The following is a 72,089-nucleotide window of genomic DNA, read 5'->3' as shown; positions in this document are numbered from 1 at the left end:
GGAAAATCAATCATAGATTACATCTAGACAAATGGTTTCATTATACATCATTTGACTTAAAGTTGCAATTTCCAAGAACCTATCAATGATGGTAAAAGAGAACTTACTAGATAACAAATGATGAAATAGAACTTTTTATTCTTGTGCTCAACTAGTATTTTTAGGGACCTACTTTTATGTCAAGCACTGTTTTAATAGGTGTGAACATAATTATAATACATCCTCAGTTAACCGTATGACACACATCATTCCATTCAATATTGTTTCATTTTAAAGTTAAGGAGAAAAAATAATTGGTTTCATTATACATCATTTGACTTAAAGTTGCAATTTCCAAGAACCTATCAATGATGGTAAAAGAGAACTTACTACATAAACAAGGCATGTAAGATCCATGCTCCTTCACACTTTATATTCTAGCAGGATGAAACTAGGTAATGAAATTAGACAAGAAAAAAGAAAGAGATGGACAGGTCAGTGAAGAACTCCCAAATAAAATTGTAAATTATATGATAAAGATGTCATTTCAAACCACTAATAATAGTTCACTAATTCAATAAAGGTGATGGGAAACTGGCAAACTAAAATAAATTCCAGATAAGCCAAAGATTTAAACATAAATAATGAATTTATTAACACGTATTATAATAAAGCATTGATGAGTTTATAATCTTGGTGTATGAAAAGGCATCTTAATGTAAGACAGCACAGAAATCAGAAAAGTAAATGTAATACATTTAATTACATCAACATTTAAAATTTCTGTACAGGAAAAAATATACCATAAAGTCATAAGATAGTCGATAGATACAGAAATACTTATAACACATCTCTGGAGAAGGAACAAATTTCTTTAATATATAAAATGACTATGAAAATTAATAAGAAAAATATACATAAGATACATACATAAAAATATTATTATGTTTTTTTGTTCATTTTTTAAGTCAATATGAAAAAAGAAAACAACATAGAAAAATTAGCCAAGGATCTGATCAAAAACTGAAATATAATGTTTAATAAGTAAGATTTTTCAAATTATACAAAATAAAAAGTTCAAATTAAAATAAGACATCATTTTTACCTTACCGTTTTATTAACATTTAATGGTCTCCAAAGCTGGTGTGGATCTGCTGAGGGTAAATAAATTAGCATACACTGTTTTGAAGTGCAGTTCACCTACAATCTTTCAAAATTTTTTTTTAAATGTGCATACTCCTCAAGCTGGAAATCTATTGCTATATTTATTGGAAACACTTGCAAAATCATATATAAATTTCTTAATTAAAACATTCTTATAAGAGCAAAAAGAAAAAAATACTGGAAATAGCAAAATCTCCATCAGGAGAAGAAATAGAACAGATTATGACAATAATACTGCCCTTAAAAACCAGGAACTAGATTTGTTTGCAAAGATCTTCAAGGTATATTTGTTTAAGAAAGCAAAACACTAGGAAGATATGGATATTAGCACCTGTGATATCAGGCCTTTGTGCAAAATGTTTACATGTAAACATACACACCTGCACAGATAGGTGTGTGTGCTAGCATACATAGAATGCTTTGATTTCCATATGTTTAAATATGTGCCTGTTTATCTTTTAAAATGCCATTTGAGGTAGAAAAGAAGGGAGACCTTTATTTTCATTTTGTACACCTTGGTGTCGTATACTGGGTGTGCAATTTAAAATTGCATACTAAGGAGGAATCACGCTACCAGACCTCAGACTATAATATGAATCGATAGGGATCAAAACAGCATGGTACTGGCACAAAAACAGAGAGGTAGATGTATGGAACAGAATAGAGAACCGAGAGATGACTCCAGCTACTTACCAGTTATTTGATCTTTGACAAGCCAATTAAAAACATTCGGTGGGGAAAATATTCCCTATTTAACAAATGGTGCTGGGTGAACTGGCTGGCAACCTGTAGAAGACTGAAACTGGACCCACACCTTTCACTATTAACTAAGATAGACTCTCACTGGATTAAAGATTTAAACTTAAGACTTGAAACTATAAAAATACTAGAAGAGAGTGTAGGGAAAACCCTTGAAGAAATTGGTCTGGGTAAGCATTTTATGAGGAGGACTCCCAGGCAATTGAAGCAGCTTCAAAAATATATTACTGGCACCTGATCAAACTAAAAAGCTTCTGCACAGCCAAGAACATAGTAAGTAAAGCAAGCAGACAGCCTTCAGAATGGGAGAAGATATTTGCAGGTTATGTCTCCAACAAATGTTTAATAACCAGAATCCACAGAGAACTCAAATGTATTAGCAAGAAAAGAACACGTGATCCCATCTCAGGCTGGACAAGGGACTTGAAGAGAAACTTGTCTGAAGAAGACAGGCGCATGGCCTACAGACAAATGAAAAAATGCTCATCATCCTTAATCATCAGAGAAATGCAAATCAAGACCACTCTGAGATATCATCTAACTCCAGTAAGATTAGCCCACATCACAAAATCCCCAAACCGGAGATGTTGGTGTGGATGTGGATAAAAGGGAATACACCTACACTGCTGGTGAGAATGCAAACTAATACGTTCCTTTTGGAAAGATGTTTCAAGAACACTTACAGATCTAAAAATAGACCTGCCATTCTGTCCTACAATTCCTCTACTAGGTATATATCCAGAAGACCAAAAATCACATTATAACAAAGAGATTTGTACCAGAATGTTTATTGCAGCCCAATTCATAATTGCAAAATCATGGAAGAAGCCCAAGTGCCCATTGACCCACGAATGGCTTAATAAATTGTGGTATATGTACACCATGGGATATTATGCAGCCTTAAAGAAAGATGGCGACTTTATCTCTTTCATGTTTACATGGATGGAGCTAGAACATATTCTTCTTAGTAAAGTATCTCAAGAATGGAAGAAAAAGTATCCAATGTATTCAGCCCTACTATGAAACTAATTTATAGCTTTCATATGAAAGTTATTAACCCAATTATAAACTAGGAATAAGGGGAAATGGGAAAGGGAGGGGAGGGGAGAGGGGAGAATGGATGGAGGGAGGGTAATTGGTGGGACCACACCTATGGTGCATCTAACAGGGTACATGTGAGACTTACTAAATGTAGAATATAAATGTCTTAACCTAATAACTAAGAAAATGCCAGGAAGGCTATGTTAACCAGTTTGATGAAAATATGTCTAATGGTATGTAAAACCAGTGTATGGTGCCCCATGATTGCATTAATGTACACAGCTATGATTTAAGAAAAAAGTAAATAAAATAAAATTGCATACTATTTTAAATTGCACACGAACTTTATGGCCACCCAGTATTACTATTTTTTAAGTTAACAGGGGTTGTTTGCCTGGCAGAACCATGAGTCATTATGATTTCCTTTCTTTGTTTTTTTCTATTTAAATGGTTTAAAATTTTATATAAAATAAAACATGACATATTTATTTAATTTTTAATAGTTCATAAACTTATCTTATGTTAAAATGAAAGAGAATTCCTTAAAGTGTTGAGATATTCTGCAATATGAGAGCAAAGTTTTTGGTTTACTATGTGAGAGATGTTTTGCTTTAAGCAAGGTAGGATGTGCTATGTATTAAGGGGTTGGGGTCCAGATAGCAGCCTGGTCCTTACAAGATAAGGCTTTATTTCTCCCCTTTTCCAACTCTGAACTTGCTTTATCTAAAGCAAAACCTTTAAACTCTATTAAAAACAGATATGCCTACAAATATTTTCTTCCGTTCCATAGGTTACCTTTTCATTTTTTGGATTTTATTTCTTTGCTTTGCAGAAGGGTTGTGGTTTGATGTAGTGACACTTGTTTATTTTTGCTTTTGTTGCCTGTGTTTTTGGTGTCATGTCTAAAAATCTGCCAAGACCAATGTCCAGAAACATTTTCCTGCATTTTCTTTGAGGAGTATTATTTATTTACCTTTAATGTAATAAATTTAATAATAAATAAATAATAAGGTCACCGTTATTTATTCCAAACTTATTTTTGGAATAAGACCTTACATTCATCCCAAACTTATTTTTATATATGGTATAAAGACAAGGATCCAATTTCACTTTTTTGTATGTGGGTATCCAGTTTTCCCAGCACCATTTATTGAAGAGAATTTATTTTCCCATTGTGTATTCTTGATGCTCTTGGCAAAGATTACTTGAGCATGTGTGTGTAGGTTTATTTCTGGGCTCTATTTTTTTCCATTGGTCTGTGTGTCTGTTTGTGTGCCAGTACCATATTGTTTTGATTACTGTAGCTTTAAAATAGAGTTTAAAATCAGAGAGTGTGATGCCTTCAGCTTTGTTCTTTTTCTCAAAATTGCTTTGCCTATCCAGTTTCTTTGTGGTTCCATAAAAGTTTCAGAATTCTTTTTCTACTTCTATGAAAATTGTCATTGGTATTTTGATAAGGATTTCATTGAACCTGGAGATTGTTTTGGGTAGTATCTATAAACATGGGATATCTTTCCACTTATTTGTATTTCTCCAATATCTTCCATCCATGTTTTATAGTTTTCATTGTATAATTTTTCACCTCCTTGCTTAAAAGCACTGCAGCTTTATTCATGATAGACAAGATATGGAAATAATATAAGTGTCTATCAGTGTCTACAGATGAATGGGTGAAGAAATTATGGTACACATATAGAATGATAAATTATTCAGCCTTTAAAAAGAAGGAAATGGTGTCATTTGAGACAACATAGATGAAACTGGAGGACATAATGCTGAGCAAAATAAGCCTGACACAAATAGGCAAAAACTATATATGATCTCATTCATATGTGGAATCCAAAAAGTTGAACTCATGAAAATAGACAGTGGAATGGTGGTTGCCAGGGCTGAGGGGATGAAGGGGATAGAGAGAAATAGTCAAAGGATATAAATATTCAGGTATAAGATGAACAATTCTGGGGATCTAACATACAGCATGGATGGTGATTAATTTAGTTGGCTGTAACAACTATTGCATAACGTATACATTATCAAATTATCCTGTTACACATCTTGAATATATTTTATCTTTGTTAATTCAATATTAAACACAAATTTTTTAAATTAAAAAATACATATATATATGCCTAGAAACTTTCCTGTTGGGTGGACTTGGAAGAGAGTCCAAGTCTTGCTCTCAGAAAACAGTATAAAACATAAGAAAAAAGTAACTTAGAATACAATTCTGAAAGTGCTCACTGAAGCACATTTGATGGAAAAATTAATTAGTCATTCATTTTACGGTTAATCCACCTCACTCAGGTTATTTCAAAAAGACGTAGAAAGATAATTATTCTTGGTCAATGCTTTTTTGTAGCTTAACTGAAGATAGAAACCAAATCAACAATGTGGGAATGTGGGAATTGGCTAGTTTTGATTTTTAATTACTGATGTCAGACATGAAACAAGAGTCAACTGATCTGAAAGCTACTTCTCATCTAGAAGTGCTTCATTTGTTTATTGCTTAAAATGAAGGACACCATGTGGGAATACAATTTAGGCATCTCCCAGTAGCTCCATAATGAAAATCACTTAAAATATATGACTGAGGTAAATTATAGCAAATGCATTTATACTGAAAATAGCCAAATAGTTTTGGTTCTGTCTGATTCTATGTTTGGTACTTTGTGATGCTGTGTTAACTCTCTAGCTAAAGTGAACTAAACTCAAACTTCCTCTGAATTAGATAAGAATAACCATGGATCTTTTCTCCTTATACCACTTTCATGAGAAGGGAATAAATAACGAGTAGATATAATTCCTCCCTGCCTGCCTTTTTCCCTCCCTGCTTTCCTTCCTTTTCTTTTTCTGTTTTTCACTCCCTTCCTACTTCCCTCCCTCCCTTTCTTCTTTCTTTCCAACAACCACTCCAAAGTGTCTCAAAGAGTCACAAATACATGCATAATACAATTTCTACATTTTTTCAGATTTACAGCAGGCACAAGGATAATACCAGGTCACACATGTGGTTCTGCAGTTTCTGTTATAGGAACTTAAAATATTTAAAAATAAATTGTGTTCAGTGACACTTTCTTATAATTATGTGAAAAACATAAATGTGTGTGCATATATGTATATATACACATATATATATAGTGTAAAGCTGCATTTTTATTTATTTTTAAGAGTTTTTATTTTATTTTTTATTATTTATTTATTTATTTATTTTGCAGTTTTTGGTTGGGGCTGGGTTTGAACTTGCTACCTCCTCCGGCATATGGGGCTGGCGCCCTACTCCTTTGAGCCATAGGCGCTGCCCTTTATTTCACTTTTAAATTGCTGTGTATTTCATCAGCATTCATTTATCCGCATATTAAAAAGAAACCAATTCCCTAAATCCCCATCTTTTCCACTTACATAGTAGTTTGCTTGTCTATTAAGATGCTGAAACAATAGTTTGCAAAGGTAGCAAAATTCACTGTTAGGAAAGCAGATACATTGCTAACAGTAATTTTCAAGACATTTAATGAAATGATCACTGTTTTCTTTAATGGTCTTATAACTTACTCTATGCTGGGTTAGACCAAATATTGCCCACGTTTTAGCATTTTGTACATGCAAGTTGTTCTTTTATTAATGAATCGTTTCAGTACGAAAGGGCTCCCAGGAGCTTTTAGGCTCATGATAAGTTTCACTTTGTAAGAAATCTTGCCTATTGGATATATATTTAATTGCACGAATGACCTTAAGGGAATAATCTTAAATGTTAATAATCATTAACAATTGTGGGAATTGGGGGTTTCAACTCTGCAATCTAAATGATTTTTTCCCAAGAATTTTCTTCATTTATATAGGGTACATGTTCTTCCTTTTGCACTTTCTATACTGTTATTCCAACATCTGTTTCATTCACCATGGAGCATTGAGTTCCATCAGATCTTACCTTTTCAATCTCTTACAGACTTTTCTTTCACTCCATGTGTCTGCTGATTGCAAAGACTCCCCATCTCTTGCTTAAATAATTAGAAAACCTTTTAATTTGTCCTTCTGCCTGTAACCTGGCTCTACTCCAAGCCACCATGACCACTTCTACAGAAGAGATTTTTTTTTTTCTCAAAAGCAAAGTAGATTCGATGGGGGGATAAATCCAAATTCCTTTGTCTGGCAAAGTGCTGGCACCACTCTCTCCTCTTCTGTGTGGTCACACTATGTTGCCCATCATTTCTTTAATGCATCTTGATGTTTCATGCTTTTCTGCCTTACCCCTGCTGTTACTCCTGCCTGGAATTCCCTCCCACCACCTTGTCTATCTGTTCAACACCTGCTCTGTTTTCATGATCCAACTCCAGGGTTATGTCCTCCCAGGAAATCTTCTCTGACATTCAGGTGGAGGTGGTAACTCTACTCTTGGTTCAATTTCTGCACCTTTTATAAGATCCTATTTGGATGACTTGTGTAAACCACCATATTCATCTTTGTAGCCCCAGAAACTTAGCAGTGCCTAGAAAAGTAGAAGTCACCAACTTGAATAAATGAACCAACTACAGGAAATGGGTCTCCAATGCCAAAAATTTTATTTCATTCATGGCAAAGTGCAATTCCATTTAAATTCAAAGGGCTTTCAATAGGCAGGTCAGCAGACTATCTGGTGTTTATTTTGGGTCCCTTCAGAAGCTCACTCATGGACAGGGAGGGAGTATGAGCAGGTTACAGGGAAGTGAAGAAAATGCAATTAGGGGAGTGAAGGAGCAAGTCAGGGAATGGAAGGCAGCATAGAAAGGATAAGTCGGCATATAAAGGATTAAGTCAGGATAACTGTGGTGACTGCAACTTTGGGTGGCGATTTAGATCCTGTACCTCAACTTATCCCACTCAGAGGCATAAGACAGGTGGGGTATTGATACACTAACTCCCAGTCGCCATTGGTTGAAAATGGCTCCTGGGAAATGTTAATCCTCTCGCACATCTGACCAGCAGCACATGTGAGCAGAACTACATTCAATGGAAAAGCCCTTAGTTGGCAACTAGGTACACACTGGAGTGGGCAGGCTGAGGGGGCAGTTGTGGACATTGATGCATGGGCTGTATCTGGTCTTCAGCACCATTACACAGACATTGTAGAATAAATATAAGAGGAAGGAATGTGATATTTCTCAAAATTTCTCAGTTCACATGCATCTCATACTGTTCACTCAACATACAGGCTCTGTATTACTTAGGGCAGGAAGCAGAATCTTTTGTGTTCCATTACAAAGATCGGGGCGGTGGGGGGGAATGCCTGTGAAGAATCATTGGATTGTTATTGTTCAGTCTGAATATTTTAATCATAATTCTAAAGTCACTACCCTCGAACCCTTTTGTTTTTGCAAAATTCTCTTACTGAATTTATAGATAACTGAAATGAAAAAAATGTTCAGTGGGTGGCATGAGGGCCCAATGGAGAGACGCAGAAAACTGACAATTTAGATGTAACAGGGCCAGGCCTACTGGGCTTTGTGTGGTCTAACAAGTTGTGAGTGGTGCAGAAACATGCAAATAAAGTTTGAAGTTTAGGAAGAATCCATATGTATTACTTAGAACTTACAAATATACTATTCTCTGGGAAGATTTCTTCTTATAAAGAATCAATGGCCACACAGAAATTCTCAGATAAAGCTAATAGATGGTCTCTTTGTTGATTTTGTTAAAGGCCTGGACAACTGCAGCCATTTCACAAACTCTTTGGAGGTACTTTTCACCTTCTCATAACTCCTTCTCCTTACTTTCTTTCATGGCTTCCATTACCTTCTCTACTCCTAAATTCATTGCTTAGTTCTTGGAGATAAATGAAAATCTGGGAACATCACTGGCAAAGAAAGAGCAATTATAACTGTGTCAATGACCAAAGTATCAATGATCAACTGCTTATTTTTTTTTTTTAATGTGATCAGGTCTTTTTTCTGAATCATGCCCTTTAAATCATATTAGGACTTGAGGTTACTTTTTGAATTCAGTCAACAATTACTGTTATTCATTTAGTGAACATTTGCTTACCTTGAGCTGACTTTACCATCAAGGAAGGTACCTAACTATTTTATATGTACTTAATTTCCCAGTAATCTTTAATTTTTCAAATAAATGTTTTTGAAAATGAAAAAGATGTAAAATATAAATGTGCTCAACAAGTCAAGTCAAATTGAAAAGACATTTCTAAGTGTTTACTGAGACTTCTCACTCTGATGGGTACCACTGATTCATATAGAGAAACCTCCAAAAATTGAAAACATTACAAATAAAGGGAGAGAAAAGCCCAAGAGCAGAACCTAGAAATAGTGTCAAATTAAGTGGCAGAGACGAAGGATGACAGGATTCCTGGGAAGGGAGTGATCTGGAAACATCAGGGAAGGCTTTGTAGATAGAGTAACCACCTGTTCTGTTGTTCTAGTGTATTAATAGCTTCCCATTTCAATCTCAAAAAGTATACCCATTTGGATGACGGATTATTGGATTTCCCTATTTACAAAGCAAAACTGAGAAACAATCGTATTGGGACTGTTGTGGGACAACTGTGGACAGTGGAAGTAGTTCTGAGAGTGATAAGAGACTCAAGCAGAAGGCACCAGGGTGGAGATGAATGTCCACAGAGGAGCCAGAAAGAGCCCGTTCTGTTGGGTCAGAAGTCCTTCTGGGGAAATCAAGTCAAATGAAGATAGCTGGGCATAAAGAGGCTGCACTGGGGAGTTTCCCTAAGATCAGCTTGGACAGAAGCAAGAACTCATTTTCCTAAACTTCCAAATCCTTAGAAACATACTGGCCCATTTAACTGATTTTCTCTTAGCTGTTAGTTCAAAGCCTTGGACACATACAATATTAGGTGTCTTGAATTGGAGGAGAAGAAATTTTCCAGATGTCAGATATCTCCATAGACAATCTCTGTTTTCATGGGGCTTAGGTTTCTACATGGGCCTATTTTAGAGCAGCCTGGGTACGAGGTTGGAAGTAGTGGGTTTTTCATGGGTCAAGGTTTCTGCTGAAGAGGGAAGCAAGCAGCTAATGTACGCAGATGAGACTTCAGGTCCATCTCATTTGTGAAGCATCACTTCTCTGCGCAGATCTGACCTGGGGAAGGTGGCGAGGGAGGGAAGACAACCAGAAAGTAAAAAAGGCTGGCAGGCTGAGGTGATTTTCCAGGCAGAAAGTTATCTTCAGAGTGAGTTACTAAAGAGGAAAAAGTCTCACTGATTTTCACCTTTGAGGAAATAGGCAATAATTGTCTTCTAACACAAGAGAAAATTTCAAAGATCCATTTGAGGATAAAGACTTGTGGCTACCATATTGAAGACACAAAGGACATTTGAGAGATCAGCCTGAAGAATCATACAAACAGCACTTGATCAAATTTATTGTTCAGGTGAAAACTTGAGGGTTTTTTTAGCCAACTCAATTTTACAAGTATCTGTCATGTTCATGCTTGCATCCATTTTTTTTAAAGCCCTTATTTTGACCCTACCTTCCCTTATCATTTTAATCCTCTGTTATACTCACACACACATATATATAGCCAAGTTGCCCATGCAAAAAGTTACTACCCTGCTCTAACTAGATTTCCTCACCTCCACTGCTGCCTCCATCCCACTGGCCTCCTTCCCACATCATTCTTCTATATGTGTGATTCAGAAACCTCACCAAAGAGCTAATTCTTAATTCTTAACCCTCTTTTGAGTTCTAAGAAAATTATCACTGCCTTTGTTTTACTTCTCTAAACACTTTTTCTGTGACATGCCTTTCCTTGGCAATCTTTTCCTCTCCCAATAGTGCCTTAGCTTAGAAATCTACAACTTACTTCCCTAATCTTTCTCCTGAACTCCAGGCCTTTATCTAATTAGCTGCTCCAGATTTCCATGAGGATATTAACCAAGACCTCAGAAGTGCTTCCACAAAAAGCCATCACTGCATCTTCCATCAAGCTCCTGCTCACAGTGGTCTCTGTTAAGGCCACCACAGGACTTTTGTCACCCTGGCTCCAAACCCTGCAGGTATTGTTCATTCTTCCCCTCCCAAAAGCTCTCCTACATACCCACGTGTCACATCCTGCCTGCCCCAGTTACAGCTTATACATTCGCTTATTTTTCATGTGGATTTTAGGCCCTGTTACCACTTGTATGCATAATTTCAAAGTCTACTAATTGGTTCCTTTTCCTATGGTCTCTCTGTATACTTCCCATTCCCTGCTACTGCACCCTAATAAACATGAGATTTGATTCTCTAATATGCATTTCCAGCATGTTAATTCTCTGTAAAAATCATTTCACGGTGATCCATTTATGCAGCACAGAGTCCAAACTCCTTAGACTAGCAGTCAGGAGTCTCAAGGTCCTGACGTCTGCTCGCTTTTCAAATTATATTAGGTTGGATACTCTTTTCTTGCATCCCTTAATCCACATGGTAGAGAGACCCACTCTTCACTGTGCTCTGGGCCTGAAAAGTTGGTCTTGATGGGCTGCACAGACTGAGATTCTCAGCCTCTGATGTACCGGCCATGCACAACCCACTCCTTGAGGATAAGCTGTATCTAAGAATATAACAGAATATTATTATTATAGGTTATGTTATAATGGTAAGGAGACTTTTACCATTAATTAAAGCCCCTAATCAACTGAATTTGAGTTAATAAAAAGAAAGATTATCTTAGGTGGGTTAATATAATCAGGTGAGTCTTTTAAGGTAGAATCTAATCATCAGAGAGACGGTTTCCTGTGGACTTTGATGAAGAATGTGAGCAAGAGTGAATTCTCAAGTTGCCAGGAAGTGAATTCTACCAACAACTACAGGATGTTGGAAGAGGACCGTGAGCTTTGTATGACACTGAAGCCCCAGGCAATACTGATTATAGCCTGCAAAATTCTAAGCCATGCCCGAATTCCTGCAACATAGAAATTGTGAGATAATGAATGGGTATCAAGGTACAAAAGTTTCTGGTAATTTGTTACACAGCAATTGATAACTAATACATCTGACTTTCTGGGCAAATTGGGCCAGTGGGAGATATCCACAGATTTTCAGAGTAGGAGAAAAGAAGGGTCGAGGTATTTTTAGTCACCCCACCAGCTCCCACTGCTGCCAATGGTTCTCCTTCACCTGTAGTTTTCTTGGGACTCTTGCAACTTCCCCTCCTGTGTTTAGGGTTACAAAGGGTTACAAAGCCTGGCTTGGACTCATAATGTTGGGCCAAGGTATTTCACTATCCCTTGCCATTTTGGCTCAACTGTGCCTGCACATTTATGCAATGTTCCTTCTTTAAACTCTTTTCTACTGTCCCTTTAAAATAGGCCATTGCTTTCCTTTTGGGCCCCAGCCTGAAGAACAGATTTACTTCCTCATCTTGCCTTATCTCTATCTAAACCCATCTCCACATTGGAACCATGTCTTTGTGCTTTTCAAAACACCTTCTACATTGTCTCACCTGATGTCTTAGCTTTGGGTGGCTTTCCCTATATGGAATCTACAGACCATTAACATGTTGGTGGAGAAAGGAAAAAGAAAACCTCAAAAATATGAGTCTGAAATAGACTATTGACTGTGTTACTTGCTGGATGTATGACCTTGAGAAAAAGTGACTTAACCTCTCTAAGCACAGTTTCTTCATCTGTAACATAGAGCACGTAACATCCACTGAGCAAGGTTTCTTGTTCCACATTTCAAAAGTGAGCTTGCTCTTCCCCAAACCTGAAGCAACTGTTTCTTGATTCTCTTAGTTCTTCTCACATGCCTTATAGTTTTGTTTATTTACATGTAAACATTTTTCATTTCTTCCACTAATTCTAAATAATTATGCATAGAGGTTATGTGTTTGTATTAACTGGAACCTAAGTGACATAGTGCCATGGGCTTAGTATCTACCTAATATTTGTAGACTAGATATGTAAAGAGAAGCACTATGATCAACTTTTCACTATCTAATCAACACAAGATCAAAACATTTTAATATCATTGACAAGATATGCAAAAATATTGATATGTGGCCATTAAATAATATGTAATAGATATTTAAAACAATCTGACACAGCCAAGTTGGCCTGGTTTTGCATATAAATTCCCATCCTTCCTGCTATGTCTAATCAAATGCAAAATAGGTCAAAGGCTGACTGATTACATCCTGTCCTTTCGTTGTGGCTCCAATGCTAGGTATAGTAAGTAGAACTGGTGTTGGATGTCACACTAGCAGTGTGGGAGGAAAACCCAGCCTGGTAACCAAGAAATCTAGAAAGCTTATAGGAATATGGGTGTGAAGTAACCTAGATGATCAATGAGCAATGAAATGAGACTGGAGGCTCAGAGAGACCAATAAAAAAAAAATTGCAGCCAATTTCAGACAGAGAAGGTATTTATTTTTTGAAGGTATTTTTATACCCCTGCAGGCTTTTGTATCTCTGTTTCTCTCACCTTTTCTCCTCCATGAGAGGGACCCATTTCTAACTCTCTTTGGAAATTCTCTAACCTTTCTCTTTGCTCTTCCTAAATAAAATCTCTCATGGTTACCCTGAAACCTTATATAACTTACCTTTGCTTTCCGTCCACACCACCTGTGCTGCTCGTTTTATTGTTAGTTTCTCCTTAATTTTGCTTTTGATTGCCACTGTGCCTCCATGGAACTTTCTGGCTCAGTGGAGTAATCCAACCAGGTCAGCTGGGTTCAGGAAACAGGCATTCCCGACGCCCAACAGGTAACAAAGTGATCTGCAAGCTAAAATGACAGGTTTCTCATGGCAGTCTTATTTTGAAGAGTATGATTATTTTTCAGAAGCATGTGCTCATTCATCCCATATTTTTGGCATTTACCAAGTGCAAAAGAAAATAAGCTAAAACAAAAACACATCATTAAAAAAAACAGTAATTTTAATTTGCCTGTGTATAGCGATGCACATCTTGCAACTTCTTGTTATCTTCACAAGTATCTTCTCATTTATTCTTTGCAACATCCCTGGGAGGAGGTCAGTTATTAATCTCCTCATTTTTTTATGAGGAAGCTGAAGCTATTACAATGTGTGACTGCCTTAGATAGCTTGATCCAAATGGTGATCTTTCTGATGAAATACCCATTATTTGGCAGTACAATAAAAGAAGAAAAAAGGCATATGAAGTTCTCTCTCTCAAAACCAGGCCATATTTCATGTTGAAAGCTGAGGAACACATTTGAAGATACGTGGAGTAAATGCTTCTACAGCATTTTAAAATTCTCCAACTTCACACATATTATCCATTTGACCTTCATCATGACTGTCTGAGGCAGGCAGAACCCACTTACCCAAATCAACAGGTGAGGTGACCATTTTAATGTCAGTTATCCATGGCCACACCAGAATTAGAACCTAGGTCACCCAACTGTGCCTTAAGCTATGATCAACATAGTTTATAAGACACTTCCTATATGCATCTTAAACTGTGTGGAGGTCTAATCAATTCACAGAATTTATTCTCCCTTAATTTTTAAGAAGATGTAATCAGTATTTGCTGAAAGCCATGATCCTGACCTGGCCATTTTGGCCTGGTTGTGCATTTAAATCAGTCCACTCTACCTACTACATCTAATCACCAAAGAGGTGAAAGTTTGATTGACTAAATGCTTCTCTCTTGCTGTGGCTCAAGGTTCTTGGGAAAGAACATCATCGAGGTGAGGTATGTGGAACATGGTGTTGAGCGTCACACTAACAACAAAGTGATATTACACGCTAAGCAACCAAGAGCTTGCTCAGGGGATTCGCCACAGGTTTCAGTGGAATGACAATAATAAGGTAGATGGATCATGTCATGTCTACTGTTAACTTTACCATTCATGAGGATCACAATTTTAATGTTGATTTGCATAATGGTTAGCCTAGGAACAACAATGCTGAATGCTAATAGCTCCAGGATGCGACAACATTTAACATTATCCAAGCTGAACTGCTACAGAAGTCGTCAAAGTGTGACTCTGTAAGTACTTGAATTTCATCCCAGGTTATGTCCACACATAATCAAATGGGGATTTGGAATCTCTCTTGAAAAACTAGCAAGAAATGATTGAAATGAAATAAAAGCAACCTCCTTTATACAGAGTCCCTAACTGGTAGTCTTTGCTTTTTTTACATAACTTGCCTATACCATCTGAGGCATTTGAATTTGCAACTACCACCACTCTACCTCCCTCAGACTCCCCACTTCCAACAATCCTCCTCCCCATGTTCACTTGGCAGATGCAACAAATCTAATAAACCTAGCAAGAATGAATCGCCCTCTCTGGACTAAAAAAATTTGAATGAACCTTTGAAAAAGGTGCCATCAGCCATGGCTAAGTGATAGTTTCAAAGCAAACACACACCATCACTTCAGAATATTAAATAACCTTGCATTCTGAGATGTAGGTGGGAGGTAGCCATGGGAAAAAAGAATAACAAGGAATGAAGCCTCTGCCTAGATTTATCATTTCTGACTATTGCTATTCCCTGGAAATAGGTAGGTCTAGTCATCCCCTAACTTTGTACCCCAAATCAGTCTTCAGAGGCTATTTACTTACGTACTTAACTTTTCTCTCAAGCGTTTGAACACATTTCCACCACAAGAGGGCAGCCATCTCTAAAAAACAACCAGAAAGCCTTGCTCTTGAAAGAACCAAAATTTAGGAAAGTTGTGCATAGAAAAGGCATTCAGTAGTCCCTCAGCAATCGCATACCCTCTATAAAACAGATCCTGGGGTTTTGTATCACTTTTTTTTTTTGCTTTTGTTTTTTTTTTTTAAAGATCTGTTTTGTAAAATAATACTGACATGAATGTTCAGAAGTGCTAATTTTCCCTCAGATTCTTGACTATTTCAAAGATTATTTCATTAACTGATGAGTCTCCCACTTCTCAAGTTACGAAGGCCTGAAGCTGCAAGACAACCTTGATGTCATCACGGAGGATTTATTTTTCGTCTTTTTTCCAGGTGTGTCCAATAGTTACCAAATTTCCCTCCTCTTTAAAAGCTGCATACTTGATTTAATTCTCGTAAAGGTTTTGTCTTTTTTTTTTAAATCTCACTAAGGACAGACACAATTGAATAACTTCTTAATCTGATAGGGAAGGGAATAATTTTAGAAGTACAATAAACACTTTTTTACGTAAGTGTCTGAGTATACTGTTTTATCACTTACTCGTTTGGTGTCCAATGATTCCGAACGACAGTCAACTTCCATAGCTCTTTTACTTTTTTTTTTAATATGGAATAACATAGAATGTTCCTGCATATTTTGCCCCCCTCTTTTATTTTCCTGGTAGGCAAGCTTCCTCCAAAATACCTTATTTGACCTTTATACCTTTAGAAACAGCAAGTGCCTAATTCCCCTCTGTGGGTTGCTAATCCGATTTACATGAGCGGAACCTAGAATTATTTTAGCTCCCCAACCAAAAAAAAATAATACACATGGATAATAGATTATTACCAGCTACAGCCTCTAACTTTTTTCTGTCTCTGTTTTGCAGGCCTGAAAGAGCTGGTGCAGGATAACCTGATGTTGCCAATAGGGCCTTTTTCAAAAGTTTTTCTCCCTTAGTTTTGGAGATCCTCCTGGCACACTGGTGGTGCCATTATGCCTGAAGGCTGTTGGAATCCTGGTAGACAAGAAAGCTTTGGCCCCAGACTGAGGGTTCAGCAGCTTCGAAAAATATTTTAGGAAGACAAGTGACTTGGCCATGTGTTTCAGCCCTGCTTCTGGGGGCTAGGTGGAAGAGGGTGAAGCAGACAGCTCTAAGGTCCCAAATGGGAATAGTCTTGTACTGGCTCACACTGTGCATTATTTTACCTTCCTCTGAGGTGCTAATCACCTGCTTCTGAGCTGGGAGAGGTAAATATCACAAGGCACAAAGTGATTGCTACCATAAAAAGAAATAAAATCCATCCCATCCTCTATACAGGCTACCCCCCCACCCCCACACGCAGTTCTTGTTACACATATGTTATGCATAGCAGTATGACATCCACGTCACACCTACACAGACATGTTTATAGAAATGTGTGCCTTCCTTTGGGTATACTTACATTGTAAATACATTTATAGAAACATGTATTTTGCATATTAGATGTACTTATAAGAACATAAATGCACTCATATGTATGTGAACATAAATGCACACATATATGTGAGTAAATGCAAATTGTACACATACAAGTTACGTAAGTAAATGCATATATCTCTGTGTTTTAATGTTTAAATAAGACTTAGTTTTCAACCCCCTGGTTTCTTGTAATTCTCCTTCGATCCCGGGGATCCAAGGTGCCCGGTAACTTGGTTGAATTCTTTTTTCCCTTCTTGATGTCTATTGCTGGAAAACGTAAAACTGCAAGTTGAATAACGGGCCCAGCTGGGAAACAGAGGCTGGACTCTACGTTTGCCTTGGATTTCGCCCCCAGGGTCCCCGAGAGAGTCTGGCGCTTCAGCGGATCCCTCCTCTGAGGACCGGAGTGAAGGCGCGAGCGCCCCTCGCTGGCCCGCGCCCCCGCCCTCGGCCCCACCCGCTGCGGCCGCCGGGCGCGCCGTCCACACCCCTGCGCGCCGCTCCCGCCCGCTCGGGGATCCCCGGCGAGCCGCGCCATGGAGGGGGAGGCGTTCGGCCGCGGCCGGGAGCGAGCCGGCAGGCGGCGTCCCCTTTAAAAGCCGCGAGCACCGCGCCACGGCGCCGCCGCCGCCGTCGCCGCCAGAGTCATCGCCCCGCCGCGCCGCGCTCCGCCCGGCTTGCGCTGAGTTTGCCGCTCCGCTTCCCACACCCCGCCGGGGATTGGCAGCCGCTGCCGGACATCAGCCGCCCCAGCCTCCGCCGACGATCGCGACCCCCTCGAGGCGAGTGCAGCGCAGATTAACTGGGGCCGCGAGGCACCCGCGCGCCGCAGACCCGGCGCGGACCGGAGCGCCCAGCCGCGCGCGCCTCAGCGCCGTGGCCTCCGCTGCCCGGGCCGTCCCAGAGCCGCGGACCCGCGCGCAGAGCGCCGCGGAGTCCGGAGCCGAGCCCGAGCGCCGCGATGCCGACCACCTCCTGCCGGAGGCCGGGGACCCGCGACGCGCCGGCCGGGGTGTGATCGGACCCCTGGCTGGCCATAAAAGGCACTTGGCCCCTGGGCTAGGAGAGCGAGGGGAGAGTACGGCCACTCGCCTCGGCGGCCCAAGACTCGGCTCGACTCTCGGAGTATGCGCGCGAGGACGACGGGGCGCCAGAGCCTCGATGGTGTCGACCGGCGAGGGCTAATGGGGGTGTGCTGGAGTAAGGCAGAGTGATGCGGGGGGGCAACTCGCCTGGCACCGAGATCGCCGCCGTGCCCTTCCCCGGACCCGGCATCGCCCAGGATGGCTGCCCCGAGCCATGGGCCTCGGTGGAGTTAGCGCGGAGCGCCCGACCCTCGCCCCCCGAGTCCCGGAGCCGGCCCCGCACGGGGCCACGCGTCCCGCGGGCGCTGGTTCCTAAGGACGACGACAGCACCAGCTTTTCCTTTCTCCCTTTCCTTCCCTTTTCTGCCCCGCACTCCTCCCCCTGCTCGCTGTTGTTGTGTGTCAGCACTTGGCTGGAGACTTCTTGAACTTGCAGGGAGAGTAACTTGCGCTCCCTACTTTGCGCCGGTGCCTTTGCCCCGGCGGAGTCAGCCTCTCCGCCTCCGTGCCCCGCTGCCCCTCCACTCCTCGGCCTTGCCCGGCCCCTAGACGCGGTGCCCAGCGTAAAGACAAGAACTACGCGGCCAGCACCGGAGAGGAGCAAGAGGCAAAGAAAGGGAACGGACAGCCTGTCCTTGCGCCAGGTCCTTGGGCCAGAGCTTTTTCCATGTGGAGGCTCTTTCAATGGACGTGTCGCTACGTGCTTCTTAGACGGACTGCGGTCTCCTAAAGGTAAAGGATGCGGGGTCTGGGGGAAGGGCGGGTGGGCGCGGGGCTTAGGCAGTTAAAGCCGCAGAGCCCCTCTCCAGCCCTCCAGGAAGAGGTAGAGAGGCCCCCCCTTCAGTTCCACGTGCAGGCGAGCCCCTGTGGGGGGTGTCCCCATCCAACTGCCCCCTTGAGCGCCAGCCTCACCCTCGTGGCCTGCACTCTTCCAACCCATTCTCCTTTCCCTCTCCCTGGTAGATTATTAGGCTCCTAACACTTAGATGATTAAGAAAAAAAAAAAAAAGTCAAAGAAATCCTTCAGAGAGGGTGGCCCCTAGATTTCACCCGTTAGCTGCCAACCTGTCTAGGCTGCCATGGTGATCCTCTCTCCCTTCTAAAAGTGTTTCCGGCACATTTGCCTTCTCTACAGGGAGTCAAGTCCCATTTGGGAAAGCACTCGAATTTGGGGGTCTCCCTGCTTGTTTCCAGAAATGCATGAATTTAGTCCTTAAATGACACTTGGAATTGTGTTTTTAGCAGCTGTCATGTGCATTAATAGATTTCAGCCATTTACATAATCCCAGGAAGGTGCATGTTATCTTGACTGCACTGGGGTGATGCCGGGAGGGGATGAAGTGGCCTGTCCTGACACCCCCGAGCTTAGGGGCGCGGGCCCCAAGGAACAAGTGGTTTCAGAAGTTGTGGTTTTGAGTTTAAAGGGTCTGGGAGTGAGAAAGGGAGAGAGAGAGAGAGAATGTGTGTGTGTGTGTGTGTGTGTGTGTGAGAGAGACAGAGAGAGAGAGAGAGAGAGAGAGAGATATGTATCAGGAAGTTATATACAGTAAGTAGTTCTGAGGAAGTCACATGCGCCATTTGTGTGTGTTTATATGCCAGGGCGCGCTGGGCAGTGTGTGTTTGGATTTATATAGAGGACAGAGGGTGTCAGACCAAGCAGTAGTTCTCCCTTCACCAACTGTCAGCGCTGGTGTCCCAGAAAAAAGGTGACAGTCATTGACGCTGGCTTGGGGGGCAAAACCCCAAGTCAGATGTCAGAAATGTTCAGAGTGGGATGGGAGGGAGCAATCTTTCTTGCTCAGGAACTTGAGACCCTTCATTTTCCCAAACATTTTCTCTCTCTGGAGTGTCGCAAGGCAAGAGGGCACCCTGGAGGGGGAAGCCGGGGAGGCAAACGGGAGCCCGAGCCACAGAGGCGGGAAGGGAGAGGGCTGGGCGCGGAACTCGGGTGACTCACGTCGGCCCTGTCCACAGGTCGACCATGGTGGCCGGGACCCGCTGTCTTCTAGCGTTGCTGCTTCCCCAGGTCCTCCTGGGCGGCGCGGCCGGTCTCATTCCCGAACTGGGCCGCAGGAAGTTCGCGGCGTCGTCGGTCCGCCCCGCATCCCAGCCCTCGGACGACGTCCTGAGCGAGTTCGAGTTGCGGCTGCTCAGCATGTTCGGCCTGAAACAGAGACCCACCCCCAGCAGGGACGCTGTGGTGCCCCCCTACATGTTGGACCTGTACCGCCGGCACTCGGGTCAGCCCGGTGCGCCCGCCCCGGACCACCGTCTGGAGAGGGCAGCCAGCCGCGCCAACACGGTGCGCAGCTTCCACCACGAAGGTGAGGCTGGAAGCAGGGAGTGGGGGTGGGGGGCCGAGTCACCGAGCAAAGCTGCCCCCCAAGGTGGGCAGACTACAGGTGTCCCCAGGGGAGGCAGCTTGGTCAGAGCACCGCAGATGTTTCCACTCTTGGGTCTTACTTTGTGAATCTGATTTTTACATACTGCTCGTGTGGCGGGGGAGCCAGGAATTTAGGGATTCCCTTTGGTAAATCCTCACCCTTTTCCTGGCTTGTAGCCAGAAGAGCTGCTCCTCCCCCAGGAACTGGAGAGAAATCAGATGGTGGAGAAGATGAGGGAGGGAGGCCTGCCCCTAGCCATCTAAACGTGAGAGATCGCCATGGGGGCAGAAGAAGGGAGGTAGATTGGAATTGCTCTAAATCTGTTTGGAAGCCCTGGCTCTGTAAATCTGCTGTGTAAGCTGAGGCTTCAGCCTAGACAGAACCTAACGCAGAAATGCAGAGATACTATTGAAAAATCAAAACCCAGGTCCCCAAAGTCTTCCTAATTTCCAGTTGATCTGGGCCTGGTTTGGAAGATTTTGAATCCCAATCTAATTCCCGTGGGAGATCAATTCCACAATCAATCTTATTGTTTCCACAATGACTTTCTTGTCTTGTGCTTAAATCTGAGATAGGCTCTGAGTAGAAACAAGGCAAGCCTTCAGATAAAAGCTTGTGCAGTAGCTGTCTGTTTTCCTTTATGTGCAGTGAAATGTGGGTTGTTTTTTTCTTTTATGATACTGCATGCGTTTTTTTCTAAGGTAGGATATTTCTGATTGTTTCGTCATAGTGCAGTTAGTTTGAAATGTCTTAGAGCAGCTATTGAGCTCTTCTTTACTTAAGTTCTTGGAGTAATTAGTCAAAAATATGTCCCACCTCAGTTCTTTTTTTACACATTCTCCTTGGATTTTCTGCATTCTAAAGGCAGCATGGCTTCCTTCAAGTTCCAGAAAAGAGTAGAAAGTTGTATGTCACTGAGCTGCCACTTGTAGCATGTTGAAGAGTTCTAGGGGAGGAGTTCCCCTTTTCCTGCCTTGTCTTGCTGAGGTGGTAAATTTCAAGTGGAAATCTACACTGATAGAAATCAGAAATGGCTCAGCTAGAAGTTTTCTCCCAATGTGAATGAAGGATGATTGATTAGGAGAACACTGATTGATAATGGAAAGACTCCCACCCTTCTTCATCATGGAGGCAGCTGTACATTAGGAAGGGGACACTAAATCCATTGTCAGTTCATTTTCAAGCACATCTCTTAAGTGTGGTGCCCCCTACTAGCAGACATTAGGGATTTGAAAGGCAGCAAGATCTCATTCTACTCCTTCAGAATTCATCCATTGAGAACAGTTGTCCATGGTCATATGTAGGAATATTTTCATTCCTGCACATTCTGTCCCCATAACCCTTGATGATTATAGATGCACTTTATCATTCCCAGATGATGCTGATTAGAATAGTTTTCTGGATAGAAAAGTAACAAGAATAGTTGTTTCAGCCACTTTGTCTGGAGATTTAGCATGGAAAACATTCTTAACTTTATTTTAAATGCCAGAAGGAGGCTGTATCTCTCTTGTAGCTTAAAAGGATGCTCTTTTAAAAGCTAAGACCTGAAAGATTCAATTGTGTAAGGATCTTATCAGTGAAGTCTGATGCACATGTCTCATTCTTATAGAAGTGACTTGATCAAAACTGACTAGGCTATATATTATTTGAGTGTGTTATTTTGACTTCAATATCAGGCTTGAGTTTGTAAGTCAGAATTTATACTTTTTAAAGTGTAAATGTTACATGAAAAAGAATACAGAAGTTACTAACTTAACTAAACCAACTTGTAATCCTTTAGATCTTAGTACTTTGCAATTAGATGATAGAGAAAAGCTACATAATTTTTTATCTGAACTTCAACAAATCCATTTATTTTCTTTTTATAACTAGCACATCATCATTAGTCTGGATATATCACCTTTTGAAGACTGTTCATTTTTGTGTAACCCAGGATTTGATTTTTATAAACAACCTTTGCCATGAATGCTACTAAAAAAAGCTTTTCATAAACCATGTGATTAAGACTGCTGGCTTAAGTGCAGAATTTGGGCATTCATTTAGCAAAGGACCAAAAGGCAAAAGGACCTGATTACAAGAATTACTTTTTTTCTCCCTTTCTTTTCTTGTTTTCTTTAATTGTAGTGGGATCTGATAGTTTAGTGGTGGAGTTACAAGACAAGAGATGTCATGTGGGCAGCTTTTCAGCCAATGTGAATATAATGGAACCATATGATAGGAGATCTGAGACAAAATTATCAGTTGTTATTTCTCCTATTGAACTTTTCTAGTTCTTTCTATAATGGCTTTTATTTGGGAGAGTGTAGCTTTGCTAAAATTTTCTTTTTTCAAAGTTATTAAAAAGGACTTAGCCATATAGGCCTTTCAAAACTGCTATTGAAGCTTTGAAAAATCACTTCTTCAACTAGAAAGTGTGTTTTATGCTTTGCTACAGTTGGAAACACATTGAAATTGGTTGACTTCATTGGCCCAGCAAAAAGTCTTTGTGCTTGTCTGTCAGATTGGACCATAGAAGGACCAGCTGCAGACTCTGAAGAACATAGTCTTCTTTTTGCAAGATATAACTGGATTAATTGCCTCTATAACTAAAACTTTCAAACTGAGATTAACCTTCCCTGCACAAACGCAATTATCATGAAAATACCTACATAATAGGAAAGTTCGAGAAACAACTATTGCTCTATGATAGACTACATGTGGCACAAATTCCCAGTGCAGAGAATTCAGAAACATAGACACCCCCCCCAAAAAAAAATCCAGTAACGATCTGATACGCTTCCCTAGTGTTCCCATGTATTTCAGTGTGATTGTAAAAAGCCCCATTAAGTGGGAAGGTTACTCTGTTTGAAAATGCTTATTTAAATTGAGACTTTGGTGCCCAGTGATATTTCTTTGGCATTGACATTTTCTGTTATACCTCTTTGTTTGTGGTCTTCCTATATCTCTCTTAATCCTTCTCACTGAGCTATTTTATCTTTTTTAGATGTGGCCTTTGCATATTTCACTGAGCATTTAGACAACCTTGATCATTTCGAAGATATGGGAGCTAAGGGTGTGCAAACACCAAATTAGGGTTAGTGAGGATAACCGTGCTCTTCTTTAGTTGCTGTTTTCTTTGTCTTAAAAAAATCAGAAACGATTCTGTTGAACTCTTTTTGTTTTATCTTTGTTTCCCTCTTGATCAGTTCCCTAGGCATTGTTTTATCTTCTGGAAAATCTTGGGTGCAATAGCCCCTTTCATTTTGTTTTAGGATAGTGCTTTCCAGCATATCCCCAGGTCCTATTGTTGTTTTTATTGTTTTAATGGAAGTTTTTTTTTTTTTTGTCCAAAGAGTGTTGCAAAATTCTCAAAGTATAATGATACCTTACTTTTTTTTTTTTTATAAAACTCACCATACTTTATTTAGAACAAAAAGGCAACCACATAATAGCAGTGGTTCCAAACAAGATCTCCATGTCTCCACCTCTGCTCATTGAATTCTCTTGCTCCCTACATCATACCTGGGTATTATATTTCTGTCCCTTTAGCTCGTACAGAAATCACCGTATAGTGACCAATATGTTAAAAATATAGTTTTGCTTTTTCCTTGCATTTTTGGCTTATCTGTATTAGAAAGTTCTATCTATGGGCTAGCAATTTGGGAACTGCCGTAGAGTCAAATTCAAAGCTCTGTGACCTAAGGAAAGTTACATAACCTCTCTGAACTCCAACTATTTGATGTCCAAAATGGAAATAGTGATAGTTCTTCTCTAATTGATTTGTTGTGAGATAATTCATATAAAGTTGTTACAGCCAGACCTGGCACCCAAGAAAAGCATTCAGCACATTAGTCCTCATTACCAAACCTTCTTTTGTTAATGTTATTTTTCCCTTCTCTAGGGAAGCTGATGCTAGAGTGGACCTAGTCTGGCTGAGAGAATTTAGCCAGACTAGGTGGCTGAATTGGATTATTTGAAGGTAGATGAATAATTGACACAGTGTAAATGATTAAATTTAAGGCCCCACTTTTGGAGGCGAGGTCAAATATCATCATCGTCACCGTATTTTCCTACATTTTTGCAGCTGGATTCATCACCCATTTGCTTAAAAAAATAGAGGTTTACAAACTCAGCTCAAAGACAGGTCAGAATCCTTCGGTCCCTTAGCAAGTTCAGCTTATTCAGCAAGGGAGGGTCACAGAGAATTAACAACCGTATAAGCCTCCAAAAAAGCATACATTGTTTACTTAGGTAAATCCTCTATATTGCAGCATCCCCAGGCTTCCTGTGATAATTTGCAGAAGGTTTTTTTCTTTAATTTATACTCTATTTCCAGTAGGTTTTGATTTTTCTACCCTCGAGACAAGATTCATACTCCTCCATTGCAAATCAGAGGAAAGGGTCTATGCCCTAACCTTGGGCAGTGATTTTCCAGGGTTTCGGGGTTTCTGTGAATTTCTGACTTAAGCTCTGTGACCTGCGTCTGCATTTAGGGGTGTTGTAATGGAGGCTTTTATATTCAGGGTGGAACAAGGGTCTTTCAAGGAATAGGTTTGCTGGGGTGCAGTTAGAAAGTCAAGAAAGGTCACCTGTTTCCATTTATTTTCTACTTTGTTCAGGCCACTAAGTGATTCTCTTTTGCTAAGCCTACTTACCTCCAATGAGATATTGAACCCCATGAGATCGCAGGTTTTTACATTTGTGGCTGAGTAATGGCAACTTTATATGATTCAATCTTACCTTGTTTTAATTGAGACTTGCTATTGCATTTTATACCTCTTTTACACCTGTCTTCTTCATTACTTTGTCCCTCATACTTACCTTGGAGGTGTCCCTTCATTGTCATCCTCTGGCTCTGTATGTGTGTTGTCTATCTATTTATAGCTTCTGTCCTTTTTATCCTTGGATTGGGACTCAGGGTTTTTCTTGCAATTGTTATTTTTCTGGGCTCTGTCATCAAGAGAGTTAGCCAGTGAATGCCCTGATAATTTGCCTTTCCTTCCCCCTCTTTTGAAAGAAAAGGGTGTTCTTAAGGATATTGCTATCACATAAGTCAGCAGCTCAGGAGCAGATCTGATTTTGGCTTCAGTGGGGTCAGGGGCTTCTGAGTTTTACCTTCTCTGCTGAAATACTGCCTTCTACTGAAACATCAGAGGGCTCCTCTGATGTTTGAAGAGAGAAAGGGGGAAAAGAAGCTAAATATGATCCTCTGACACTTGTTGGGAACCATTGAGCCTCAGGTCCCAGTGGTAGGAAGATTGTTGTAATGATTGTGCCTGGCTTGAAGTATCATTCACTTACACGGGGGTCTAGAATGTGGACTGATGCTTCAAAGTATCCCCAGGAAGTTTAGATTAACAGACACAGGACTGTGGAAGACTCCTCTGGCCTGATACTCTCCATGTCCAGGTGGATGAGCTGTAGAAGAACCTCTGCTCTGAATCACTGTCCGGCCTACCCATGGCCTCAACTCTTATTCCCTGGCTTACATAATGGTTCTACCCATGTTTATATTATTTAACAACAAGACATTTTAAAAACACTCCTCTGGCAGTCTACACTTGAATATGAAAAACATTCTTTAAGACTTTAACACTCAGAAGTGTGGTCCACCAGCTCTGGAGCATCGTCTGTCTAGCAGTGAGCTGGAAGGGCAGAGTCTTAGGGCCCTCCCAGACTTACTGAATCAAAACCTGCATTTGAAGCTATATTGTGACTGTTTCACGTGAAGGTTAAAGCCTGAAAAATACTGCTTTGGTCTAGAATTTGATATAAACTGTCCCTGTTAAACTAAGGTGCCTCCACTTAGCTCATGTGACAACTGTTGCTTTGATGATAAAGGCTAATACAGGTAGAACTTTGAGAGGGTGATCTGACTTGATTCTCCTTTGCCAGGGGGTCTAGATTCTGTGAGCAATTAACAGATGTTTGTCTATAGGGGAAGCACAACCATTTAATTAATAAAAATACAGTCTCCTCTTATGAAACTTTGGCTAGATAGATTTTGTTAGCACTTGGCTTGGGATTCTGAATGCAGTGGGCAAGGTTTTTTGACAGCAAATGATAGGATGAAATAAACTTAGAAGAAAATAAGGCAAGGATCTCAAATTCCAGTGATGTTCATAATCAATTTAAGAATAATGTTGTACCTTCTATGATTTGTGGACTACAAGCACTTAAGATGCTACACTATATTTTATTGTTTGCTTGGAAAACAGTACTTGCTAAAGTTGAAATTCAGGAATCTTAAATCAGACAAAGCTTTTATACATGGCCCATTTGGATAGCCATTTGAAATAATGATAAGAAACATAAAGGGATTATTCTGTAATGGGATGAGATTGCTTCTCGTATCATGTGTGTCATAATGGCATTTTTGTAAGTTTTTATAAGCTTTTTGGGGTTTGTCTTTATCCTGAAAAGCCTGTTATTGGTTAAACCTATGGTATTTGGTGTGATTCATTTTTTAAAAACATAAAAGAATTACAAACAGAAGGCAAATTCATTTTATTTTCTTGCAAAAGCATCTAAAATGAGATTTTGATTTTTTAAAGTCATAACGAGGTGGGAAAATAGACAACAGCTGGGAAGCTGTTTCTCTAGAAATTGTTTGGCTTTAATTACTACAGTGTCCTAGTACCACCCATACGTTTCCAAAGAAGTAGATCCCTGTGAATGCCTTTGTCTCTGGACTTTTGAGTAAAATAGTAGGGTGTGCTTTGTAAAATGTCATCGTTGATGTTGAGTTTCAGAGTCTTTAATTAGGAAGCTAAAATCTGTATATCGAGATTTGTAAATCATCTAAATTGCAGAGTAATGTTTTAGAATACTGCTTAAGGGATTGACATTAAAGCCCTTTTTAAGAAAAGAAATGCAATAATTTCCTCAAATCCTCACTCATTAGACCTCTACTAACTATAGTGCTGAATTTTTTTCACCCTAAAGTCTGTGAATTCCAAAGAAATGCATCACCATTTCCCCCATTATTATACCCACCTAGAAGCAGCGTTCATGCATTAGATCAAAAAACCCAACAATGAATTATGTAATTTTATTTCCTGTATGCATGTTGACACAAAGTTATACAAAAGAGAGAAGGGAGACCCTTTTTTATTCAGAGGGGAAATTTTTATTTTCTGGTTACAAACTCCATAATAGGATTTAAATTCTACCTAGATAATCAAATTGTCATTACTTCTCTTACTGAATGATTTTCTTCTTTTTTTCTCCCCCCACTTTTCCACATCAAATTAGAATCATTGGAAGAACTTCCAGAAACAAGTGGAAAGACAACCCGGCGATTCTTCTTTAACTTAAGTTCTGTCCCCACCGAGGAGTTCATCACCTCAGCAGAACTTCAGGTTTTTCGTGAACAGATGCAGGAAGCTTTGGGGAACAATAACAGTTTCCATCACCGAATTAATATTTATGAAATTGTAAAGCCTGCAACAGCCAACTCAAACTTCCCTGTGACCAGACTTTTGGACACGAGGTTGGTGAATCAGAACACAAGCAGGTGGGAGAGTTTTGATGTCACCCCCGCCGTAATGAGGTGGACTGCCCAGGGACACACCAACCATGGCTTCGTGGTGGAAGTGATCCACTTAGAGGAGACACAAGGTGTCTCCAAGAGACATGTTAGGATTAGCAGGTCTTTGCACCAAGATGAACACAGCTGGTCACAAATAAGGCCATTGCTAGTAACTTTTGGCCATGATGGGAAAGGGCATCCCCTCCACAAAAGAGAAAAGCGTCAAGTGAAACACAAACAGCGGAAACGCCTCAAGTCCAGCTGCAAGAGACACCCTTTGTACGTGGACTTCAGTGACGTGGGGTGGAATGACTGGATTGTGGCCCCCCCAGGGTATCATGCCTTTTACTGCCATGGAGAATGCCCTTTTCCTCTGGCTGATCACTTGAACTCCACTAACCACGCCATTGTTCAGACATTGGTCAACTCCGTTAACTCCAAGATTCCTAAGGCGTGCTGTGTCCCAACAGAGCTCAGTGCTATCTCAATGTTGTACCTTGACGAAAACGAAAAGGTCGTATTAAAGAACTATCAGGACATGGTTGTGGAGGGTTGTGGGTGTCGTTAGCACAGCAAAATTTAACAATTAAATAAATATATAAATATATATTTTAGGGAAAAAAAAACAAAGAAACAAAAAAATTCCCAGTTGACACTTTAGTATTTCCCAATGAAGACTTTATTTATGGAATGGAATGGAAAAAAAAAAAAAAAAAAAACAGTTATTTTGCAAATATATTTATATCTACAAAAAGAAGTTGGGAAAACAAATATTTTAATCAGAGAATTATTCCTTAAAGATTTAAAATGTATGTAGTTGTACATTTTATATGGGTTCAACCCCAGCACATGAAGTATAATGGTCAGATTTATTTTGTATTTATTTACTATTATAACCACTTTTTAGGAAAAATAGCTAATTTGTATTTATGTGTAATCAAAAGAAGTATCGGGTTTGTACATAATTGTCCAAAAATTGTAGTTGTTTTCAGTTGTGTGTATTTAAGATAAAAAATCTACATGGAAGGTTTCTGGCAAAGTGCTTAGCACATTTGCTTTTTTTTTTCTTTTTTTTTTGCAGCGCTACTGTTAAGTTCACAAGTTCAAGTCCAGGAAAAAAAAAAAATGGATAATCCACTCTGCTGACTTTCAAGATTATTATATTATTCGGTTCTCAGGAATGTTGCAGAGTGGCTGTCCAATCCATGAGAATTCCCATCCTTATTAGGTGGAATATTTGGATAAGAACCAGACATTGCTGATCTAATACAGAATCATGCCCCTGCCCCTTAAATTACAGAAAGAATAAAGCAGGGTTGATAGAAATAATTAGGAAAATGATGAGCCTGCAGGAAAGTGAATGATGGTTTGTTGTGCTTTCCTAAACCAGTGAAACCTTCAAAGGGGCTGATCTGACCAAAGTATTAAATAAAACAGAATTTCATTATTGATATCGTGGTCATGTATATTTCAAATTGATATCCCGTGGCCCTCATCAAGAGTTAGAAATTGATTTGTGTTCTACCTTTACCTCATCTCGGAGTTTATTGTTCTCTGAAGGACCAATTTCTCACTTTGCCCACTACACCTCAAAACTCTGCATGTGGTGTTTTCTGCACACTCTCCCCTCTGTTCTCTGACTAATCAGCTTGCTTTTCTTTGCAAGGTTATGTGTTTGGACACATTTCTCAAAATGTTCAACCTATTTCAGATAATAAAATCAAAGGTTTGTCATTTCATTCTATAAAGTCCAACCTATAAGAGAAAATGGTATGTTTGTACAGTGCTCACAGTGATTACCTTGTGTTTGCATTTTTGTTTCTAAAAGTACATGTTTTTGAGAGGGGTGGGGAGAAAGGCAAAGAATGGTTGGAAAGTTGCAAGCAAGTCATTGATAAATCACTTTTGGATCTAAAGTATTCCCAATGATTTAGTATTTTTTATATGAACCTCTTTGGGGTAGAAAAATTTAAGGGAAAAGTATAGCCTACAAAACAAGGAAAACCTGGGGAACCCAAGATAAAGTTTCAGAGATAATATCCCATGCAACAGAGGCAACAGTGCCAAAAAATTAGAAAGGGAAAGTGTCTGAGATCAGCTTCTGCAAGAATATCTGCCAATTGGACTGAAGCCCAAACAGAGTGAAGTCAAATTAGGCTGCTCAGAATGAACACTTACCAGTGTCAAAGTTTCTGTGCCCTGGGTTGCTATCAGCTAAGGAAGGGTTCAAAGGATATGTCTGTGAAACCAGGGAACCTGAAACTCCTCACTATTTTACTGACAATATTTCAGGTCAATTTGCAGGACTTGGTGTCCCCTACTGAGCTTGCTATGATTGGTGAAACCTAGTTCTAATCTCTTTTCCTAGGCCCTGCCTTAGAATTGGCTTAAAAAAAAAAAATAGTGTGTTTGAAATGGGAACAGACTATTATAATCAAATTCTTCCCATGAATTAACTTTCAATGACCATGAACATACTTAACATTTTGGAGGTTATGAGGTTATGTAAATCTTATCTTTGAATGTATTCTGTAGTTATTTTGTACTAATAGGAGATAACTTCTAAAAACTTTGAGCTTCTTTTTCTCCCTGCCATTATTGCTTTTGGTTAGGTGAGATGCATTGGAATCATTAGATTAGACCTAACAATGGAGGTTGGGAATTGTCTTTGTTTTCCAGCCAATCTTCACCCCCTCCTGCCCTGGAGATGAAGGGCAGGGTGCACAGTCTTTAACTTCTTGAAACAATAATGCATGTTTTCTCATCTTCAAATTCCCTAGAAGAGAGTGTGAGAATATAGCACAAAAATTTCATGCTGTGGCAGTTCTATCCATCCTTTCAGTTTCTCTACTTCATTGGTTCCAATTTTCTTGGTTAAAATTACTTTCAATGGTATCAACTCCAACGCATTCTCTTGTAATGTATGTATTTACTATGTATGAAACAATGTGTATGTATAAATATACATATGGAGATCTGTAATATATAATGTATAGATGATGGCACTTTCAGTTTCAGCTTAATTTCAGAGGTTTTATAATAACTGAGGACTTTGACTCTCTTGACGGCTCACTTGAGAGACAGGATTTTTATATACATTTTACATTTTTACAGACATTTTGATTCATAACTAACTGCATGGCACTGAATTTAGTCAATTTTAGTGACTGCTTTAGAGGACAGTTTGAATCATTTTAGAATTGGCCTTTAAAAAAAAATCAACATACAGTCATTTCTTAATTGGGTAGGAGTTGGCATGTCTTTCAAAATTGATTAAATTGGTCATCTGTTTTTATGTTTTTTTTTGTTTCTTTGTTTTTGTTTTCTTTTATGGCTACCTGTTCCTCCTTGATGTGGATTTAACCTCTGTGGAACATCGAGGTTGCTCTGTTAATTTTATGTCTTCTAAAATTGGCAATAGGGAGGGTGACTGGTTTATAGATCCTACTTGGGCTTCCATCTTTTCATAATTTCTATTCCAGTCATTGCTTTAAATTGTATCTCAGGAGGCAAAGAACAGAGAGATGATCTGTAAATTCGATCAATATGACACACTACATAATCACTAGATAACCTAGGTGGTCTGGATTTTTTTCCCTTCAGTTTTTTACTGGAGGGGGAAAAATCATGTTTCCAATTTAAAGTGCTTAAAAAAAATAGTGTATTTCTGTTTTACTGCCATATTAGTATTCAAGTATTGATTTGCTGAATGTTTATATGCCATTTATAAGTCTTCTTACCTGTTATAAGACAAAAGGACTTGCATTAGCAAATAATTAAAGTCTAGAGTAGTCATGACATAGATTGGCAATCCACGGAAGTCAGAATGTCCTGGCACCGTTCCTTTTCTGTCTGAATTTTAGCAGGGGGCTGGTATGGTAAAATGCGGGATAAAAGGCAAGGCCACTCCACTCAGGTAAATTGCCTTTCCTCTTTCCTCCACCTTGGTGACATAAATTACAGCCTTATGACGTTCTCCAGGGCAGAATTTTCTGATCATCTCCCCACTCTGCAAACTTCAAAGTGAAATTTCTACCTAACTTTGGGGACCAATGCCCCCAATGCTCTAAATAAATCTTCTTAGGATTTTAATGTGCATCCGAACCACCACCAGTAATGCCTTAAGGAGAATGAAACTTACAGAGAGCCCCCGGAATCATGTTCTGATATAGATTCTGTTTTGGTGAGTCTGGGGTAGGCTCTGAGACCTGCATTTCTATCAAGCTCCCAGGTGAAACCCTTACTGCAAGCCAGAGGACCACAGTTTGAGTAGCCAGGCTCTAATGAATACCTTCTTAATCCTAACTGCAAAGGTTGGAGCAAGTTTAGGCCCCTCCATAAAAAGCAGCCCTTAAAAGAAAAACACATAAACCAAACTCATATACAGGATGGCTTCTGAATATATTTCACCATATCTGAAATGATGCCCTACATATTTTTTTTTTTCAAAGGCATTCTTTTCCCCCACAAGATGACTGGCAATTTTGTGTTCTAGCCACCGTCAGACATGAAAACACTTGGTTGCTTATCTTGTAAAATCTGCCCGGCTTGCTTGCTGGGGCATGTATGTAGTCAGTTTCGTCAAATACGTGTCAGTACATCTATGTGGATGGGGGAGCAGGTGCAAGTCCTTGAAAATGTACTTAAAAAAAGTTTAACACTTAAGTCAGTCCACTGAGTCGATCCTGTGTGATCTTAGTGCCAAGCGTCTGAGTTAAAAGTTTTCCCTTTGAAGGCAACAAATGGATGTCATACATTTGAAGCATCTGTTTATACAAAAAAAAAAAAGACACTTAATTTTTTTTTTTTTTTTAAGTTCTAAGATGGTTCACTGTACACCACAGTTGAGCCTACAGGGTGGCATAATGCTTCCAAAGCTGGTATTTGAGGTTTGATTTAACAGATATTGGAATTTTCGATGCTGTGGTTGGCTTTGAATAAGGTGCTTAAAGATGGACTCAGGCTAGGAAAAGGAAAAGGAATTGATTTCCCTCTGAGTGTCAGCAAGTAAATGACTTCTTTCTGTCTTTGCTTGGTGTTGGCACCTCTTTTTCTTTCTTTTTTAGAAAAATTCCCTTGGGGGGCAGCGCCTGTGGCTCAAGGAGTAGGGTGCTGGTCCCATATGCCAGAGGTGGCAGGTTCAAACCTAGCCCCTGCCAAAAATCACAAAAAAAAAAAAAAAAAAGAAAAATTCCCTTGGGGATCATCTGTTTACCAGCAGTACTTTTTGGAAATACTTTCAAGATTTCTTATAGGCAACTGAGATTTGAATATTTTGTTGAAGGAATGCTAGAATGAATGAATTTCTAATCACAAGTGTGTGTGTATATATATATTTATACACACATAGGCATATATATGTGTGAATTTCCCTGTATACATATTATATAGGGGTATATATGTAATTTTTTCTACTTGAAGTCCAAATGGTGCATATGGGACCTAAGTTGTTTTTCTTTTTTTTTTTTCAGTGAGTTTATCATTTTGTTTAGGTCTCTAAATTTTGAATTGAGTCCCTTTGAGGTGGTTGGCAGTAGGAAGCCAGGCACTGACTTTAACACCACTTAAAGACTTGTGTTTGCCCCTCGCCGTGCCCCACTCTCAGGCATCGCCAGGAGTGTATTATTGTGGCCGACCAATCTGAGGAGGAGGTCTCTAAGCAAACCGTGGTTCTGCTTAAAGCTTCTCTCATACGGAGCAAGATCTCATCTGGACTGCATTTACACTGGAACCGCTTGGCCACAACACTATGAGAGAATAATTATTGAACTATTTTACTGTACAACTATTTCCAAATTGTTGATTTTTTATTGATTTCAGGAGGCAAGCTAATTGCCCCACGGCAACTTGATGTTGACGTTTAATGAAGATCAGGAAACAGAGTTTATGAAAAGCTTTTGTATAGTAACTGCAAAGTTTCAAGAACTGTTTTATACTTCCTGACAGTGCTGGGCCTAGCTTAATGGTTTGTTTTTATTGCTGAAGAGTGTAAACCTTGCTTGAGCCCAGTGTGTGGAAACTATACCCTCATTCCACATCACACATCTTCTTATTGCCTTTCACTCACTCCTGACTTCTTTTCCTGCCATCTACAATTGGGACTTTTTGTGTGTTTTAATTGTCTGAAAATGAGTTTCTATCTTTGCACACTGAGAATCTTACACACACGCACACGCACATGCACACAGGCACACTCATGAAATTAAGTGTCTGTATTATTTCACTTTGTTTTGGGTGGAGTATCTTTTCAGCACTTGGTTGCTAGACGACCAAGCAGACAAAAGTTAAAGATTGAAAAGGCATTTTTAAAGATGCCAAATCTTGGCAGCTGAACAATTTTATCTCTGTCTTTATATGGAAGGCTTAATATTCTTACGAGGTTACCCTTGTCTTTCGTTGGACAGATGCTGGTAGAAGACTTTATGAAGTCTAGCTCTTAAGGCATTATCTGTTTGAGAACTTCCTTAACTGTTGTTCCCATTTGCTGGAACACGCTTCCCACCTGGATTGAGAGAAAAAAAAAAAAAGGCAGCTTAGTTTCCAAGGGTGTGTTTTAAGTCACTAATAAAGTTGAGCTCCAGCTCCCGGCTGCCTCAATTATTTCGAGGCAAAGAGGTAAGAAAGGATTGCTTTCTGAGGCAACGTTCTGAAATACCAGCTTAAGTGTGTGGTGAATAGACTCCAGGAGGTTACCTTTGATTTTTGGTAGAGAGTACTGGAAATGTTTCGAAAAATTCTTAAAAGGCTTATTTTAAATCAAAGTCCCTTGCTCATTTCAGTAACTTAAGGAGCATATTATAAATACATGATCTTTATAGATCTGCCAAGTGGGACATGTGTTCACAAGTTTATCTTGCAAGTGTACTCAATTTGTAGCTCACTCACTTTCCTGACTGAGGCCTTCCCTTCTTTCTCATTCATTCTCTGAGATGTTTCTTCTCTGGCTATCCTCTGGTGGGGTTCCTTATGCTGGAATGTAGTCAAATTCATGGAAAACTTTAACCACTTTCCTGATTCATTTACAGATGGGATTTCTTGGCATGAGGATCAAGCAGGGAGCCCTGAAGTTTTTTCATCTCAGACTTTCTTGGAAATTAGGATATTCTGAAGACTGTCTGGCCCATACACCTAAATTGGATCAAATATTCTCCTGTAAAGAAATTTTACAAACTATCTTAGAAATTGCTCAGTAAGTAGATTTAACTGGTGAAACCTACAGTCCTGTAAGGTGCATCAATTTTGTAAATATCATATGCTATGAAAATAATTATGCTTAGACTGAAAACTTTAACTAATAGACAAGTGCACTTAAATAGAAATAAGAAAACTGATTTAGGAGAATATTTCAGAATTTCCTAATCTTATAAAAATTGGTGTGTGTTTGCTATCTGGTGATAGCTGGCTGCACACTAGATGCTGGAGAGGTTTAGACAAGTTAAGGGTAGTTTGTGGTTTAAAAAATACACATATACATACACATACACACATACACATATGAGTGAAATCACTGCTGCTTTTAATCGCAGAAGGGTAATACTTAAATATTATTATAACTACCCCTTCTTTAGTGATGCCACTGAGTGTTTTCCCTGTGTAAAAAAGGGCTCAGAACTTACTTTGGAAAGATTCTTCTTGAACTTCAGAGCTGGGAGAGATGAAGACTAAGAATTCTAGAATGCTCTTACCAATAAGAGCTGCCCAAAGAAAAATGTATTCCTGCCTGATACAAAAGTATCAAATTTTCTGGCAATATTTTTCAGAAATATGTCTTTGGGAGGTTGTCATATAAAACAATGTATAAGTGAGCTCCAAACCTTCGTTCCCTTTTGGAGACACAGCCAGGTGAAGGATCAGCGGTTGGAAGGATGCTGCCTTTGTGTCCTTATTCAACCTCACCTCTTGGTATACTTTTGAGTACATTTTTAAGGACTTGACAAGAGAGGCAGGGAGGAAGTTAGTAGACTTTCCTAAAATATAGTCAGGTGCATTTTCCTAGCATGGAGAACAATGTTGCAAAGCCCTCTCATCTCCAGAACTACTAGGGATGGGACACTGAGCTGTAAGTCTGCCTTCATCATGGGAAGATTAACTAAGAAACTTCACAGAACAAGTCCCTGTTTTTATGTACTGTTTCTGGAAAGTTCAAGGGGTGCCAATGTGTCAGTCCCAGAGATGTGAAAATGAGAACTTTTCCTCCCCTGGCCGCTGGTACCAACATGCAACTCTCTGGAAGTTTCCCGCCTAGTGGATCCATGAACTTTTGACCTCTTGCCCCAAAGAAGCCAAGGACAACAAGGGTATCCCAAGATGAGGTAGGTTAAGTACAAGGCTATCCTGAGATGAGGTAGGTTAAGTGGTAGTCCTTGTTTGGCAGAAGTAGAAATTGTATCTTTAATCTCGTCCCCATCACTCACCGAATCCTTGAAAAATATGATTAGAATTTTTCTATACTTCCATTTTATTTTCTTCTCTCTCTCTCCCTCCCCCACTGCCCGCCTCCCTTTCCTCTCAGTATCAGGACCTTTTCTGGAGGTGAAGAAATGTATGAGGGAAAGAGGAGCTGGGAAAGCCAACTTTACTTATTACAGAGGGAGAGCAATTTGGTCCTGTGTCATCACAAACCTAGGAGTTTGTTGAATGTAACTGGCACTGCACTGGAGATCTTCTCTAAGAAGCCAGTTTGGACAAGGAACAAGATCCTAGTGTGCTTTTCCTTTTCCATGGTGATGAGACTGAGTTTGGGAGGAGGAGGAATTTCACAGACTTTCCTCGTGGAAAATGCTGGTGGTGTGGGAGAAACTGCTCCCCTCCCATCCTTGTAACATAATCTTTGGGATGCTGAGAAGGACTGCTCCAGCTAGGGGTGGGGGTGTGGTGCAGGGAGGGAGCTGGCAGCCCATTGGCCTTCAGCAGAGAGCACAGCACTTCTGTTTTGCAGCCAGAAGCAGTGATTCATTTGAGTTTAATTTTGACATTAGCATTTTCTCATGACTCATTGATAATTTAATATGGAATTTAAAAGGCTGAAACAGTTATTTACTTTTTAGGAACTTACAACATTTACTGTGTGGAATACATATTTCCCCTCTTGAAATGAAAGATTGCATGATTACTTCATTAAAAAATAAATGAAGAAGGGATCTTCCTTTCATCCTTGCCCTCCAAGCTCCCACCTGGGCCCCAGGCCAGTCCATCTCGCTAACATTGACTGACTGTCAAACTGTCTGTTTCATCCCAATATTTCTCTTGAATTGCTCAGAAAAACTAGGTGAAATGTCACTTCAGTAAATATTTTCCTACTGTCATTTACCTCCGCTGGTCTTTATCATAACATTATTTTGGGGGGATACTCCTTATGTTTGTTTTAAGAATCTTATGACCTCCTACCTACACACTGCCAGATTCACATTCCCCAAACAAAACTATACTTATGTTACTTGTATGTTTCAATATCTTGAATGGTTCCCAGCTCTTCTTTAATTATTAAATAAAATCTAAACTCCTTAAACTGATGTCTATGGACCTTGCTAGACAAATTCAAACCAGTCTTTGATGACTCCCCTTACATACCTGTTAATTTTTAGCCAGCACTATGCTCTTGTTATCTTTATTTCCATGAAGAGTCTGTTTCTCAGAGTACAGAATGACTTATGTACAATTTCCTATCCTACTATCAGCCTGTTTATCCAGGATATATACCTTTATTGACTGCTTACTTTTTGTAAGGCATACAGCACATAGTGTGGGGTATATCAGGCGGGTCAAATGCTGGAGCTATCTTCTAAGAACTTAATCTCAAGTAAAGAAGATGAGAAATGACCAGCATACTACTACTACTTTATAGAAGATGATAAGTATATTAAAAAGATGATAAGTATATTAAATGATTAACACTGATATTCAGGAGAAGCTTTATGGAATAATTAACATTTGAATTAAGATTTAAGGGCTTGAAGAAGCCAACTCAAGGACTAGCGAAAATGAAAAAGATTGACAAATATTTTATGAGGAGGACCCTTCGGGCAATTGAAGCAGCATCAAAAATACACTACTGGGACCTGATCAAACTAAAAAGCTTCTGCACAGCCAAGAACACAGTAAGTAAAGCAAGCAGACAGCCCTCAGAATGGGAGAAGATATTTGTAGGTTATGTCTCTGACAAAGGTTTAATAACCAGAATCCACAGAGAACTCAAATGTATTAGCAAGAAAAGAACAAGTGATCCCATCTCAGGCTGGGAAAGGGACTTGAAGAGAAACTTCTCTGAAGAAGACAGGTGCACAGCCTACAGACATATGAAAAAATGCTCATCATCTTTAATCGTCAGAGAAATGCAAATCAAAACTACTTTGAGATATCATCTAACTCCAATAAGATTATCCCACATCACAAAATCCCAAGACCAGAGATGTTGGTGTGGATGTGGAGAAAGGGAACACTTCTACACTGCTGATGGGAATGCAAACTAATACGTTCCTTTTGGAAAGATGTTTGGAGAACACTTAGAGATCTAAAAATAGATCTGCCATTCGATCCTACAATTCCTCTACTAGGTATATACCCAGAAGACCAAAAATCACATTATAACAAAGATATTTGTACCAGAATGTTTATTGCAGCTCAATTCATAATTGATAAGACATGGAAGAAGCCCAAGTGCCCATCAACCTATGAATGGATCAATAAATTGTGGTATATGTACACCATGGACTATTATGCAACCTTAAAGAAAGATGGAGACTTTACTGCTCCTATCCTACTATCTTTACTGTTCTAAAGTAAAGATAGTAGGATAGGATGGAGCTGGAACATATTCTTGTTAGCAAAGTATCGCAAGAATGGAAGAAAAAGTATCCAATGTATTCAGCCCTGCTATGAAACCATAGGACCATCCTTGGTGTCTATACAAAGGACCCTCTTACCATCACCTTCACTTTCTTCCAGTTCTGTTCTCCAGCAGGAGAATGCACTGGGGGAGAAAGAGCAAATGGAAGGCAGTGTAGTCCAGTTCTTAGTATCTGCCTGTGCACTAAAATCAGTTGTGAGATGTTTCTCTAGTATCAGATTTTGTGAATGATATGGTTAGAACAGAACTGTTCAATACAGTGGCCCCTAGTCACATGAGGCAATTAAGCAATTGAAATGTGGCTATTCTGAGTCGAGTTGCGCTGTAATTGTTGAGTACACATCTGATTTTAAAGTTATTTCACTTAATAGTATAAAAAAAGAAGTGAGACATTATGTTAATAATTGTTACATTGATTATATGAGGAAATGATAATATTTTGGTATATATTGAGTCAAATAAAATATATTTTTTAAATTTCTTTTAGCCTTTCCTTTTATTTTTAATGTTGCTACTATAACATTTTAAATTACATATGTGGCTAACATTATGTTTCTACTTGCTGATACCAGTTTAGTGCAGTAAATCAGAGTGGGTTCACTTCACTGCATTCACTTCCCATCCCCAGATGGGATTTCTCAGGTGGTGGAGAAGAAGATGCAGCTGGAGCTAGCACTTCTATGGAGAGTTGCAAACAGCCACAGGATCCTCATACATGTTAATGATTTTCATCTACTGTGTCTTAGCAGAGAAAAGTTTGGGAGCTGTCAACACAGGAGAAAGAGAACTAGCTTCAAGTTTTGGAGGCCTGGCTTTGAAAGCAGCTAAGTGCACACCCCTTGGGGAGTGTTTCAGTCTATCAAAGCTCCAATCTCTTCAGGTTTGAAATGGATATTATTCCAGCCCTTCCTAATTTGTAGGATTTTTATAACAAATGATATAAAGCATGTGAATGTGTCATCATTCATTGAAAATATGGATTATTGTAAATGTAGAGTGAAAACTGAACAAATATATAGACTAATGGGCCTCTATTACTGCAAATGAATTAACCCAAATATTGTGGGTTAAAACAGCAAGCATTTATTACCCTATGTGTTTACTGTGGAGCAGCTTAGCTGGGTGGGGCTGCCTCAGAGTCTCTCAGGTCTTTGCAGTCAAGATGTCAACCAAGGCTAATATTCTATGAAGGCTTGACTGAATTGGAGCTTCAGGGTCTGCTTCTAAGATGTTTTAGTCACAGTGGTGTTGCCTTCATGGGCCCTTCCATATGTGTCCTCACAACTAGTCCTCACTGGGCTAGCCTCCTTCAGTGTGAAAGAATAAGGGAGAATAAGGAAGAAGCCACAAGCCTTCTTGACTCAATCTCAGAAGCTGTAACACTGTCACTTCTACCTTATTCTCTTTACTACGAGCAAGTCACGAAATGCAGCCAACCTCCCGGAAAGTACGGAGTGTGTATTAAGCTCCTCCCTTTGAAGCGACTGCCAAAAAAAAAAAAAAAATTGTGACATACATTAAACTACCACAGAGCTTTACCATCTAAAAGTTGATTACACAAATTGGGTTATTCTTGTCATATCCAACTAAATTAGAGCTGAAGAACAAAGGGGAAAAGAACATTCAGGGTACATAGCACCTAATCCAAGAATTATTCACAAACCAGCTACTGAAAAGGCCTGCTATAATTTTAAGACCAGTTTTGCCTAATAGCTGCCAAAATGACCTGCTATGACTCGGGGACTGGTTTTACTCATGACCATCATTCACTGATCAGAGCTTGCTGGCTCTCTAAAACTTTGCTAGTCTTAATGAACTTTCTTCAAAACACTAGACTGCATTATTTCTCTAATAAAACCCCCAACCTTCCCTTAGTTCTTCCAACGCAATGAAGACCATTTGACCACTTGGATCTATGTGTGTGAACTCTAAGTTGCAATTTTGTGATTCCCAAAGAAAACATTTAGAATTTCATCTCCAGGTTTTATTTGACATTGACAATCACATTTGAAAAAAAAAAAAAAAGGAAAAAAAAAGTGCTTCTGTAGGGATTGAGCTCCTAGCTTAGGTGTATTCAGAATGAAACAAACTTTTGGTTCTGCTGGAGGTTCTGAATCACAAAAGTTCCATATAAACTCCACATTTATTAGAATTAACCGTGTGTATACTTTGCCACTCATTAACTGTAATTCATTTTTAAGATCTAGCAGAACAGCTTCCTGGGGGCTCTAACACCTCTTTGCACTCCTCCCAAGCAGAGGGGCTGGCAGAAGCCAGGGGTGCAGGGATGAGCATTAGAGAGTTGCAAGCAGGTGCCAAAGAAGACAGAGGCCCTCAGCGTCAATGGGGAGCAGCTCTGGCTCTTGTGCTTTTCTCCTACCCCAGCCTCTCCTTCATCCCCTTAACCTGCCCTTCTTTTTCACTTATGGGGATTTTTAAAAACTTCAGATTAATATGTGGATATGTATCATTAGGTTACATTGTTTGCATCTTTAAGGTAAAGTCCAAGGTGTGCCTGTGTCCTTTACCCAGGAAGTACGCCATACCCCTGCACATGGTTCCTGCTGAGTGGAACCCACCCACCCCAATTCCCTACTCCCTTCTTGAATTTAATTGAGTTTTTTTCCCGGGGGAGGGAGGACATTGTTGTTAACCTACAAGTTTCGAATTGGTATCGAGTACACATGACACTGATTTTCCATTCTCGCAATACTTAGGAGAGTGTTCTCCAAATCCATCCAAGTTATAACAAAGGGTGCAAAATATTCACCTTTTTATGGCTGAATAATAAATCCATTGATGGGGGTTTTAAAGAGGAGACTGCTTCCCTAAATTTGAGGACACAAGTGGGGGCATATGATATTTCCTTGCCCTGCTGTCTTGGTGTAGCTGATATGGAATATAAATTAAACCCTTGGCCTTCTTTATCCCCTTTTTGTCCCAAGGCTATCTCTCTGGCTAGAGAGCATTGATTTTTGGAGGGTATTTTGATATTAAAATTCATTCCATAGTATCTGTCTTATTTTCTGGTAAACAATACACCTTGCTGCATGGCCCTTTGATCAATTGGATGTCTGTTTTTCCCCTAGTAGCTGTTTTTACATTTTTTGAGTTTTGGTGCTTCCCAGAGGCCAAAAACTCCCTGGTCTAATTCATAGTCCATTCATAATCCACTCTATTCTAGAAAAATACAATGTAGGGTGAGCACTTCTCCCTGCACCTTAGGGAAATTTAAATAAATAACACCAAAAAGAAAGAAACGAAAACTGCTTTTACATAAATTTTCTTCCACAAGAGAGAAAAGTCAAGAGAAATATAAATCACTAGACTATTGACATCTGAGTCAAAATATTGGATGGAAAATAAAAACAACCTTAGAGTTGGCTTTATGTATTTGAAGAATTATTTAGGCTCAAGTTCAAGGTGGGTACCAATCTAATTAATTAATTCATAAAATGAATAGGCTTCTGGATCCCCTAAAAAGTAGAGTTCTTAACAACAAACAGGCAAAACAAGAAAAAACGATGAATGAGTAATTACTAAATGTGAGGTGCTATAAAGGAATCAGGGCACTCGGCTGGGAAACACAGGTACCTATTTAGGAGAAATCCTCTAAGAAAGTCATCAAGCTGAAACTTCATGGGGGAGAAAGAGACTGCAGAGCAAAGAGATGAGTTTGGACTTGAGAAGTATTGGCATAGGGGAGTGTTCCAGGCCAGACACCATGCATCCCTGAGTTGTTAAGGAGTGAGAGAACTCGGTGTCAGCAAGGAGGAGGGAGAAGGCTGTTGCGGAGTGAGGAGTCTTGATCAAGAAGGGTAGAAAATGATAAGGTTAGCAGATGCACAGAGGCTGCCACTCTGCTACTCTGAATCTGCTTGGAAGATATTTAAGGCTTTGAAACATGGGACAATGTAATGTATTTTTGAAGGTAACATGACTGTTATATGGAGAATTTGACTGCAAATTCAAAGAGAGAGAATAATTTGAAGGCTGTGGTAGGAATAATTCTAAGATGGCCTCCAAGATTCCTGAGCCCTGGTGTACACACCTATACAGCTCCTTCTCTTCGGGTGTGGCAGACCTGTGAACATGAAGGGAGACAGCCAGTTGACTTTGAGTTAATGAAAAGGAGATTATCCCAGGTAGCCTGACCTAATCCACTGACATATTTAAAAGAGAGTGAACACTCAGAGAGAGTAGTCTCGCTGGCCTGGAAGGGCGCAAGAAAGCCATGCTGTGATCTGCCTATGCTGCGATCTGGGAGTGGTCCCTGGCCAACAGTCAGCAAGGAAATAGAGACGGCAATCTTAAAGACAAAAAATAACAAATTTGCTATAAGCAGTACGTTTGGAAGAAGACCCTGATCCTCAGGTGAAACAGAAAGCTCTAGTCAACACCCTCCTTTTAGCCTGGTGAGATCCTGAACAGAAGGGCCAGCTCTTGTACCTGGACATCTGTCCCATGGGAACTGTGAGATACTAAATTGGAGTTATTTTAAACCACCAAATTTGTGGTGATTTGTTCCTCACTAAAACAACAAATGCATGAGCTGTTTTCAATATTCCAGCTTAGAAAAATTGGTGGCATGTATTGATTTGTGGCGAGGCAGGTGGAGAGAGGTGAATGGGCTTGAGATCTACTTTAGGGGAATATTTGACATTACTGGCTGATGGATTAGGCATGTTAAGGAAGGAAAAGGAAGAGCTAAGAATGATCTTTGGAGGATTTTTATAGATTTTTTATTATTAGTCTATTGGTATGCTGTATTGAGGAGAAGAAATAGGAACAGGAACTCATTTCTAGAGCAATGTTGAGAGTTTAGTCAGGACATGCTGAATTTGAGATATCCAAATGATATTGGTAAGTAGGCATTGGGTATATGAGACTTGAACTCAGAAAAGAATGGGCTAGAAATATAATTTAGGATTTGTCAGCACGTAGATAGTACTTAAAGCCATGAAAATGGAATACAGACTAAAAGCCATAGAGTTTTGACATTTAGAGGCCAAGTAGAGGAAACAGAAGACAAAAGGATCCTGAAAGAAAGAAGAAAAGAAGTGGTCAGAAAGGAGGGAAATCAGGAAAATGTGGCACGTGAAAACCAAGAGGGGACATTCTCTTCAAGGGAGAGCATAGTCACAATATTTAATGCCGGTAACATCTCTGATATGAACAGGAGAGAAACACAGCCACTAGTTTTGTGACCTTGATTCAAGAGCCATTATGGCTTCAAACAGGAACCAGGGTGGTGCAGATGAAGAGTGAAAAAATTTGAGACAGTGGATGTGGGCAATTCATTGTCAAGAATTCTTTATCTGCATAGTGGAGTGAAGTGATAGGGCAGCAACTTGGGGGATTTGTGAGGCAAGAGAACTTTGTGTGTGTGTGTGTTTGTTTAATGGGAGATATTAGCTCATGACTATGTGCTAAAGAAGGAAGTAGTTGATAACAGGGAAAGAAAGGCATTTCAAACAGAGCCAAGTCTGTAGGAAGTTCAGAGGGGATGGATTCAGAACACTTGGCAGAAAGAAGGTGGCTATAGTAAGAAGTAATTTTAATTTTTAATTTTGTAATAATTCAAGATTAATGTGTACCTTCCACACACTTCCCTCCAATAATTGTATCTTCTATCATTATATCAATGATATATCCAATCCCTGGATTTGACATTGGTATAATTGTGTGTATTTCTGTAGCCCTAGGTCCCATATATGTTTTGATTCTTATACATCACTGCAATCAATGTGTTCCATCACAACAATGATCTAATTTATGCTACCTCCAATAGCAGCATCAGCCTTCATGCCCTCCAGTGTCCCTAACCCTCGGCAATCAATGATGTGTTTTCCAGGTCTATACCTTTGTCCTTTAGAAAATTTTATTTCAATTAAATCATACAGCATACAACCTTTTGAGATTGGCGTTTTTTCACTCAGCAAAATACCCTTCAGCATGATCTCAGTTTTTGTTTTCCGTAGTTCCCTCCTTTTTATTGTTGAGGAGTATTCCATGTATAGACATAACATGCTTTATTTGACCATTTGCCTGTTGAAGAACATTTGCACTGATTCCATGTTTTTGAACATATATGGCTCTAAAGTTACAAGGAATAATCAGGTTTTGGTGTGGGTGTAAGCCTTCATTTCTCTGGGATAAATGCTGAAGAGGACAGTATGTTGGTCACATAGAAAAATCATTTCTTTTCCTACGGAAAATGTAACTCTTAAGTGAAACTGAACAAAAGCTCCAGGGGACCTCTTTGTACTATCTTTGTAACTTCCCTTGAATCTGTAAGTGTTTTAAACTTAAAAAGCTGAAAAATCATAAAAGAAAACTAAGGCTCTTTGTTAATTGGGATCTCTCCCCAACATGGTGCTAATCAAGGGACGAGAATGCCACGGAAGAGGAAACTCAACAATTACCAGGTGTGTTCTTTTAATTGCAAGTGTTTTGAAAACTGAGAAGGAACAGCATAAGCATGGCCCTAAGGATGTCCAACTATGGGTGGAAGAAAAGCTCTGGGAGCTTTGGTGTTATCCAGGAAAACAGCCAAGGAGAAAAAGGGAAGGGAAAAATCAAAAGAAGGTCTCATTTTGAAGACCCCTAAAAGCTGGGCTGGCATTCGCAGATATAACCCGCAGGCCTCAGGGGGAGCTGCGGGGTTGCTGAGGGCAGCAGTGGAGGCTCCCTGGGACCTGCTGGCCAGGCATTTTTGATTTCATTAAAAAATTCCATATACTTTTTCAGATTGGCTGTACTATTTTACATTACCACGAGCAAATGTGAGTGATCTAGTTTCTCAGCATTCTTGGCAGCATTTGGTGTTGTAACTATTTCTTATTTTAGATTTACTAAACCTTATGTAATGATACCTCTGTGTTCTTAATTTCCATTTTCCTAATGCACAGTGATGTTGAACATATTTTGCATTGCTTATTTGTTTTTTAATGGGGGGACTCTGTTCATTTTTTTTTTATGTCTATTTTTTCCCTGTTCTTTGGATTTGGTAAATTCTATCATTCTCTTCAAGTTCACTGATTTTTTTCTCTTTTTTTGTTCTGTTGTTGAGCCCATACATTGAGATTTTTATATCAATTATTTTGTTTCTTAGTTCTAAAATTTCCACTTGATTCTTTATATCTCTTATTTCTTTGTTGAGACTTTCTATTTATTCATTTATTTCAACCATGATTGAGATTGTTTATTGAAGCAGATTTAGGATGGCTGCTTTTGTCAGCTATAACAGATTTATCTTCTTGGGGGAATATCTGATGATTGATTTTTCTCAGTTTGAGTTCTTCCTGGTTCTTGGAATAACAAGGGATGTTTCATTGAAAACTGGACAGCTTGGTTATTATAAGATTCTAGACCTTATTTTAATCTTGAGTTTTAGGAGGACTCCTCTGACTGTACACTATTGACTAATGAGGAAGGGGTGTGACCTCTCTACTGCCAAGTATAGCTGGAGATCTAGGCTTTCCACTCTGCCTCCACTGACACCCAGGGGTTGAGGGGCTTTTTGTCACTGCTACATGGGGGTAGAATTTCAGGATCTGAATACAGCCTCCACTGACATTGTGGGAGGGGAGGGAGGTCTAGACCAGCTTGTCCCAACCTGTGGAGGGTGGAAGTTTAGGCTCTCCACCTGACCTTTGCTGTTAAAGGTGGGTCTAGGGCTGCAGTTTCTTACTGGGGCATTTAGCTAAATACATTGGTTATCATCTAAAAGTTTTTTGTCTTGCTAGACTGCTCCTTTGGCTGAAGAGAGCAGGATTTTCCTTGTTGTTTGCTGTTGGTAGTTGATGATTTTGATCTGTAACCATTGGTATTTCTGGGATGCCACTTCTTTGCTATCCAGTCTGGGATATAGAAAGTAAAGCAAAACCCCAAGGAACTCATCACCTGTGTTCTTCAGATCCTAAGGTCCCTATCTGGACTGCCTTCCTCTTTTTACCTTTCAAATATTTTTTTTTTTTTTGGTACTATATAAAGCCCAGGAATTTTAGTTGAATTTAATGAAATGAATATGGAAAATATACACCTAATGTGTTTATACCATCTTCCTACAAACAGAAATCTCAGCAGATATGTTTTATTCCTTCTCTAAATGTCTTTACAAACCTTCAGATCAAAAGGTAATAAATGATTTCAGTTTTCCAGAGGGAAAAATTGAAACACTTAGAGGTAATTTACCTGATCAAAGTTACCTACAAATGTACAGCCTTGGCTTCAAGTAAAGCCTTGGAATTTTAAATAGTTATTATTTTGCTTTTCCTTTTCCTCTCTGTGTTTGTTTAAAAAAAAGAAAAGAAAAACTGAGTGGGGGAGAGAAGGGAAGGAATAGCTGCCAAAGAAAAGACTAAAAGGGACTACTTTTTGGTTTGAAAGCAGTAACTATCTGAAATAACTAACGTAGAAATTTTTAGGGCATTTTATTTAACTTTGAAATGTGGTTAATTTCCACAAATTGATTAGATGGTCTTCTCACCCCTTTCGATCTCATCTTGTTAGTGAATGGCTTTAATTATTTATACTGTGTTCTGAATAAGCATCAGAATACATAGTTAATAACAACTGTCATTTCCTTGATTAAAGTCTTAAACATGCGAAGAACAGAAAAAACATATTTCCTTACTTTTCAGGTTGTACACTTTCCATCAGAACATCTTTGGTTGTATAAATTCGCTAGGTTGATTAATATTTAAAAAAAAAATTACACTGCTTTCTTAAAAGTCATTTTCTTGAGTTCTTGAAAGGTTTACAAATATTGAAAATGCAATGAAAACTCCAGGAATTAACCTCATTAGCAAATTTTCCTAATTCTAATATATATTTTCTAATAGAGCATTTGCAGGACTTCTATTCCTGTTTTAGTTTTGATCATTAACTGAACTCTTTAAAACTTACTGAGTCTAAAATCACAAGTAGGGGAAGATGGAAAAGACTCTTTGGGAAACGTGAACTGGCCTATCAGTTTGCTCCTTTGGTGGCCGTTTTGATTTATACAGGTTCAGACGAGTCATGTAGTGAAGGGAGGGTGGCACAACAGTGTGCTTTCTTACAAAGAATATGGAGACCAGCAGAAGGGTGTCATCATTCCAACAGAAAGCTCTCTTGGCTTCTAGGAAGATTCAAGAGTTATAACTGCCTTGGATTTACCCAGGGATTAGGGAGTCCACCCCAGCTACCTACAGTTTAGGAATTTACTGAAATGCTTCCATCCTCTATCCTGCCCTCTAGTCTTCCCACAAAGCTCAAGGCAGAAAAATGTCTCTTTGAAAGCAGTAGACCTTTGTGATCATTTCCACTGCAGAGATTTTTTCCCCTAAGTTGCATCCTCTCACCTGCAGAACTGGCTCAGCTGATGGCCTCCAAATGGTCTCAGGTGGTGCAAAGAAGCCCTTTTATTACCTTCATTGCCAGGAACAGCAGTGAGCCATTTCCCCTATAGTACTTTTGTTAGAGGCATAGGCCATCATCTGCTTGGGGAAGGGAAGAATAAATAATGATATCTGTCTCCTGTTTTTTGTTTTTGTTTTTTTCCCAACTAGCCTTCTGCCATGAAAAAAAAAAAAAAAAGCCATTTAAAAACTACCTGCAGGAGAGGAAACTTTTGTCCTATGCCCTTAGCAGGAGGGTGTTTAGTGACAACTAGGAAATCTCAGCTACTGTTTTGTAGTCATTTCCATGAGGCTAATTATCACCTCCAAAAATCAGGCCAGAAGAAATAAATGCATTTCCCCCTGATAAGGGAAAGGACCTAGGAAATGGCGACTGGAGATTAGCCCTTTCACAGAGACTGTGCTTCTGACAGGCATTAGAGTCCTGCCACCTAGTAGATAAATTAGATAAATTAGGGTCCACACAGAGTTTACATTATCATCCACTGCTGTGAAGATGCCTAACTATGGCCTTTGGAAAGATGGTTTTCTTTGACTCCAAATGAAGAAAAAGTGCTTCATTTGGGCATCACAGTTAGCAAGTGCCATGGATCACAAGTCAGTTGTTGTTGTTGTTGTTGTTGTGTGTTTGTTTTTTTACATTTGATGTTTCTTTTTGTTTGTAGATAATAGTTTCTTTCTACACTGATCATTCTAAGTGAATGTAAGGGATGCTGGAAGACGTCTCTCCAAGTTTCTTCCCTTTCTCTCTAGAACTCAGATCTATCTCTGACTGCAGCAAAGAGTAAGAAACACTCAGAAAGATGTAAAAATATTTCCACAAAAAATCTTAGAGCAGAACTGGAAGTCCTTTGAATTCCAAATCCCATGGTTTTATATTTCCAAATGAATCAGAGCATATTATATCAACAAAAGATTAAGATAATGTTAATCTTTTTCAACATTCATTGCTGTGTATCAGTTTGAATCTGGATACCCTCTAAGTCACTTTCATGTTTTTCTCACACCACTTAACCTTGTTACATATGAGAAGGCATGCTAAAAAGCTTGCAAAGAGTAATGTGGTTTACTTCAATGATCAAACATTCAGTAATCTTTGATAATAATACTTCTAATTGCAAAATTCCATGCACCTGGAAAGAAGATCCGTGTCTAGAGACTGATGTTTCAATAGAGTTATTATATTGGTTTCTTACCAACAAGCTATCTCAAGGAAAGGAGACATCTGTAACTTTGCAACTTTAAAGTGTAGGTGTTGTATCACTTAGTCTGTTTTGGCTTTCAGCATCTTTTGAGTGCTTTAAATAGCAATAAAAGGCTTGAAGGTTGATAGTTGTTCAAGGGATAATTGTTTGGAAGTATGCTTCAAAAGTCAATAAATATTTTAGGATATCTATGCTATAGAGGGTAGTATTAGAGGCCTTGGAAATTTAGCAGTAGGTAAAAACAAAGTCACCATTTTCAGGAAGCATGCCAGGCTTTCACATCTGCTCCAAACATCTGCTGTTCCTTTGTCCTTGAAGTGCAGAGAATCCACATTACCTGGAGAATGCTGAATCTCAGACTTCACCTCAAATCTCCTGAACCAGAATCTGCATTTTAGCAAGATTATAGAGGATTTATTTATATGGATATAAAATTTTGAGAAATTTTCCAGAGGTCACTTTAAGAATCCAGGCTATCACCAATCACATTTTGTCTTTTTCTGACCATGAAGGCAAGGCCAGGCAGAGGCACGGGCCACACAGGAAAATGGAGTGGAAGCCTGATCAAACCACTCCTGACCTCCACTCTCCCCAGGAATTTGTCATTTATGAAGTCAATGTATCCCCTAACATCCTAACTGATGCATTGGCATGGGATATTTCCTAGTTCCTTACTGGAAAGGCCCACTTTGTATGTCAAAATACACCATATACCGGAGCAGATAGATGTGGCCAGCTTGGGCAACATGTCAGCCTGGGGACCACACTTATGGTTGCTTGCCAGGGTGGATAAATGAGGAATAGCTCTGGAAAATCTCTGGGCTTGGGATTAATTTGGGAGGCAAGGGGAAGGAGTGAAAGAGTGTATTTTACTGATAAAAAAGAGATAATGGTGAGTCATAGATATATAAAGATGCTTGGGGTTGTTGTGAAAGAGACAAGGGATAAGCCCTCAGATTCCTGAAATGGGATCTATGTGAAGTGGCCTTAAGCAGAATTGGTCTTCCCTGCTGCCTGCCCGTCTTTTGCCACCTTCACTTGCTCTCACTTTGTTTCTTCCACACCCCAAGCAAACTGATAGTCCTCTGTTGTCTTCTGTTCAGTGTCTGACCCTTCTTTTCTTTTCTCTACTTCCCCTTGTGCCTTAATCCATTTCACTTTCCTAATTCCACACAGGGTTGTGAGGCAATAATAGGTACTAATATTTGTCATAAGAAGGGATTTCTGGCCACGTGTGATGGCTCACATCTATAATCCCAGAACTTTGGAAGGCCAAGATAGGAAGGAGGAGTTCACTGGAGGCCAGGAGTTTGACACCAGCCTGAGCAACAGAGTGAGAACTTATCTCTACAAAAAAATTGAAAAAATTGGCCATTTGTGGTGGTGGGCACCTGTAGTCTCAGCTACTTGGGAGGCGAGGCAGGAGGATCATTTGAGCCCAGAAGTTTGAAGTTGCTGTGAGGTATGATTGCAGCACTGTATCACGGTGCTCCAGCATGGATGAGACAGAGTGAAAGCCTGTCTCAAAAAGAAGGGGAAGAAGGAAGAAAGAAGAAAAAGAGGAGGAGGAGGAGGGTTTTACCACAATAGGTGGCTCTGAGTGTTTTATCAGCAGACTTGCTTATACTTTCACTGTAATTGTGCTCTTTTGTCATCTCTCATCTAAGTTTTGCTATTTTAACCTGAAGTATAGCTATTCATTTTATCAAGACCCTTATAGGGAATTTAATTCCAGCCTGCTTTTTGTGATATCTGAGAAATACGAGATTCAGCCAGATGAAGTGCACACTGCCATTTGTGGCTCATGGATGTCAGTTTCAGCACCAGAACACAGTTATCTTAATTAACAGTCTACATTTTACCAGTTAAATATATTTTAACCAATTCAATCCAATTTTCTCAACTACAGATTATTCATTTTTATTTTATTTTGTAGTATAGTGATATTTTCTAGATCTCTTTCCTGCCATGGATATTTTTCTGGGGTTTCAAAGACTCGCAATGTTATTTTAGGAGAAAGGCTTCCAGATAGGAGAAGTAAGGAGCACGGCATATCATGGCCACAAAAATCAATGATAAAACTGAATGAACTCAACCAAATTATGGAAAGAAACCATTTCATAACTCCTGAAATAAATCCTCCAAGGATATAAAACAAACATAGAAACATTTGTTCAAAAAAATCTTACTGAACCTTGGGTAAGAACTGTGAAAATCAATGGCATTTTGGCCTGGGTGTGCTCCCACTCACCCCATCCACTTGACCTATTGCATTTAGTACTGTCAGTTCTTCCAGGGCATGGTAAGTTGACAAAATTAGTAACTTCACTGCTAGAAGGGGTTTGGGGTGAGTACCAAAAAAGCATCCCTTCCATAAGTGTTATTGAAAAGAGTGTGATCTCATGGCAAACAAAGAAGGTCATCATTGCAAGCAATAATCATGATATGGAAAAGTAATTTAATGGAGAGAGCCAGAGAATAAGATAGCTATAGTGGTTCTCCATAAGCTTTAAGATATCTGTGGGATGCTGAAAGGCTAAGTGCATGTTCAGAAGCTGGAAAAGTCCCTTGCTATATACAATCAGTCAACCTGGCTGATTGTAAGGCTTTGCACACACAGAAGGTACAAACCACCTGAGCTTTAAATGCATTTCCCAATCCACACACAGTTCCATCACCAAATTGCAGAAGCATTACTATCTCAGAGTGTTGGAGCATCACTTCTGACTGATAATTCATTGACCATTAAATTATGTTAACACAAAGGCAATCCTTAGGAAGCCAGGATCAACAAATAAAACAAGAACAACACAAATCTAAGCAGAGGCATTAAAGGCTATATATTATGGGGAAGGAAGATTCCAGAGAATTAATTTAGGCAAATTATTAAACAAACAGAAAGATCAGCAACAAAAATAACCTAAGGAGGGAAAAATAGAAATCCTGAGTTGATATCAGTTGATACATTATCTAAAATGGTCAGTTTTCAAAGAACAAATTTAAAAATAGTAGCTTAGCTAGTATTCTTAAGAGGTCCAGCTGTTGGGTCTCAGGAAAGACTTCAAAGCAGATATTAAAAATAACATTCAAAAAATTAAATGTAACTTTTAAGGAATTAAATAATAGTATAAAAACAATGAATAATCAGATAGTCTTAATAAAAACACTAAACAGAATAATTGTAAATTCTTCCAGTGAAAATAAAATAATTGAAGAATCATTCTGGGGGCTGAACGACAGATAAAGGCTCGAAGAAAGAACCAATAAACTTGAAGTTAGACCAACAGAAGTTATTTAAGCTGAAGAATATAAATTAAAAAAAAAAAAAGAAATAATAAGGTAGCAAAAAACCTATCTTGGACTATTTCTTTATAAGAATTAAGTTAGTATTGGCAAGTTGTAAATCAGCCATTAAAAAAAGCCCAAATTGTATATTTAAAGAACAAGAAAGGAATTAAAAATAATAGACTACAAAATATTTGCCACAAAAGAAAGTAGTAAGAAGAAGCAGGGGAACAAAAGAAACATGAAACAGAGAGAACAAATAGCAAAATGGCAAATATAAATCAACCTAAATCAATAATTACATTAAATATGAATAGGCTAAACATTACAATCAAAAGGCAGAGATTTCAGACTGGAAAAAAATTCAAGCTCCAACTATCTGCTGTCTGTAAGGAGCAAACTTGATTCAATGACTCAAAAAGGTTGAAACTGAAAGCATGAAAATGATACCCATGCAAACTTAAAGTTGGAAGGGGCCTGCTGGTAGCAGACGAAATGGACTACAAGATAAAATACTTCACTGAAAACAAAGAAGCTGTTTTATAATACAAAAGGACAAATTTCATCAAAAGATATTATACTTATAAATATATACACATACCTAACAACAGATTCTTAAATGCATGAAGCAAAAATTGAAAGACTTGAAAGAAAATAAGATCGCTAAGCTATTATACAAAGGTTGGAAATGTTAATATTCCACTCATAATAATTTCTAAAACTATGTTCTATATGATGAAAAATCAATACATTTAAATAATATTTACACAACACCATTAACTAGTTTGAACTAATAGATATTTCTAGGATAATCTACCCAGCGATGACATACATAAACATTCTTCAGGATAGGACACCTGTTAAGCCATAAAACATGACTCATTATATTTTAAAAGACTGAAATTATACAAATTATGTTCTCTGATCTATGGTTACAATTATATTTCACTTCAAAAAACTTAGGGTACCTTAATTTGAAAATTGATACATTTTTAATAATCCATGGTTAAAAAAGAAATCACATGGAAATTAGAAAATGTTTTAAATTGGATGAAAACCAAAACACAATACATCAAAATTTGTGGGATGCATCTATGAAAGTGTGTAGGGAGGAATTCAAACTCTTAAAAACCTATATATTGGAAGCAAATATGTGTCAAATTAATCACCTACTCTTCTACCTGAACAAACTAGAAGAACATCAAGTTAAACCCAAACAAAGCAAAATAATAGACACAAACTCTTTTTTTTTTTTTTTTTTTGTAGAGACAGAGTCTCACTGTACCACCCTCTGTAGAGTGCTGTGGCATCACACGGCTCACAGCAACCTCTAACTCTTGGGCTTACGCGATTCTCTTGCCTCAGCCTCCCGAGTAGCTGGGACTACAGGCGCCCGCCACAACGCCCGGCTAGACACAAACTCTTAAGTAGAAATTAATGAAATAGAAAACAGAAAAGCAATAGAGAATTATTAGTAAAGCCAAAAGTTTATTTTTGAAAAACCAATAAAATTAACAAATGTTTGTCCAGACTAACCAGGAGAAAAGAGAGAAGACACAACTTAAAATCAGAAATGAGGGGGAGGAGACAAGATGGCGGACTGAAGCCAGCTTTCCACAGAGGCTCCCGTCCTGAAGGAGAGTTAAGGGATGAAAATTTAGCAAGTAACCTGATGGATTTGAGGAGCATCAAGAGAGAAAGTTGAAGAACACACATCAACCCCGCTGAGGATAGCTGCGACCACAAGGACGCAAACAAAAGGTACATAATCCATCACCAAGCGGACAGATGGACGGGAGTTCCCCCCTCCCCCATCCGATCAGCTTAAGAGCCCCACAAACAATGGGCAGAAATCAAAGGCCCTCCCACTACACTCCATGGGAGAGACCTACTGAAATTTGGATCTATCTCCCCTACTAGGGTGCCAAGGCATTCTCCTGCAAGGCATAAAACTGTATAAATTTGTAAATAGCCTTTGCCTGCAACTCTGAACTCCCAGCCCTCCTTGGGCAGCAATATAACCAGGCATAAAACTGAGATTTAATAAAAACTATGATTTAATAAATAAATAAATTAATTAATTAATTAAATTAAATCAGAAATGAAAGAGTACATTAGTTCTAATCCTGAAGAAACCACAGTGTTCATTAGGGAATATTATAAAGATCTTGGACAACTTAGATGAAATGAGATAAGTCCTAGAAAGACGAAAACAAAATTGACTCAAGAAGCAATAGAAAATTGGTCTAAGATGGTGGATTGAATTAGTAATTAAAACTTTTCCTACACAGAAAAGCCCAGACTCAGATGGCTTCACCGGTGAATTCTATTAAACATTTAAAGAAAAAAAAAATGTCAGCAATCCTTCACAAACTCCTATGTGGCAAGTATTATATATGGCAAGTATTACTCTGATACTAAAGTCAAAGACATCAGAAAAAATAAATCCACCAGAAATATCGTAGACTATAGATGAAATGTTCCAAAATATCGGCACATCCAATCCATCAACATAAAGGTTGTACACCATGAATCAAACTTTCTCTTCCCAAGCCATTTGATTGAGGGCACACCACCGCAGCACATATTTTATTATTATCATTATTATTTAAACATTTAATGCCACATTTCCTTCTCCCACATAGAATATACCTCTCAGGCATATTCTATGTGAATACAAAATTGTACATATATAATATATAATTGTAAAATATATCAAATACAAAATTGTATAAATCATATCTCTATTCACATATATTATCAGGAAACAACACAAACATAAAGTTAAGAACACAATTCTATTTCCCCAAATATAAAGTATTCATGAAGAATAGCATCAAAAAGAACAGAATATTTAGGGAAAAAAAATTCAAAAAGAAGTTCAATACTTGTACACTGAAAATGTTAACATATTGATGAGAAAGGTAAAAGATCTAAAGAAGTAGATACATGAATTGGAATAAAATACATGGCATTGCCATTATATCAAAATCATAAAGACTATCACTCACATACATAATAGCCAAAAATATAATCTTTCATCAAAACTTTCTTTTCACATTTTTTTTTAATTTTGGTAAAATACACATAACATAACGTTTACCATCTTAACCATTTCTAAGTGTACTGGTGAGTGGTATTACATACATTCATAATGTACAACCATCGTCACCATCTGTTGCCATGCTCCTTTCAACTTACAAAACTGATGCTCTATATCCATTAAAAATGATTCTCCACAATGCCCCACACTGGTTGCCATGTATTTTATTTTATTTATTTTTTTATTAAATCATAGCTGTGTACATTAATGTGATCATGGGGTACCATACACTGGTTTTATAGACCATTTGACACATTTTCATCATGCTGATTAACATAGCCTTCCTGGCATTTTCTTAGTTATCGTGTTAAGACGTTTACATTCTACATTTACTAAGTTTCACATATACCCTTGTAAGATGCACGGCAGGTGTAATCCCACCAATCACCCTCCCTCATGTATTTTAAAATAAATAGAACACTTAAAAGAAGTTTTTGGGAGAACATTTTTCTCATTTCTCTTGAGTAGACACTTAGAAATGTAAATTACAGGTTTTATGATAAATTTATGCTTAAATTTAAAGAAACTGTCCAAACTGTTTTCCAAAGTGGCTGTACAAGTTTACATTCTTATCATCTATATGTGAGTGTTAACAATTTTTCTACATTCTCCCCAACCTTTGCATTAAAAGACAGAGTAAAAAGGCAAGTCAGAATGAAAGTATTTACAAATCATATGTCAGATAAGGGATTAATATACAGAATATATGATTTTGAATACTTTAAGTACCTCATATAAGTGGAGTCATGCAGTATTTGTCTTTTTGTGACTGAATTATTTTGGTTAGCTTCATACCCTCAAGGTTCAAGTATACTGTAGCATATGTCAGACTTTCCTTCCTTTTAAAGGCCAAATGATATTTTACTGTGTATCCAAGTGTACACCTCATTTTGCTTATTCATTCCCACATGGATGGACACTTGGGTTACTTACACATTTTAGTTATTGGAAAACATGCTACTATGAACATGGGTGCAGAAATGTGTCTTCGAGATCCTGTTTTCAGTTCTTTCAGATATACACATATATGCAGAAGTAGAATGACTGGATCGCATAGAAATTATTTTAATAAGGAACTGCTGTTCTGGTTTTCACAGCAGTTGTACCATTTCACATTCTCACCAACAGCAGCGCAGAATGTTTCAAATTCTCCGCATCCTCACTAACACTTATTTTCTATTATTTTAATGGTAGCCACCTTTATGACCTTATTGCAGTTTTGATTTGCACTTCCCTAATGATTAGGGAGGAACATTGGGTATCTTTTCATGTCTTTATTGGCCATTTGTTTATCTTCTTTGGAGAAATGTCTATTTAAGTCCTTTAACCAGGTTTTATTGTTAATTTTTAGGAATTCTCCATATCTTCTGTATATTAATCCTTATCTGACATATGATTTGTAAATACTTTCATTCTGAGTTGCCTTTTTACTCCGTCTTTTAATGCACACATCTTTAAAATTGTTCATGAAACACAATTTTTTTTAAATTGTTGCTTCTGTCTTTAGTGTCATATCCAAGAAATCACTGCCAACTTGAACATTGCAATGTCTTTTGTCCTGTGTTTGTTTTTCTAAGAGTATTATGGCTTTAGGTCTTACACTTAGGACTTTAATAATCCTTTTGAGTTAATTTTTGTGTTAGGTACTAGGTAAAACTGCAATTTCATTCATCTTTCAAAGACTTTTATGTGGATGTTTATAGCAGCACTGTGAGTAACCATCCAAGTGCCCATCAACTACTCAACAAAAAAAAGTTGTATATTCATACAATGGAATGTTATTCACCAGTATAATGAGTTACTGATACACACGACAACATGGACAAATGTAAAAAAAATATGCTAACCCAGATAAACCAGAGGCAAAATACCATATACACTTATATGATTCCCTTTATATGAAATACCCAATACAGGAAATCCATGAGAACAGAAAGGACATCGGGGTTAGAGATTGACCACAAACGAGCATGAGGGATGCTTAGGGAGATGGCAATGTTCTAACACTGGTTCTAGTGAAGTTACACAATTCTATAGGTGTACTAAAACTTCCTGAATTACTTAAAAAGGGCAAATTATAGTAGGTTAATTAGATCTCAGTAAAACTATTAGAAGCGTTAAAAAGTTCTAGGTAAAATTAACCAACCCCAAGGCAAGCAAACAGAATACGAAACAATAGATATTATATCAAAAATGTTCTGTATCTAACCTAAATGTATGTGTGTACATACATATGCCAGCCTTACCTTGAACTTCTTGGTCAATATTGAAATAGTTTCCCAGAAGCAAGGCTACTTTTGTTGTGTAAAAATCAACACAAAGACCCTGTCCTTGGAAATGTTAGGTGCATGATATACTGTGTTTCTAAACAGTTGTAAGCTCTTTTAGATATTTGTTTCTTGTATTTGTTTACTATCACCTTCCTACGACCCCCCTGCCGTGCACGCTCATACACACACACACACACACACACATATACACACACACACACACACCAGGAATCCACAAACAGTCAGAGCTCAGTCAGTGTTGACTGACACCCCTGAAAGAGCCTGTTGTCCCCTCCCAGTGGGGGGAGAACAGCTTGTAATCCTTTCTCAACCTAAATTCTTGTGGGAGGAGAAGGAGGCACAGAGCCACATATCTGATCAGGATTGAGGCTCTCTCACAGGGGCTGGCAGAGACTATTCTGGTCTGTAAGTACGATTGTCACACATTCTTACTGCAAAAGGGGCTTTTCAGAGGTCACCTGGCTTGAGCTCACCGCTTCCCAGCTGGTGACCACCTGTCTCAGTGACTTTAACACTCTGGATTCAAAATAGTAAAAAAATATGTGCTCTCACTTCTTTGGCTCAAGGCAAGGTTTAAAGATTTAAAGGTCCCTGGGTTCTTTGGGTAAGAATTTCTCACTGTGAATTTAAAGAATTCTTATCATTACCAAAATATTCTGAAAACAATGCTGTTCCTGGCACTTGACCGAATTTAATATCTGCACACAAGATAACTATGCATCGAAGCCTTACTATCTAATATTTTCAAGGCTCCAAAAAAGCAAGAAAATGGTAAATAAATGGAACATTACAGCTGGAATCTCTCTGCGGCCTCACAATTAGTGTTCTGAAAACACCATAAGCAAAAACATTAAGTGGAAGGAGCTTATAAAATCTTCGCTGTCTCAACTTTTCTTCTCCCTGACTTCTCAAAGTCATCAGGCTTAAAGACCCCAGGGAACTGGCAGGTGTAGATTTCCATGGCAACCAACCCCAAAAGAATAAAAAACCCAAAGAGAGAATTGTGTGAAGTGCCTTCACTCCTGTGTAATTTCCTTGCCAACAGTTTCGAGGTCAACCTGGCTTATTTCATGAAATTAGAGGCCCTGCTGTCAGGATTTCCCCAGGCAAGGAGGGCCATTGGCTATAAATCCATGGACTGGTTGTTTTCTGCTTCTAGAAGCAGAGGCCTCACTTTTTTGTCTGACTTTCAAACACCTTTTCTTAGGGCCTCATTCAGATTAACTGGAGCCACGCTTTCTTTCACATTTAGATTGTGTGTGGTTACTTTAAAACACTGATTACAAAATAAGACATGACTTAGTAAGATTCTTAAGCAAAATATTCAAAACTAATTTATTTAAAAAATATTTTTAGAAGCCATATGAAAATAGTAATCATTTTGTGTGTGTGTGTTTGTGTGTGTGTGTGGTTTTTGGCCGGGGCTGGGTTTGAACCCACCACCTCCAGCATATGGGACTGGTGCCCTACTCCTTGAGCCACAGGTGCCACCCATTCTTTACATCCTTCGTATTAACCTGGATGGAAGTGGAAGACATTATTCTTAGTAAATCATCACAAGAATGGAGAAGCATGAATCCTATGTACTCAATTTTGATATGAGGACAATTAATGACAATTAAGGTTATGGGGGGGAAGCAGAAAGAGGGACAGAGGGAGGGAGGTGGGGCCTTGGTGTGTGTCACACTTTGTGGAGGCAAGACATGATTGCAAGAGGGACTTTACCTAACAATTGCAATCAGTGTAACCTGGCTTATTGTACCCTCAATGAATCCCCAACAATAAAAAAATAAAATAAAATAAGAAAAAAAAATAAAATAAAATAATGACAATAAAAATAAAAAAAAAAGAAAGCAACAGGCAATGAAAAAATGTAGCACCACAAACACTTAATGAAAATAAGGCAATGGTGTGGAGGAAGTTTAACTTCACTGACAACAAAATAAAGACATCATATTTTTTAAAGGCAGAGGGAGATGATATTTTCCCATTGCTAAAATCTTACACAGAAGAACTATAGTAATAAATGCCTGTTAAGACAAAGTTAGATAGGTATTGAGAGTGTAAATCCTAAAAATTCCTGAGAACAGTGTGGGATTTTTGAATTCTAAAATGTGAGGATGGTTTATGATGTTTTTTATTTTTTGTATACAAACTACAGAAATTAAGTAAAATGTGGACAATTGATGTTACATTTATCCTTGAATTACGTACAATACAAAAAATAGATGCAACCTATTATCCTCCACGTAAACATATTAAATTGTTATTTTATGATATACTACTAGACAGACATTAGAATTAACATCTCAGTAATTTTAAGGAATTAAAAATACTTAACAGCGTTAGGTTATAGTGTGTTCAATGTTGCATGTTTGTTATGATTGAAAACTACATCCTTTATAAAACATATACTAAGATATTTGTGTGGATGTGGATTTGGAATTTAACCTGTCAGTATTTTACAATGGTTTATTCTGAGTGGCTTAATTATGGGGTGTGATTTTATGCTTTTTGTAATTATAAATTTTTAATGTTTTTTTTAGTGTTTTCCAAAATTTTCTTCATGAACTTTAATATTTTATAACCAATAATAAAAAAGTACAGCTAGAAAAAAAAAGAAAATAGTAATCTATGCATATAGAGTATGTGTATGCACGTTTAAAAAAATTTAAACAGTACAGATTAAAAAAGAAAAAAGAACAGGGAAAGCCTCTACAAATCCCCAAAGGCAAAATGAATAAGTTTTAGGAATCAGCCTGATTCTGCCAATACTGGCTTGAGGAGAAAATGGGCCTCAATTTTGGAAGATCTCTTGAAATCTATCAGGGAACTCTCTTATACCTTGCTTTTGTAATTCAGTACAAACACAGTTTAGGGAAGACTTTCTTTCTTTCTTTTTTTAAATTTCAGGTTAATGGAAGGGTACAAATAACTAGGTTAAATATTTGATTTTGTTATGTAGAGTCCCTCTTGTGGTTATGCCTTGCACTCAAAAGGTGTGCCAAACACCCCCACACCATGCCCATTCAGCACCCCACGGCCTCCTCCCTCTCCCCCTGCTTCAGTACCCTCCCTCCAACTTGAATTGAAATGAAATTTTCTCCTGTATGGGCATGCATTAGATTATCTACTGGCTTCATATTAGTGTTGAGTACATTGGATAATTGCTTTTCCATTCTTGTGATACATTACTAAGAAGAATGTGTTTCAGCTCCATCCAGGATATTACAAAAGATGTGAAGTCACCATCTCTTTTATGGCTGAATAGTATTCCACAGTGTGTATGTACCACAATGTGTTAATCCATTCTTTAATCAAACTGAAAAGCTTCTGAACAGCTAGAGAGACAGCAACCAAAGCAAACAGACAACCTTCAGGATAGGAAAATATATTTGCATATTACAAATTGGACAAAGGCTTGATTTACAGAGAACTCAAAATTAATCAACGACAACAAAAACAAACAAAAAAGAGCTAACAATCCCATCTATCATTGGGCAAGAGACATGAATAGAACCTTCTCTAAAGAAGACAGATGAATGGCTAACATATGAAAAATGCTCATTTGTCCCTAATCATCAGAAATATGCAAATCAAACACCTCCTGAGATATCACCTAACCCCAATGAGAATAGCCCACATCACAAATTCTCAAAGCTGCAGATGCTAGTGCAGATGTGGAGAGGGGGAACACTTTTACACTATTGAGGGGACTGCAAACTAAATACAGCTTCTTTGAAAAGAAGTAGGGAGAATCCTAAAAGATCTCCGATTTGACCCTGCAATCCTAGCACTAGGCATCTACCCAGAAGGAAAAAAAAAAAAAAAAAAAATTTTATCATAAGGACATTTGCACTAGATTGTTAATTGCAGTTCAATTTACAATCTCCAAGATGAGGGAAGACTTTATCAGCTAACAGACCCACGTCATGTAATAGAGCCATGGTTGTTGAACTTGAAAGCACATCCAAATCACCTGGAGGGTGTGGTGGCTCTCAGCTGATCAGGTGCTACCTGGAGTGTTCCTAATTTAGAAGCTCTGCAGTGGGGCCTGGGAATCTGCATTTCCAATCATCTCTGGGGTGCTGCTGGGTGCTGGTTGGCAGACTACCCTTCAGGCAGCACTGTTCTAGGCTGTTCCAGCCAGATGAAGAGACCCATCTCAGCAGCTGTAATGCTCTATCATTTGAGGCTGTGCTATTTTTGTTTGTTTATTTGTTTTTTCAGTTTTTGGCTGGGGCTGGGTTTGAACACGCCACCTCCAGCATATGAGGCCGGTGCCCTACTCCTTTGAGCCACAGGCACCGCCCGAGGCTGTGCTATTTTTAACCAATCTCATATTGCTGGATACTTTGAAGTTCTTTTCATCATCTCAATGCTATACTCACAGCAATCTTAAGATGAAATAGTAAGAAAAGCCACCCTTTTTTTGAGTCCTTTACTAAGGGCCAAACACTGTGAATTATCTTATTTTACTCTTATAGCTCAATCCTATCCTGAAGGTATTAATTACCATTATCCTCATTTTACGGATGAGACAGTTAAATCTCAGAGAAATTGTGATTAATTTAAAGTAATACAACTACTAAATGGTAGAGATGGAGAATCTAAGGAAGATTCATCTGATTCCAGAGCCCAGGGTCTTTCCTGAGTCTCTGCCCATGGAAAATTTTAAATTGGGACAATTAAGGATGAGACACAAATGAATAAGAACAATAAAAACAATTTCCAGAAAAAAAGACAGGAAAGAAATTGATTTAATCAAAAGTTGAAGACTATGCAACTTGCATCCAAGAGGGGCCTGTGTTTAATAATGCCCTGCTGTCACCATCTTGAGATTCTTAATATTTTTAAAAAAATTTTCATTTTGCACTGGGCCCCACAAATTATGTAGCCATTCCTGGAAAGGTTAATTTAGTTTTCAAACTTTAGCTAGCCAAAAGCCTTAGCAATACTTTCATAACCACTAAACTCATTTCCCTACACTGCTCATTCTTCACTGTTCACTGGTATTGGTAGTGGCGGAATGGGTGATGATTTTTGCAATTTTTTATATGCACCCTCCTTTATTTTTACTCTCCAAATGGGTACATTCTTGGATTTATTTTTGTACCTTGAATATATTCAGACAAATATTCATTTGTCAAGAATTAGCATCATTAAGAAGATAAATCTAAAGGGAGATAAAGCAACTTTCTAAAATCAGCTTGAAACATTTTTTTTTTTGTGATGGGGGGGAGTAGGAAAGAAGCATCATTTGTTTTTCTGTGTCTTCTGCCCCACATTGGTAGTATATCACTATTTTAACTATAATTTCCAGTTTATAAAATCTATTCTTACATAAAGCAAAGTAGAGATTCTGAAATTTTGTTACATTAGCTAATTTTCATGTATTTCCCGGGGAGGAAGAATTATTTCCACTTTTATACACTGAAGCTGGGAAAATTCCATTGTGAACGCAGGGCACATCAGCTGTGCCCCAGGGAAGTGTTGCCTTGTGTATTACATATTTCACTCCATAACAATGTTATCCGATTTTATAATTAACATTAAACCTTTATGGGAAAAAGTACCTTGTTATACTAGTTGTTAACCTTTGGATGTATTTAAGGCTCATTTCATAAGGAGCCACATGCTCCTTCATCACCATCCTAAGCAGGCTCTGTTGCTAAGTGTTACGGGATCTGGTAATAAAAGATACATACTCCATGTGGATACCCAACCCCAGGGGCAGAATTAAGGGAGAAATGGGAGCCTTAACTCTTGAATTTCCTGACTTCTGTGGGTTTCATTTGCAATTTCAACATTCCAGTAATATTTCCCTCTCTTGGGCTCACTCTTTTTTTTTTTTTTTATTCTTTATTCCTTAACATCCCCACTTCCTCTCCAGCCCAGATAATAACTATTAAAACATTTGCATTCACTTTCCTACCATATTGAGCTGCATGATGAGATGATAATGTATTAGTTACTACTGATGAAGTTATCACTGGTAAAGTCTGATTATTGCATAAATATCATTAGTTATCACTGATGAAGTCTGATTATTGCATAAATGTATCTGATTCATGCCGCAGGGACACAAATCAGTCTAGTACAAGACATGTACAAGAAAGCACTGGTGAACCTCACAGCTGATTTTCCAAAATGTAAGCAGATGACACTAAGATCTCAAGCTTATATTTAAAGTAAAAATGGAAAATGATTTAAAAATGGCTATTGGAAATTTCTTCCATCATTCCTAAAGAATATATGTGCATGTGTGTTTAATATAAAACAATAATCTTTATGAAAGCTAAATTAGAAAAAAAAAACTAAGCCAGACCAAAACAAGAAATCAAGAGTTTTTACGCTAACAACTGGGCAGGCAAAATATCTGGGTCCTAACACATTCCTAATGGTGAAAGGGGAATAGATGAGGAGAGCTAATGGGTTTCTTCTTATCTTCCAAAAGTTTACTTCTTTCTGTTTTAATATTAAGCATACGAATATTAATTTATATTAATTTTTTGCTTGGATATGAGGACTGGTAGAGTCTCATAAGACAGAAGGTGAGGTTTTAAAGTCAGCACCTGAGCTAAATTTGATTCAAACTTATATTACTATCTTTAACTTGCATTTTTGTAATATTTGTATTCAGAGAGCTAAGACATTCTGATTGCATTTTATCCAACTTTATAGAAAAGTGTAGGGCACCAGCCCCATATGCCGGAGGTGGCGGGTTCAAACCTAGCCCTAGCCAAAAACTGCAAAAAAAAAAGAAAAGTGATTCAATTATATGTGTGGAGCCTAATGTGGTGCTTCCCAAACACCAAGCCTAAATCCCTTGTTGAATCTTAAAATGCAGACCTGGTAGGTTTGAGATAAGATTCTGCAATTGCAACAAGCTTGCAAGCCAGGGTGCTGCTCAGTCTGCAGACTGTACATGGGATAGCCAGACACTAAGGGAATAAAATCGGAAACTGAGAAAGGATCACCCCTGACACCTCCCTTTAGTTCTTTTTTTTGTGTGTGCAAAATGTCTTCATTTCAGTTTCTTCACCTGAAAACAAAATCAGGGTTATATTGATAAGTTTCTTCAAGAAATAAATGTTTAATCTTAGTTGGAGAAGATGTACAGAATACACCTTTAATATGAATATATTTAAGTTACCCTTTAAAATGTATGCATGCAGATCTTCCACTCAATATTAGAACACCACAAAGCAGAAACTGTGAATAACTGTCAATGTACAAATTCTGAGTTGCGGACACTAGAAAACTAAACACACACAGGTAAGAACATCTCCAGTGATGAAATCAACTCCGGATTGGCTATCTTCTGGGAATAATGCTTTCTCTATTACTTTAAAAGAGCTCCGCCAAGCTGAAACTTTATAATCTTATTTAATATAGCCTGCTAAGTATTTATCTTTTAAATTAAAAATCATTTATTTATGTCTACTTCAATCTCTACAATTTAAAAGACCTTGTCCCTATATAAGAGCTCAGCTATGATTTATTCCTCCCAAGCCATGTAATTTCCTTCCAGTATATCAAGGTATTTGGAAGCTAAAGATAGATCTTTTGAATAAAGTAAATTCTGTATCAAAAATATTCTAATATTTCTTCTAATGCCAGGTGCTACCATTTTTCTCTGAAATAGTTCATTCCGTTGGAAGTTATCTGGTCATTGGAGTTTCCTCCTCTTCTGTCATTCTGTAAAAAAATGTCTAATATTTTGCATTACCTAAAACACATCACCAAACTTTGGTAATGTAAGGATTAATATTTTAAAAGTATTAATATTACTTTTATTTTACTCTAGATTAAATTTTTCCATCCACTAAGATAATGAGGAAAAGAATATTATGAATTATAAGGAAATCTAAAATTTAAGTGAACCAATGTAATGAAAATAAACAGTTCTTTCTTTCTGAGGCAAAATAGACTCAGAAGCTCAGAATCTTTCTGTAGAAGAAGCTGCTTTTTTGGTTTCTGCATTCTTCTTTTACTGGAAGGATGGAGACTAGGTCCCTGATGAGGGTGTGGGGAGAGCTAGGGCTGTCGGCATGCTGCGAGTTGAGGGTGAGGCTGCTGACCAGGGTACTGAGGGGAAATTCTCAAAAGCGCAGCTGCCTGCCCACTCTGGTGAGTGTGGAAGATGGACAATGCTTTGCATGCAGCTCTTTCTGTGATGGCGGCCAGTTTGAGTCCAGTGGGCGATTAACAAGGGCAGTTGCTTTTATAGTTGAAACAACAGTAATTTAGAGGAGAATTATAATTTATTATGATTCTCTGTAAGCCTTCCCTGTAGGAAACACTAGTTAATATTTTCTCTTTATGCGATTAAATTAAAATGATGTTAAAAATACTTTTTAGCTCCTGCCTTTCCATAATAATGCTTTATCACTTATGGATAGCTGTTCAGTGCATTATTTTGCTTGGTCCAATACCTTTGCAACATATAATTAAAGAATATCTAGTGCTAACTATAATATTTTCAGAATGGAAATGGCATTTTCAAATACTTTGAAATTAAAACTTTATTTTAATGCTAAAGAGTCCTAGATCATAGTATGCTAAGCCAGTTAATTTTTCATTTATTTCACATCAAAGAAAGCTTGGAAGTAGGTACTGCAGTGATGAAATGAAAGTTCCATAACTCTAACAAGGTCTTGGGCTTGCTCTTTCTTTCTGTTTTACCATCATTAGTACATGGTTTTGTTAAAGTTGCCTCAGAATTGAAAGATGGCTGCCATAGCACCAGCCATAGCATCCATTGTACAGACAGGAAGAAGGAAGAATGGAGAAAAGATTCTTACCAGTTCAGAAGCGCTTTCTGGATAACTGTCTCAGATGTCCCACACAACTTCCTCTTCCATCTTACTACTCATGTTGATCTAGAGAGGCTGGGAAATATTGTTTGTAGCTACCCTCAACAACACAGGAAATTTTGTAAGTAAGAAAGAAGGGAATAGAAATACCGGATAGGCAACTAGTACTCTTACCACCGATGTTTGGTATTTTAATGAAAAATGATGTGATAGAGTGTCTACTCTTAGACAAGGCCATTCAAGATTGTGTTATCTATGGGCAGGGTGGATTTACCTCCAAGAAATAACTGGACACATTCCTGACAGTCATTACAAACAAAAAGAAGGAAAGAGAGAAAGAAAGAAGATTGCAGCTGCTACAATTGTGGCCGAGTGAAAGGTGAACACTTAGGTGTGGCCATTGCAGAATGGTAGACAGAATTGTCCACTCCTTCAGTGCCCCCTGGTGTCCAGAATACTGTAACAAGATAATACAGTTAAGCAGTCAAGAAAGAAACTTGTTGAAAAAGCCCCCTCCATCACAGTTACAGTGCAGCAATGTGTGGTTTTAACTACTAGAAAAATAAAATAAAATAAAATAAAATAAAATAAAATAAAATAAAATAAAAAATACAGTCTGTATCTTACAAAAAGTCATAATGTTCAGGTATATCTTTAGTGTGCTAAGTGATTCTCTTGTCAAAAGAATATTATCTTACATTTAAATCGAGAGTCATTGGTTTTCTTCACCTTTAAATTTATGCCACCTCTTTACCTACACATAAACTCAACTTAAGCCAGATGCAAGGGTATTTTTTATTTTTTTTTAGTTTTCTATAGTCATCCAGAAAGTATTGGTACATGTTTTACACAATTTGCCAGCAGCACTGTCATCCAACAATTGATAAAAATATGTAGCAAAAATAAAGCCCTTGTTATGGGTAGGCACCTGTTGAGCCCTCTGTATTGGTCCTGAAGATCTGGATTCTCCTATGGCCCCAGGCATGTTCCCCAGAAGCAACTTTTAGATCTGAAATCATCAATCCAGACCTGTTTACCCAATTTCCTCTTTTATACAGAGGAAGAAACTGAAGTCACAGAGCAGAAACAAATCCTCTTACAGTCTCATGGGTCAGAGTGGGAACTAGAACCAAAGACTCATCTAGAGTTTGTGTGAACTCCAACTTGCTGCTATTTATAAGCAGACACACATAGGTGTATCTTCTTACCCAAGAGTGTGACTGCTCCATGGGAGGGCTGAGATTCACACTCACAGTCAATGACACATTTGTTCCCAGCTTTGACTATCTGCTACATTACCAATCTCCCTTCCTTTTCTAACGTGAAGAGTTGACCCTTTCCAAACCTCCTTTGATAAAAAAAAAAAAAAAAAAAGGATGGGATCAACCATGAATGCCATTGGTTAGAGCTGTCAATAAGAAAATTACAATTTTTCTTCCACTTGAAATAAACGTTTGTCAATTTAAACTACAGTAGAAGAGTAGTTCACCACACGGGAAGAGGAAGGAGAACCTTTGGAATTTATGTTCAATAAAAGATTCTGCAAGTAGAAGAAAACTCCCGAAACTCTGGTTTTATTGATGCCCATTAACATGAATACTTGAAGTAAGAGTATGAAGCTCTTAAAATCTGCCCTTTCAAAAACGCTAAAAAGTTATGTAGAAAACTGCAAGTACATAACATGAAAATGAACACCTTCTCTTGCTAAACATGTTTTAGGAGCATTGAGAAATTATAAAGAGGAAGGTGAGAGTAATAGAACTTCACCTGGTAATTTTCTGGGGTATAAAGAGGCAGATAAATGGCCCAGGGCTATATAAGAAAAATAAAAAAGAGAAAGAAGGTCAAAACACATTGTTAAATAAAGTATATAACATTCTGCCCTGAATATCTTATTTTGGGTAAGTCTTTTTTACCTTCCCTGACAATCTGATCATATTTAACAGTTTAACAAAATTAAATAATAATAATATCTGTGGATTTACTCAGTAGAAATCTAAAAATAAATGAAATATCTGCTGTACCCATATGATTAGGTGGAAAGTGGGAAAGTGCAATCAGTCTGTGTCTAACTTTAAGTGTAACTTGGTATTGCCTTTGAGGGGATTGTAGAGGAGATTTAGGTTATTTCTACCTGAAAGTCTTCCTTTTTATTATTATTTTTTAAATTTTTTTGCAATTTTTGGCTGGGGCCAGGTTTGAAGCTACCACCTCTGGTATATGAAGCCAGCGCCCTACACCTTTAAGCCACAGGCACCACCCCATTGTTATTTTTTTTTTTAAGACAGGAGGTCTTGCTCTGTTGACTAGGCTGGAGGGCAATGTGTTCATAGGTCACTGCAACCTCAAACTCTGGGCTCAAGTGATATTCCCACCTTAGCCTCCTAATAGCGGGTACTACAGGTATGTGGCAAATACAGGCTCATGCTACCATGCCTGGGTAATTTTTAAGAATATTTTGTAGTGATGAGATTTTGTTGTTTTGCCCAGACTGGTCTGGAATTCCTGGGCTCAAGCATATTTCTTCCAACTAAACTTCCCAAAGTGTTGGGATTACAGGCATGAACCACCAATCTTGGCCACTTTCCTTACCTTAAATCCATTCATAAGTGGTATTTCTATCCTTATTATACTCAAAAGTAGTGAATGGGTGAGTAGAAAATAGAATACTTTACAACTGTTTTCTACATTGAATTATGTTTTTGCTCTCTCAAGTATAATTCACTTGAGAGCTTGTATTTGAAATATAATACTCAGGCCCTCACCCCAACCTACTGAATCAGATTCAACATTTTCAAAATATCCTTGGATGAATTGTACTCACATTAAAGTTGGAGAAGCTGCCCGTGATCTATATAACACTTCTTCACATGAAAATGAAGATGATGAAGCTGATTAACTCATGACTTACATGTTTACTGTGGAAAATATCTGAAAATGTCCAGGAATAAAATTTATGAGAATACCTTTGTGTATATAACATCCTATGAGTCTGGTCGACTTCTCCCCTGTTTTATGCCAACAACTTTTTATTGAAAGGACTTTGGTTTTTTGATTAGCTAATTGACTTATTCACTCTACAAATATTTATTAAACACTCTATGTTCCAGGAATAATAAGAAGATGACGACAGAGCGGGGAGAGGGTAGGAGAAAGGGGAATGGGGGTCACAGTGTATGGTACATCCTGGGGGCAGGACATAATTATAAAAGGGACTTAATCTAACAAATGCAATCAATGCAACTGAATTCTTTGTACCCTCCATGAATTCCAAACAATAAAGAAATAAAACAAAGATAAATTAGAAAAAAAATGATGAAGATATGTCTCTCTCCTTAAAAAATTCAGACTCTGGCTAGGGGAGAAAACTAAATAGTTCAGCTATTCTTCACCATAAGTGGGTCACAGACCTCCTTGAAACTTCTCCAGGAAAACATCCTCAATTGTAGAGAACTCACGGTAGGGCTGGAGACCATGTATACACCTCCTTGAGTAGGTTTTCCAAATCAGCTGCTCACTGCTCACAGTATCTGGAGTTCATGACTCAGTCTAAAACGTATTCTACACCTCCTAAAATCATATATGAAGTCCTATGCTTATGAGCATTTTTCTGGGAGAGGAAAATATAATTTTAACCTGTTTAGTGAAGAAATCTATTTCTTAAAAAGCTAGTCCAGCAGAGTAAGATGGCAGCTGAGTAACAGCTTCCTTGCATCTGGGCACCGTAAGTCTGGGGAGATAGGACTCCAGGCATCTCTGGCTGGTGGGATCTGCCTATCATCACCCCTGAGAGGATACAGGGAGTCAGTGAGAGACTTCTGGACCCCAAGAGGAGGACTAAAACAGTGGAAAACCGGCAAGTGGTCGCATGTGTTAATCCGTCTAAACCCACCCGCAACTGTAAGTTCAGTAGCAGCGAGACTGCAAACCAGAAAGGCCTTACCTGTGAAATGTTTTGGTGTCTTTGGACTTGGCACTCAGCTGAACTGCCTTGGGGAGAGCCTGAGCGGGAGTGCGGAGAACTTTGGCCTTTGTCTAGGGCCCCAGTCTGAGCCGCTGAGCTAGACAGAGCTAATAGTGTTTGGCTCTGGGTCACAGGCAGCCATTGTGAGCGATCTGCCCCAGCAAGCTCCACCCTCAGGGTCACAGAGCTAGAATTGGGTGGCAGCTGGTAACGCAGCTACCAAGTAGCCTAAGGGCGGGGTATGAGCCGCCTTGCAGCCCTAACCCTCGGGGGCAGAGGGAGACCAGTTCTGGCACACAGGGTAAGTGGATAGCCACTTCAGCAGTGATTCCAGCGACAAGCACTTCCCTGAGAAAGCTTCTGCTCAGCAAGTGAACAGGTTCAAAGTGCCTTTTAAGTGGGCTGAAGAGAGATTTAGGGTGTCTACCTGCTGGGGTTTGAGAAACTAGCAGCCTCCAGTTGTATCAGAACTGTGATTAACATCTCATACCCCAGAAGACCACGTGTTGCCCAGACAATATTCAATAACATATACATACTGCTTTGTTTTTGGTAGTGTTTTTTTTTTTTTTTTTTGGTTTGGTTGTTTTTTTTGTTTATTTTGATGTTGTTGATTGTTGTTTTGTTTTTTAAGTTCAATCTTTTCCATACAAATCCTTTGTCTTTCTCAATTTTTCTAGTTTAATTAAAATTTCCCATTGCTGCCTATTTCAATAATTAGAACTTCATTTTTGTTAGTGTTTCTACCGCTATTATTTGGTTTTCCACCCAATTTTATCCCTTAAAGTTTTCTGTTTGCATGTTTTGGTTTGATTTATAACATTTTTGTCTTTCCTCTCTACTTGGTGGAGGTGGGGTACTGTGTCTGATCAGGTTAGCAAAGAGCTGCTGACCTCAAGGGAACCACCTAACTGGGCACCCCCAGAAGGTGGATTTTTTTTTTAAGGTTGTGTCAAAGTACCCTATTGTACACCTATATTGCTCTGTCTCCCTCATTCTGTGCCTCTCTTCTTTTTGTCAATATTCCTTTTACCTACCCCCTCTACTTTCTCTATTTTTCTTTTTTTTTCTTTTCACTCGGTCCTCCTTTCTTTCATCCCTTTTTTGCTCTTCAACCTTCTCGCCCTTGTGGTCCTGTAACCCTTAGTACACAGGTACGAGAACTTAAAGAGCAAAAGGAAGTGAAAGGAAAATTAGGGCAAGGAAACAGATAAAAGAA

The 72,089-nt window shown here is 38.6% G+C and overlaps 1 protein-coding gene and 1 long non-coding RNA gene across 2 annotated transcripts; one reads left to right on the top strand and one right to left on the bottom strand.

Moving 5' to 3' along the window:
• Positions 1-18,024: 18,024 nt before the first annotated feature.
• On the top strand, positions 18,025-29,704 carry BMP2 (bone morphogenetic protein 2). The gene is made up of 3 exons (XM_053574301.1): positions 18,025-18,791; positions 20,034-20,383; positions 27,677-29,704. The coding sequence occupies exons 2-3, from the start codon at positions 20,041-20,043 to the stop codon at positions 28,519-28,521; spliced, it is 1,188 nt and encodes a 395-aa protein (XP_053430276.1). The 5' UTR covers positions 18,025-18,791; positions 20,034-20,040; the 3' UTR covers positions 28,522-29,704.
• On the bottom strand, positions 28,384-70,988 carry LOC128573846 (uncharacterized). Its single transcript, XR_008376561.1, has 4 exons — positions 70,850-70,988; positions 69,731-69,837; positions 34,330-34,455; positions 28,384-28,449 (listed from the first exon to the last, which is right to left on the bottom strand). It is a non-coding gene; the product is annotated as an uncharacterized LOC128573846 (long non-coding RNA).
• Positions 70,989-72,089: the final 1,101 nt, after the last annotated feature.

Source organism: Nycticebus coucang, chromosome 21, assembly GCF_027406575.1.
Source record: "Nycticebus coucang isolate mNycCou1 chromosome 21, mNycCou1.pri, whole genome shotgun sequence".
Classification (NCBI taxonomy): Eukaryota; Metazoa; Chordata; class Mammalia; order Primates; family Lorisidae; genus Nycticebus; species Nycticebus coucang.
This window is presented reverse-complemented; position numbering and strand designations above follow the sequence as displayed.

Coding starts and splice junctions, on each gene's coding strand:
- BMP2 (XM_053574301.1), top strand. CDS start 20,041: ATGGTGGCCGGGACCCGCTGTCTTCTAGCGTTGCTGCTTCCCCAGGTC. Junction 20,384..27,676: donor GCGCAGCTTCCACCACGAAG/GTGAGGCTGGAA, acceptor ACATCAAATTAG/AATCATTGGAAGAACTTCCA.